We start from the raw sequence: 72,089 nt of genomic DNA, 5'->3' as shown, positions 1-72,089 counted from the left end.
TTGTACTCCCCCCGCTGTTTTCACATGGGATGTTGGACTATTTTTGGTACCTTGCATTGAATAAATATCACCTGTTATTTCACCACTCCTTTTGTTTTGTGTCTGCCTATATTATTGGCTTCTTTTTGTACAACAAATCATAACACATGATTCCTCAAATGGGTACCTCATTGTTGAGGATGCTAGAGGCTGGAGAAGGCCAACAGAGCACCAACAATTTATTTGGCTGCAGGAGACAGATGGTTTCAAGAAGTGAGGATGCAGCACAAGTGCATGCTCCCTGACCTGGCACATATATTTATTTTTATTTCATGCACAATCACTGTGAAGGAGAGAAAAATAAGCGAAGGAGACAAACTTCAAAAAAAGGATGAACTGCGAGGGATCTGTGGGAGGGGAACACGGAGTTGAAGTGTGAGAGTGAAAAGTAAAGCGGAAAGACGAGACAGGAGAGAGATGTAGAGGATGTGAAAGAAAGAATGGTAGGAGGGAGATAGAGTATGACACAAAAGGAGAGAGAAAAAGAGTCCAGCTGGTGGCAGAAAGGGAGAAACACAGAGATGCAAGGCTATGACACCTCCTGTCTCTGCGGTGGCCTCCGCGCAGACATACATGACAGCGCTGTCGCATTCATTTACATTCTCTCTTGTTTAGCTCTATCAGGAGAGATTTTATGAAGTGAGAAAGAGAATCAAACAGCGAGTGAGGGACGGAGGGACAGAGAGGCAAACAAAAGAAACAAAGAAATAATGGCAGGAAAGAGACAGAGGACAGAAGGGAGAGAAGTTAAAAGCAGTGAATCTAGATCAACTCACTTTCACATCACACATACATCAATTGGGCTGCGAAAAAAGTCCTTGACATGTCAACACACACACACACACACACACACACACACACACACACACACACACACAGAGCAAAAACCTTTCAAAGCTTATCTTCGACTGTCATATTCTCTTTCAATTGCACAGAAATTTTAATAAAACCACTATTATCACTCCTAAGGTCACATGACACTCCTCTTTATAAAGTCAATATTGGTCAGGAGGAGCACCGTTTTAAACAACTCTACTATGTATGTACACACAAAGACAGAAATGTGCACCCTGACATGAAAAACTAATGAATGGCAAAAATAACAACCTGGTCTCACAGCAAGTCGTGATTCAGCAGTACAAAATATACATTAATCTATTGATTCGTGATATTGTGACGAAAAGTGCCTCATTTTCGTCATGGCAGCACAAATTCATTCTAATTCATTCCGTGATGCTGCATGAAATTAAAAGTGAAGCGGGGGCGGGGGGGGGGGGGGGGGTGTTATGGTTAGGGTGGGGGGAAAGAGTAAGATTAGGTTATGGTTAAGGTTAGGGTCGGGGTAGGAGTAGGGTTAGGGACAGTGAGTTAAAAAACACCCCGTCACGAAAATTTGACTCATGTCGTTACGGGAACACGAAAAAAAAAAAGTGAGACTGGGCTGAAAATAACAGTGGCCAATAGGGGCCACAACACTTCCAAATTAAAACAACACCAGCGAAAGTAGGGAACATTCACAAGTACAAAAAAAACAAACATTTGCAACAGTTCAACATCAGGTAGTCACGGCAAAATAAATAAATAAAATCTTTCAAAATGCAAACACAAAGAATACAAACGTACAGTGCTTGTAACAATTTAATTTGATAACGTGCCTGCTACAAAAACCCACCCCAAAACAGAAACGCTTCACAAAGCTTCACAACACATACAGACATTTCTGCTCTGGGGATTTTTACATTTCAGGGTATTGCAAATAAAACATGAAAATATAGTTAGCATAAGAGTAATATCATGAATAAAGTCAGTTGATAAACTTAGCTCTGCTGACCAGGTAGCGATAAAGAGTTGAGCGATTCGTTGAACAGTCCATCAGTTAAAGTCGTTCGGGCACAAACTGCTGTTTGTGTTATGAAGCTTTTAAAGTGTTTCTGTGTTTGGGTGTGTTGTGTGAATTTACAGCAAATCTGTTGTCAAATTAATCTGTTTCACGTGCTGCAGGTTCGATCTGTGTTCTCTCGTTTGTTTGTTTTGTTTAGTTTGATACAGCTAATGGTTGTTGAATTGATGTAGGTGGTTTTTTTTTGTTTGTTTGTTTGTTTTTTGTATCTGTCAGTGTTTTCTACCTTTGCTAGTGTCGTGGCCTGTAACAGCAACTGTAGAGAATGCACACAATGCACAGCTGCAAGTATTTATTGCACCCATAATTAAAAAATACATAAGTAAAAATTAAGTGGGTTGATAAAGTTTATAATGTAAAATTTACAATGCAGTGTGTGAATAGTAAATCAAATCAAAATCAATTTTATTTATATAGCGCCAAATCACAACAAACAGCTGCCCCAAGGTGCTTTATATTGTAAGGCAAGGCCATACAATAATTACGGAAAAACCCCAATGGTCAAAACGACCCCCTGTGAGCAAGCACTTGGCTACAGTGGGAAGGAAAAACTCCCTTTTAACAGGAAGAAACCTCCAGCAGAACCAGGCTCAGGGAGGGGCAGTCTTCTGCTGGGACTGGTTGGGGCTGAGGGAGAGAACCAGGAAAAAGACATGCTGTGGAAGAGAGCAGAAATCAATCACTAATGATTTAATGCAGAGTGGTGCATACAGAGCAAAAAAAGAAAGAAACACTCAGTGCATCATGGGAACCCCCCAGCAGTCTAAGTCTATAGCAGCATAACTAAGGGATGGTTCAGGGTCACCTGATCCAGCCCTAACTATAAGCTTTAGCAAAAAGGAAAGTTTTAAGCCTAATCTTAAAAGTAGAGAGGGTGTCTGTCTCCCTGATCTGAATTGGGAGCTGGTTCCACAGGAGAAGAGCCTGAAAACTGAAGGCTCTGCCTCCCATTCTACTCTTACAAACCCTAGGAACTACAAGTAAGCCTTTCTAATTTTAGAGATATTGCGCAAATGCAAAAAAGCAGTCCTACATATTTGTTTAATATGCGCATTGAATGACATATCCTGATCAAAAATTACTCCAAGATTTCTCACAGTATTACTAGAGGTCAGGGTAATGCCATCCAGAGTAAGGATCTGGTTAGACACCATGTTTCTAAGATTTGTGGGGCCAAGTACAATAACTTCAGTTTTATCTGAGTTTAAAAGCAGGAAATTGGAGGTCATCCATGTCTTTATGGCTGTAAGACAATCCTGCAGTTTAGCTAATTGGTGTGTGTCCTCTGGCTTCATGGATAGATAAAGCTGGGTATCATCTGCGTAACAATGAAAATTTAAGCAATGCTGTCTAATAATACTGCCTAAGGGAAACATGTATAAAGTGAATAAAATTGGTCCTAGCACAGAACCTTGTGGAACTCCATAATTAACCTTAATCTGTGAAGAAGATTCCCCATTTACATGAACAAATTGTAATCTATTAGACAAATATGATTCAAACCACTGCAGCGCAGTGCCTTTAATACCTATGGCATGCTCTAATCTCTGTAATAAAATTTTATGGTCAACAGTATCAAAAGCAGCACTGAGGTCTAACAGAACAAGCACAGAGATGAGTCCACTGTCTGAAGCCATAAGAAGATAATTTGTAACCTTCACTAATGCTGTTTCTGTACTATGATGGATTCTAAAACCTGACTGAAATTCTTCAAATAGACCATTCCTCTGCAGATGATCAGTTAGCTGTTTTACAACTACCCTTTCAAGAATTTTTGAGAGAAAAGGAAGGTTGGAGATTGGCCTATAATTAGCTAAGATAGCTGGGTCAAGTGATGGCTTTTTAAGTAATGGTTTAATTACTGCCACCTTAAAAGCCTGTGGTACATAGCCAACTAATAAAGATAGATTGATCATATTTAAGATGAAAGCATTAATTAATGGTAGGGCTTCCTTGAGCAGCCTGGTAGGAATGGGGTCTAATAGACATGTTGATGGTTTGGAGGAAGTAACTAATGAAAATAACTCCGACAGAACAATCGGAGAGAAAGAGTCTAACCAAATACCGGCATCACTAAAAGCAGCCAAAGATAACGATATGTCTTTGGGATGGTTATCAGTAATTTTTTCTCTAATAGTTAGAATTTTATTAGCAAAGAAAGTCATGAAGTCATTACTAGTTAAAGTTAAAGGAATACTCGGCTCAATAGAGCTCTGACTCTTTGTCAGCCTGGCTACAGTGCTGAAAAGAAACCTGGGGTTGTTCTTATTTTCTTCAATTAGTGATGAGTAGTAAGATGTCCTAGCTTTACGGAGGGCTTTTTTTATAGAGCAACAGACTCTTTTTCCAGGCTAAGTGAAGATCTTCTAAATTAGTGAACGCCATTTCCTCTCCAACTTACGGGTTATCTGCTTTAAGCTACGAGTTTGTGAGTTATACCATGGAGTCAGGCACTTCTGATTTAAAGCTCTCTTTTTCAGAGGAGCTACAGCATCCAAAGTTGTCTTCAATGAGGATGTAAAACTATTGACGAGATACTCTATCTCACTTACAGAGTTTAGGTAGCTACTCTGCACTGTGTTGGTATATGGCATTAGAGAACATAAAGAAGGAATCATATCCTTAACCCTAGTTACAGCGCTTTCTGAAAGACTTCTACTGTAATGAAACTTATTCCCCACTGCTGGGTAGTCCATCAGAGTAAATGTAAATGTTATTAAGAAATGATCAGACAGAAGGGAGTTTTCAGGGAATACTGTTAAATCTTCTATTTCCATACCATAAGTCAGAACAAGATCTAAGATATGATTAAAGTGGTGGGTGGACTCATTTACATTTTGAGCAAAGCCAATTGAGTCTAATAATAGATTAAATGCAGTGTTGAGGCTGTCATTCTCAGCATCTGTGTGGATGTTAAAATCGCCCACTATAATTATCTTATCTGAGCTAAGCACTAAGTCAGACAAAAGGTCTGAAAATTCAGAGAAACTCACAGTAACGACCAGGTGGACGATAGATAATAACAAATAAAACTGTTTTTTGGGACTTCCAATTTGGATGGACAAGACTAAGAATCAAGCTTTCAAATGAATTAAAGCTCTGTCTGGGTTTTGGATTAATTAATAAGCTGGAATGGAAGATTGCTGCTAATCCTCTGCCTCGGCCCGTGCTACGAGCGTTCTGGCAGTTAGTGTGACTCGGGGGTGTTAAACTAACATATTCATCCTGCTGTAACCAGGTTTCTGTAAGGCAGAATAAATCAATATGTTGATCAATTATTATATCATTTACTAACAGGGACTTAGAAGAGAGAGACCTAATGTTTAATAGACCACATTTAACTGTTTTAGTCTGTGGTGCAGTTGAATTATTTTTTCTTTTTGAATTTTTATGCTTAAATAGATTTTTGCTGGTTATTGGTAGTCTGGGAGCAGGCACCGTCTCTACGGGGATGGGGTAATGAGGGGATGGCAGGGGGAGAGAAGCTGCAGAGAGGTGTGTAAGACTACAACTCTGCTTCCTGGTCCCAACCCTGGATAGTCACGGTTTGGAGGATTTAAGAAAATTGGCCAGATTTCTAGAAATGAGAGCTGCTCCATCCAAAGTGGGATGGATGCTGTCTCTCCTAACAAGACCAGGTTTTCCCCAGAAGCTTTGCCAATTATCTATGAAGCCCACCTCATTTTTTGGACACCACTCAGACAGCCAGCAATTCAAGGAGAACATGCGGCTAAACATGTCACTCCCGGTCCGATTGGGGAGGGGCCCAGAGAAAACTACAGAGTCCGACATTGTTTTTGCAAAGTTACACACCGATTCAATGTTAATTTTATCATAAATCATACATATTATTACTGTGTGTGTGCATGAACAGATTTTTTTATGCAAACTTTTTTTTCTCTTAAATTCTGTAGGATCAATTAAATTCTGTCTGAAGCAATATTTCAATCTCCCATTATTCACCTCCATCCTGTGATGATAATAGGTTTTGAGGACCAGCACATGTAGTCCAGGGAACCAGGGGCACTTTTATCCATCCCTAACCCCAAGTCAGCATGAATAAAAAAATGTCCACCTTTCACATGGTGTATTAAGGAGCAGCAGGGTTCACAACAAGCAGAAGGGGATCCTCAGGTCGAATGACAGACAGACCAGAAAATCACTAAGATCCCTTGTGCAAGATCTTTACTCAGTTACTCAAGATTGTTACTCAACCAAGATGCTGGGAATAGTGTGTAGTTGAGCGCTTTGCATGGCAGCACACAGACATTGGTGTGTGTGTGTCTGTGTGTGTGAGAGAGAGAGAGAGAGAATGGGTTTATGTGAGTCAACACTTTGAGCATGTGCACCAGATGGAAATGTGCTATAGAAATGCAGTGTGTTTACCAGTTATCTTTTAACAAACTGGGAATGAGGTTAATGTGTTCCTGAAAGACTCAACTTAAAGACTTAAAGTTATTTGGTTCAAACAAATTCAGAAAAACTATTACAATGCGGTGCACGCAGGTGAGAATGCCGTCACTGCTGATGAAATTGCTCATAACTACTCCATGTGTCAACATGTTTTTAGCTCATGAGCTACAAGCCAGTTTTGACCGGCTTGATACCATGTAAGGGAACTAAAAAACACTTACAATCCAGCCTTACTATACTGTGGCCTACATAAACGTATGGTGGCCATCCCAGGGTGGCACCTATAGCTGTGGGTCAGTGAAAGATTACCCTTAAAAATGCTCCAGTCACAATGAAAACTATACCACATCATTTGCTGAATCATAAGGATTCCAAAAAGCTATAGGTTGAATGTTTGGTCTCCAAAATAATGGCCAAGCAAGGTCAACATCTGTTGGATTCTATGTTATATGTTACCCCTTAACCCTCTGGGGCTGACACTGTCGTATACAATGGCTAAGACCAAGCTTTACTAAATTATAAAGAACTTTTTAATGATATGAGATAGAAACTTACTTTTTTGCTGAAAAGTTAACTCTGCCAACTTTTGAGCCAGCCATCGGCCATCTTTGTACTCCTCATAGAAACTGTGTGATGACGTGCGCAATGTGAGTGTCTAATCAGAATTGATTCACTGTCACATGGTTTTCCAAAATCAAATCGTAGGGCAGCTTTACCTCACATGAAAAGCCAAAGATCGTTTCCAGGAGTGATATGTTACTAGGTGGCCCATTTGAATAGCCCCCTGGGTGCTCCAGTGAGTACATCCAGTGTGCCCTGCGTCATTACGCACAGCGATCAGTGAAAGCAGGAGCAGGCGGAGGGCCTCTGATGACAATCTCACATGCTCAAAGAGTGTGTAACTATCAGGATTGCTCCACTAGTTTGCATGTGAATGTTACTGGATAACTCTGTTGCTTTCTCAGCGTAAAGCACTTGTTTACCATATCAATGGAGCGAGGGGGAGGGCTGCTCCTCAGACTGTAAGGAGCCAAAGTGGGCCGAAGTGTGAATGAAAGCTGCTTTAGGAGCAGCACAGAACACTCCAAAACACAGTAGAAGTAGAAGTTTGTGTTGTAACTTTTGTGTAATAGCAGACAGAAATTGCTTTGAGATGAAGACAAAAAAACACACAGACCATTTTGTATATATTGTTCCCCCGCGACCCGACTCCGGATAAAGCAGAAGAAAATGGATGGATGTTCAAAATGTGCATTTGTGTTTATTGTTTGAACCTTTTTGTTGTACAGTCTTTCACACAAGACCTCAAATTACTTTTACAAAGTGTCAAAACAGTTGTTTATAATAGTTTGCTGTGTGATTTGAATAAATGTGTGTGGAAAATTATTTTCCGCTTTACTTTTTTCTTTCTTATTTTTGATTGTAAACCTTTATTACACTAATAAAACACAACAAAATCATATATATTCTGAAAACACAGGTTGTCCTGAAAAAAAGAGACATAAAACTTAATTGTGAGATGCAGGGAGAGCTGTTAACAGCAATAATAAAACATTTATACCAGGCGAGTGAACTGTCTAAAAAATGCCCTCGGACCCCAGAGGGTTAATGTGGGAATTCACTTCAGCTCATTCATTCATTTTTTTTTGCTGCTTAACTTGATCCAGGTCACTGACAGTTGCTCTAACAGCTCAACCTACACTTCCCTATTCTCAGTCATTTCCTGTAACTTCCTGGGGAAATCCCAAAGCATTACCAAAAAAGCTGGGAACACCTCCAGCAGGTTGGTTCAAATTAATTTATTTATATACTGCCAAATCACAACATAGGTCGCTCCAAGGTGTGTATGTGTACACGTAACACATGGTGACAAATGGTTCCTTTTTTAAGAATTCTATTATTGCTGGACTTCACCAAACCTGAAGCAACTTTAAATTTTGACCACTGTACAAACTAAAATTGACCTTTGTCACCATTTTTTTTTACCCCATACCTCCTTAACATTCAGTCATAGACAGTTTAAACCATTTTTGGAATCCAGTGTGAAATACATTGATGATTTGCACATTTTAAAATTTGGACCCCTATGTAATCCTTCATTGACCCCTACCTGCCTGTGACTGCCACCCTAGGATGGTCTCCCTACATTTTTGTGTAACCAGTGGAATATACAGGCTGGATTGTTGGTGTTGTTTAGTCACCTTAAGTGGTACTGAAAACCTGCTTGTCCCATGGATTATTTTTGGTATAGGACCTCGATCCCTATCCATGTTATTATAGACTGCCTTCCTCTGTCTATATTCCTGCCTGTGGAAGCAAGCAGCCTAAAGACGAGTGACTACAACATTCATGTGATTTGCATGCGATAAATAAATGAGTTGAAGCAATCAAGAAGCTGTGCACGTGGCCGTGACACTCGGCTGGTTAAAATTGCATGACAGTCGGTCAGGAATAAAATGATAGGTCCGTCACAGTGGTTAAAAGTAAAGACAGAGACAGCCTGTGTGTGTGTGAGAGAGTGAGATAGAGGGGGAATAAAAATTGCAGAAGCTTGGAGGGCTCCGTCGCACCGCTCGACACAATAATGAATTTCAAATAAGTTATTCACTTCAGGAGTAAGTGGCTGGCACCCACTCCTTACAGCTGGTTTGTTGAGATAATTGATTTTCAAATAGTTTTGAGGATGAAGAGCGAGAATGGGAGAGGTGGCAGCGGAGTGAGGGGCGCTCGAGTGAGCAAACAGGCTACCATGCACGTGTTGTGCTGTTGTGCGTGTACGTTCCAGTGATGTATGTATTAATATGTGCAGGTACGAGGCCATGTTGGAATGCAGGCCGGGGCCCTGTAGCTGTAATCACACTAATTAAACTGATATAGTTCTGCAGGCTCATGCAAGAAAGACAAATTTTTCACTCTTACTTAATCTCGACTGCTTATGCTCTCTTGCTGTGTCTCACGCATTGGCTAGCTAAACTTTGCGCTGCCTTTCACTGAGCCATTAACACAGCAGCCATCCTCCGTTGGCTGCAGCGGTGCAGATAACTGAGCAGCGACACGGGCTCAATAAGATGCATTAGCTGCAGGATTTGAATCGACAATGTAATTTACCACATCTGTGTCTTTCCTCCGCTAACTCCCTCCTTCTCAATCTGCCTCCACCACTCTTCTCCCGTCTTCTTTAATTCATAGCGAGAGGCAGAAAATGAGGAGAGAAAACTCCAGCAGCCGTTGGCTTTTTCCGTCATGAATATGTTTAACACATTGGAGAGGCAGACAACAAACACCATCCGGCAATCAGGTGTAGTCCTCCATGTTCCCAAGTCACACCCTTATTATACTATATCATCTCTTTAAGACATTGTCATTCATCACGTAGGGGATCGATGACACTCGTCATGTTGTGATCCTAATAACTGCTTAGGATAGATGAGCAACTGCCAACGGCAAAACAACAAAATGTCACTGTGCGGATTACAAGTGGGTAATTTTGTTGGAGACTGTGTCACACAAACTCTTAACAACATTAAAGCACATTGGATTATTGCCAAAATATAGTTGTCATAATTAATTTTGAAGACTTCTTGGATTTCATAACCCTTAAATAATCTCCCGAAACATTTGTTTTAATTAAAATTGTCTCACACAGCAAACCTGACCAGACCATATGCAGAGAAGTAGAGCATTGATATGTTTTTGAAACATGCCACCATACTGTTGGTGAGCATTGAAAGGTGCAGTGGCTGTTAGCTTTGCTGCCACATTGCTTCCAAAATGGACCATCAATCCAATTATGCTTTGATAGGAACCGATACCGATGTTTGAGTTTGGATTGGGACATCCCTATGGGTAATCAAAGGACCAAGAAGATTTTCGCAACCCAGTCTCAGATTGTTGTGATTCAGCAGCACGAAATATACATTAATCTATTGGTTTGTCATATTGTCACGAAAAGTGCAAAATTTTCATCACAGCAGCACTAATTCATTCTAATTCATTCCATGATGGCTGCACATAATTAAAAGTGCAGTTGGGGGATGGTTAGGGTTAGGGGAAGGATTAGGGTTAGGTTAGGGTTGGGGGTAGGAGTATGGTTGGTAATAGAGTAAAAAAAAAAAAAACCTGTCACAAAAATTTGAATTATTTCGTGAAGGGAGCACATAAAAAAAAAAAACCATGAGACTGCGCTGGATTTTCAATATACTGACAACCCCTCTCACCCCCTACATGACACTGTGGGAGCCTTATGTAGCTCCTTCGGTAATAGACTGCTGCACCCTTGGTGCAAAACAGAACGCCTCTGCAGGTCATTTATTCCAACTGCAGTCAGACTGTGTAATACCTAAAAGGTTTTACCACCATAACCACTTGCTTATTTTTCCCTATGAACTATGTCTGCTGTCACCTTTTGTGCTTTATTACATGCACATCTGGGCAATTTATCCTGTGCGATAATTTTACCATATCTATAATACTTATATTTATATTATATTTTTTCACATAATCTGTTCACATCAGTATTTATACACCCACCAGCAAACATTGCAATATCCTTTAGTCACCTTTCTTTAATGTAAATACAGTGGTCCCTCGTTTATTGCGGGAGTTACGTTCTAAAAATAGCCCGCGATAGGTGAATTCCGCGAAGTAGCAGCATTATTTTTTACAATTATTATAGATGTTTTAAGGCTGTAAAACCCCTCACTACACACATATTCTCACTTTTCTCTCCTGTGTAAACACTCTCAAAGTTCAAACCTTAGTACAGAAATAAGTCCAGTATTATAGAATGAAACCAAAGATCAAAACCTGTTTTCAGGCCCAAACATTTGTTTGAGAAATAAAATTAGAACATTTTCCTATAAATAATTATGATGGCTTTTAGAACTAACAAATTTAATTTTAACGATCAACCTACGAGGTTGGACACATAAGAAATTATTATTAGTAACTGACCAGTATGTCACAGTTCCTCTGATCGTGCCTCTTTGTCGTGGCGCCGCTGCGCAGCGTCTTTTTCCACCTCGGTGCAGGTGTCTTTTTCCGAGTGATACGGGTAGTTGTTGGCGCTCTTTATTTCTTCTGAGCGAGAAGATTCTTATAAACAGACTCACGCAGAACACAATGCGCGTGCTTTTTCTTCGCTGCTGCAGCGCTCATCAAAACAGTGAGTGTAGTTTCTGGACCTGTTGCCACATTTTGGCTGCAACTAAGCACAGCAGACAGTTAAAAAAAGAAGCATGCAAAATTGCACAAAAAAAATCCGCGAACTGGCGAGTCCACGAAAGGTGAACCGCGATATAGCGAGGGACCACTGTATTTCTTTTTTCTTTATGACTGTACGACTCTTGCTGCTGGAACAAGTGATTTTCCCCACAGTGGGATCAATAAAGTTTATTTTATGTATCCAACTCAACAGCATATCATCCCTGTTGCAGGAGAAGAAGCTGGCAATTTAAATTTCCCGCCGTGATCATGTGACAGGCTCAAACTGCAGTCTCACTTTTTCGTGTCCTCATTATGAAAATGGTGCGCTTTTTGTGATGCATTTTTTTTTATTTTACTATCTGTAATCCTCTCCCTTCTCCTTACTCTAACCATAAGATACAGAGATACAGATGATTTATTGTCATTGTAAGATGTGCAACAAAAAGTAAGGTGCAAGACTTTCAGTGCAAATGTAAACCTGAGTAAACCGCGCAGACTTGAAAGGTCTGGAGAAGAATAGAAAAATAAACATAAAATTTAACCAAATGAAAGAGGTATGTCCAGAGCTTGAATTGAAAAAAGATTGCGTATAAAAAAGAGAAACGCATGCATGTACAAAACTCTGGAATATTTCAGTGGCAGTGGATACTGCACATAAACAAATATTGCACTCATTTCAAGTGTGGCTATTTGGTTCCAGTGGCATTCGTAGCTTGGGTGAAAACTGTTTTTCAGTCTATTTGTACTTGCTTTAATGACACTGTACTGTCTGCCTGATGGCAGTTTCTCAAACAGAGAGTGGGCAGGATGGGATGAGTCCTTTAAAATGGTGTTGGCTCGGCTGAGACAGTAAGGGTCATGAAGGTCCTCCAGTGTGGGTAGAGAGGGCACACAGTGATCTTTTCTGCTATTTTGATAGCCCTCTGGAGCTCTTTCCTGTTTGCCCCCACGCAGCTGGCAAACCACGTACAGAGACAGTATGTGAGGTAGAGCTGCAAGAAGATGCAAGTAATCTCTGGTTGATTTTATTTTTCCTGAGGATTCTCAGAAAGTAGAGTCTTTGCTGTGCCATCTTTACCAAGTGTGTGGTGTTCCAGGTCAGTTTCTCATTTATGCAGACTGCAGGGAAGTCCCTGACCCTTTCCACGCAGGTTCCCCCAATGATAATGGGCTGAATGTCTGTCTGTTTTGTTTTCCTGAAGTCTATGATTAGCTCCTTGGTTTTGGATGTGTTCAAGGAGCAGGTTATTTTCTCTACACCACACCATCACCCGGTAGGCAGACTCATCTCCTCCAGTGATACAGCCTACCACTGTGGTGTCATCTGCAAACTTAATGAAGGTGTTGCTAGTGTGCAGTCAGAGGTGTAGAGGGTGAAGAGCAGTGGGCTCAGCATGCAGCCTTGGGGAGAACCATAACATAAGTTTCTCCCTTCCCATAACCATATCTCCCCCAGACCCCCCTCTCCCGTCACCCCGCATTTCGTGCCCCCCGCCACGAAATGAATTCATGCCCCTGTCATGAAAAGCACCCCATTTTCATGACAATATCACAAACCCATAGATTAATTGACTTTTTGTAATGCCATCATGAACTACCATGAGACTGGGTTGTATTGCCACATCAGAAAATGCAGATGACTTTCAGTACATAGCAATTCAGGGTAATTGTTTTATTTTATGGTATATTATTATCCTCCTGGCTGTGATAAATTACTATGCTAGGCTAACTGTTTCCATACTTACTGGGCTTTTTCTGCTATGTTTTCTTGTACCAGGGTATGCCCCTGTTCACTTTTCCTCGTGTCATTTCCTTGCTAATGTCTTAGCAACATACAAAAATGGATGCTAACAAACCTAAGCCAGTTTGTTTTTTTGGGGTAGCATACATTCTCCTCTGAAGAACCCAGGCTCATCAACTGAATGGACAATGCAATTAAATCTGTATATACAATAAACCTGACACACCACTGGGAACTTTCTGCTATGAAAGGGCGAGCCAGTATGGAGGACATAAATTACAATGCTTTTGCACGTTTTGATTGTAATAATCTATTTATAGCTTGCTTGCACGCAGCATAAAAACACTGTTTCGTCTTCTGTTAATCTATTGTGATACAATCGTTACACTTTTAAAGCAAAAACCTCACATTTAAGTGAAATCAGTGAATAATACTGCTGAGTTCTGTTGTTTAATGTCCACCTGCTTTTGTTTGTATCTGGTATGGCGGATCTCCGTGGTGATAACTGGTGTGTTATTTCATTATTTCAGGCTACTGTTCCCCATTATATTGGAGCATCGGTGTTCACAATGTCAGCACACACCTGTGCAGAATTAAAAACTGGTCTTTAGGCTTTTGTAAAGTGATAGAATAATAGATAGAATAATTTAATAATATTCAAATGGTCTCTCAGGCTTTTGTCAGTGTCATGACTTTGGTCCAAACCTTTCACAATTATAAACGAAACAAGGACATTGTTACTTCACACTTTTCAAAGGAAGATGTGAAACAATGTGACAAGGACATATTCATACCGAGCAATTTGGAATGAAGACTGATGTTATTTCTGTGAAATTGTTTAAATGTTAAAGCAAAAACGACTCCATATGTCTGTCCTCATATATCCTGATTTTGTTGCAACAATTTTTTGCACGTTTCAAAATTAATGTGAAATATCTGTAAGTTGCAATTGGTGCATCAGTGTAACCCCGGAGAGGACACATCTGTGAGAGCTGTGAGGATGTGCATCCCTCACTTATAAAACACATACGAGGTCTGTTAGAAAAGTATCCGACCTTTTTATTGTTTTCAAAAACTATATGGATTTGAATCATGTGCGCTTGCATCAGCCAAGCTTGAACCTTCGTGCGCATGCGTGAGTTTTTTCACGCTTGTCAGTTCCGTCATTCGCCTGTGGGTAGACTTTGTGTGAGCACTGGTCCACCCCCCTCGTCGGATTTTTATTGTCAGGGAAATGGCTGAGCGACTGCCACTTTGCTCCATGAAACTTTTTTCAGAAACTGTGTGATACAGCCAGGTGGAAACCATTCGGAAAATTCAGATGGCTTTCGGTGAAGATTCTATCGGCGTCACACAGATTAAGGAGGATTACAACCAGATTAAAGACGGCCCACAGCGGCTGAGGGCACGCCGCGCTTCGAGCGGCCATCAACAGGCTGAAACGACCAGATCATTTCCAAAGTGAACGCTGTGTTGATCCGGGACGTCATGTGACTACCAGAGAAATCACAGAAAATGTGGACATCAGCACTTTTGTGGCACATTCCACTGTTACAGGAGATTTTGTAATGAAAGACGTGCGGAGGAATTTGCGCATCGGGATGGAGCCGCTCATGGCGCACAACAAAAAACACCTCCGTGTTGGAAACCATTCGGAAGATTCAGACGGCTTTCGGTGGCTTTTCAGTCGAGTGAGTATCCGAGAAATTGTGTAACAGCTGGGCATGCCACAACATGTCCTGTGAGACTTCCAACACGGAGGTGTAATTTTCGATTTGTTTTTGTGGATTTTTGCTCCTGAAATTTGGAATGTCATATGGTTATATTGATAAAGAGATATGAGACGAAGTGATTGTAGGACTCAGAATGTCCCCTTCATCTACCAGATGACACTTGGTTAGGTGAACCAACATAGTGGCCCGATGTTCAGTTTGCTGATACAATGAAGTTCATCAGTACAACAAGTAACACATAGGACACTGAACCAAAATATAAACACACAAACCAAAACTGCTAAATTCAAATGACTTAGCTTGGAACATGCATGCCAAAAAAATCATTTTGTAATGTACCTGAATGATATATTTAATTTGCTGAAACCTGGTGGCCTTTGACCATAATGCATTTTAATGTAAAAAAATAAAAATTTTCTTTCTGCATTTATATTTTTTCAGTGTACATCACAACATGTATACTTCTCTGGATTATCACCCCAACATTGACCTTATAAAATGGGAGAAAGGTTTGCCATAAAATTACAACATGAGCAAAATTCCAGAATTTTCAAAAATACAGGCTTCATAAGTGATCAATCCAGGAAGCACTACCAGTTCATTTCCCCAAACTTTCTCTCTTCCATTTAACCTTGGCCTACTTTTTCCAAAACTTTCTATGGTATTTTGGGGCATTTTTTTTTTTTTTTTAAAGCAACTATCAGATCTATCAAATCATCACTGATGTGGCACTAGACTTAATGATCTGAACAAATTGTCAGTTTTGAAGGAGTCCAGCGTGTACCATCAGCATTGATGCATTTTATTGCCTCCAGCCACTTATGTCTTTCTGGGCTTTTCTGTCTTTTGGGTAGCTTGAAAAATGATCTCCTCGTCTGTGGAGTAACTATGTTTATGGCAGCCAACTACAACACAGCTTCTCAGCATATTTGTAGGAAAATTAACTTGACTATATCCATACACACCAGAGAATACCTGTGTGTTTTCCTCAGCCCTTCAGGTCAATCCGGATGATTCAGGTCAAGTTCCCGTATGTCCACATCCTCACATTAGCATGGTATAAATTTCAATGTGCTGAAATTCAACCGTGTTTGAACTCCTCAGTTTTCTTCTTTATTTTATCATGTTTCATGCCAGTTATGCAGCAGAGGCGAAGACTTGTTGCATTAGCCAGAAGACATGCAGCAGTGTGGGAGTAGGGTTGCCAACTCTCTGAAAAATAAATAAGGGACACCTCACCGCCAGGGCCGACCGGCCGACTGACCATTGCCTTCACCCTTCCCAGCGTCTGTGTGAAACGATTTTTAACCATTTGACTGTTGACTTGACCCTGAATTTAGGTAGCTGCATACATGCATTTGTTCTGATATGAACATGTGGAAAGCAAATTATTATTTAGCGATTCATTTTTAGTGCAAAATAAATTTTCACACACAATTTCAATATGAGCATTCTGTCTTCTTTAAAAATAAATCTCTGTAGTGCTATTGCTTAACTTAAAATTGTATAAATTAACAAAAAAAAAAACCCAATAGAAAATTTGCATCATCCAAAACAATGTAACAGTGCACATTTACACATTTAGTGTAATAAAAAGTGCAAAAAATAGTCTGAAAAGTAAACAATACTGTTGTCGCGCACCTTTTCCACCCAGCCATTTTCCTTTTCTCATTCTCCCCTGTATTTTTGCATTCTTTTTTGTTTGTTTTTTTTAAGGAGGAGTAGTAACAACGTTACAGACATTGCTGTCCATAGGCATATCTGCAGTGCCAGTGTCAGTGTCTGCATCGATATCAGCCATGCTGCTTTGTTATTGTCGTCTAGCGACCGTCGTCGGCTCATGACGTTGGTATCTTCTTGCGAGCAGATGTCCCTCGACCAATGAGATAAGAGTGATTCTGTATTGTCAACTCGTGTCTGTCAGCTCATTGGTGAAAAGCAGGAGAGAGGCTGGGATCAAATTTACCGTAAGTTTCCATATAAAGCGCCAGTAAATTCCATTGACATTTTACAGACTTTTTGATTCTCACAGAAATACGGGACAAACTGCGTCCCGTTTCAGGTCAATACGGAACGCACACTTTTATTTCCAAATAAGGGACGATTCCGTTTTTCAAGGGACGGTTGGCAACCCTATGTGGGAGTAAAAACAGGCATTTAACAAAGCCCTTAAATGGATTTTCATGTTCAGAACCCATGAGTCTCACACTGACATTTGAAAGTTTATGAGAATTTGAAGATGTGAAAATAGCAGCAAGACGGCTTCAATCAACAGATTCAGAACAATAAAATCAGACCATTGATTGGTGCATACTCCAGTTAGGTTGACTGAGAGCTCCACAAATCTATGTCATTGGATCGTTTAGTCTTAAACTGAGTTGATACACCCTCGAAAATGCATTACCTACAGAAGGTACTGGATCGGGACAACAAAATGAAAAGGGCAGAAAGTTGAAATAAGAAAAATGTACCATCAGGAAGCTCTAGACCTTTCAGAAGAGCTTCTGTCAGATTTCTACAGAGATAAAGGAGAAATTGTGCTCTTAGCCAGAGAAGATTTAATGCAATTCTGCCCCCTGGTGGAAATAATTTTTAAATGATTTTACTATACGCAAGCTAAGCATATTGAAGTGTGAACACTGACATTAGTTAGGTGTGACTTGTCTAATGTTACGTTCACTTGATGTTTGTTTGACGTTTCTTTCTCCAGTATTTTAAGTGGACATTCTAAAGTTAATGCCAACCTGTCTCCAGTATGACTTGAACAATACCAGAGAAATACGATGCCTTGTGCAGGTTTCCAGGACCGTTGCAGAGATTAGTGTAATGGGTTCATGTTCCGTGCTCTCAATCAGTAGGTACTTTTGCGATTAAAAATATTTCCCATTGTTTTCACATGCTTACCTTTAACACGATTAGTCACCAGACATCTTAAAATATTGCACTGGCAGTGAACTCTGGGGAAAAAAAAAAAGCTCATCAAGGGATTGCAGAATCATCCACGACCAGGTTGTGAACATAATGTCTACTTTTTTTTTCTCCACAAACTGAACTCTGAGATGACAGGTCGTCTTGACAGTTTTGGCCTTGGGCGCAGATACTTATTTCGGCTATAAGTGAGCTATAAGCTAAAAGGGTAATCACTCGAGCCTCCGTTTCGCACCTGACTGGCGGTCTGTGTGTGTTTGAAACCCAAACCGTGTCATTGTGCAATCCGAGGCGAGAACTGCAGGCTCTGTGCAGACATGTTTTTGTGTACGCGTGCATGTGTGTTCTTTCTGATTTAGATTGACAGGATGCTTAGGAGGCTGTGTGCTCACTATAATTACACACACTTGAGAAATGTCGGCTTGCAGTGTTTGAGAGGAGGGTGTAATCAACGCTCTGTCTCACACACCGGACATTCTTTCAAAGATTAGCAACACACCTCTTCGCACTGGAATCCAATCTCGGGACGAAGAAAATAAATCACACACAAAGAAAGCATCACTGTCAACAACATCATTATCAGCTGTTGTCTTATCAAATCTATCATCTTCATCACGATCAGCGTCACTGTCATCTTGGTATGTCCTTGGCAGCAAGCTGGCTTTTATTGCTTTACTCAAGGCCTTCCAAATGCAGCCCAGTAACCAAATGCACACACACAGATTGAGAAATTTTAGCTACAACCTCAAATCAGAAAAAGTTGAGACAATATGGAAAATGTAAATAAAAATTTTTTTTAAAAAAAATGCAGTGATCCTTATAGTTACTTTTTCTATTTTGTTACAGACAGGATAAACCCAAGATGTTTCATATTTCATGTGGTCCGCTTCATTTCTTCAGTGATTTTCAGGACTCAAACATCAGAAGTGGATCTGTTTTTGATGTCAACTTCACCATGATGTTCATGTCTCTGGGTCCTCTGCCTTTGAGATCAAGAGGTCTTCTGGGAAGAGATTCTATTGTTACACAGATGTTTGGTGATGCCGATATATTTGCAGGAGAAGGTCCAAGTCTTCTGCTGCTTCCTGTTTTACTGTAAGGTTGTGAGACCTAGACAATAAACAGTGACCTAAGATGATGACTGGATATTGATGCCAGGTCTCTTTGGAGAATACTTGTGTACAGCTGGAATGACTTTGTGTCAAATTAATGTTAACTTAGGAAGATTCAAATGAGACTTACTGCTTGCATTGAGTGAACAAGTCAGCTATGACATTTTGGCTGTTTGTTGTACTTCTCTGTGCATGAATCAGTGCACAGGTGCATCAGTGTCAAGAATCCCAGCAACTGTATCAGGTGAGGAGGACACTTGAGGATGAGCTGGCTGTAAAACATAGATGGCTATTTTTGAGAGGTGGGGAATGGATGGACTTGGCTGTTGCCAATCAGGACCCAGGATGGTTCTGTTTTATGAAGAATGTAGCAGTGCTTAGCACCAGCACATGCTGGCAGGCCTGCTGATTTCTTCAGATTATTTCTCCTTGAAGATGTTGGACTGACTGGGATTATTTTGCTTCATGTACATCTTCATATGGTGTGCTACCACTGTGTGACCCTTCATTGAAATCCACCAAATGGTTTAGGCGGGTTTGTGCTTACAAGACAGGCAGGCAGACAGGCAGGGTGATTCCTGTATACCCTCCCTTTTATCTTTTTTGTGGTGGTAAAGTAAAAATATTAACCCTGTATCTTTGAATAAACTTTGAATGAAGAAAATCAGAGAAAGAAAGAAAGATGGATGATGTGGAGAGAGTAAATCAGGATATGCAAGGGATTAGTAAAAATGAAGTGAGGACAGCTATGAAGAGGATGAAGAGTGAAAAGGCAAATGGTCCAGATGACATTCCAGTGGAGGCATGGAAATGTCTATGAGAGATGACAGTGGAGTTTCTAACCAGATTGTTTAATAAAATCTTGGAAAGTGAGAAAATGCCTGAGGAGTGGACAAGAAGTGTGCTGCTTCCAATTTAGAACAAGGGTGATGTGCAGAGCTGCAGTAACTACAGAGGCATAAAGTTGATCAGCCATAGCATGACATTATGGGAAAGAGTAGTAGAATCTAGCTTTAAAAGCAGCTGAAGATCTCTGAGCAGCAATATGGTTTCATGCCAAGAAAGTGCTGATGGAATGCAAAGTTTGCTCTGAGTGTGCTGATGGAAAAGTATAGAGAAGGCTAGAGAGTTGCATTGTGTGTTAAGGATATAGAGAAAGCTTATGACAGAGTGCCAAGAGAAGAATTGTGATATGACATTTGGAGTGACAGAGAAGTATGTGAGGGTGGTGTGGGATATGTACAAGGACAGTGTGAGATGTGCAGTAGGAATGAAAGATTCATTCAAGGTGGGGATGGGATTTCATCAAGGATCAGCTCTGAGTCCTTTCTTGTTTGCAAAGCTGATGGACAAGTTAATGGACAATATCAGACAGACGTCTCCATGGATTATGATGTTTGCAGATGACATTGTGATTTGTAGCAAGAGCAGGTTGAGTGAACCTAGAGACATGGAGATATGCTCTGGAGAGAAGGGGAATTAAAGTCAGCAGGAGCAATTCTGAGTGCATGTGTGTGAATGAGAGGGAGCCCAGTGGAATAGTGTGGTTGCAATGAATAGACATGGTTAATGTAGATGAGTTCATATACTTGGGGTCAACTATCCAAAGTAATGGAGACTGTGGTAGAGAGATGAAGAAGAGAGTGCAGGCAGGGTGGAGAAAGGTGGCAGGAGTGATTTGTGACCAAAGAATATCAGCAAGAGTGAAGGAGAAAGTTTACAAGGGAGTAGTGAGACCAGCTATGTTGTACGGTATAGAGACAGTGGTACTAACAAAAAGACAGGAGGCAGAGCTGGAGGTGGCCGAGCTGAAGATGTTGTGATTCTCTTTGGGAGTGAGAGAATGGACAAGATTAGGAATGAACATATCAGAGGGACAGCTCAGGTGGGACGATTTGGAGACAGAGTTAGAGAGGCAAGACTGAGATGGTTTGGAGATGTGCAAAGGAGGGACCCAATGTATATAGGGAGAAAGATGCTGAGGATGGAGTCACCAGGCTGGAAGAGGTTTATGGATGTGCTGAAGGAGCACATACCTGGCAACCCATTCGAAAAAGAAAGTAAAGCTGCTCCCGGCTGCGTTCCGTAACAAACGCTGCTTTTACGTCAAATTGTTACCCCGATGGAGCACAATCAAACAAGTATCAAGCTGTACTCACTAGGAGTACCCTGTTTAAAGATGTTTGAAGCTGTTAAGACTACGAACACCCGGAAGTGACTGCGTAACGACACAGATTTGTCGAATCAGGATGAAATTTTTGAACAGCTTGAAAATTTCACCCCGATTTCAAAACTGGTGCCGATGATGCCGAGACTACTGTGTATACCAAGTTTATTGAAGATGGATAAACGACTGATCAAGGAGTTACTGTGGTGCTTCAATACGTGCCCCAGTTTGCTATTCAAGGTGAAATGGGAAGCGCTCTGTGGAAGGGGTTGTCGCAAACTTTGCCTCAGCGCCCTCTGGTGGTCATCTTTGGCCGATGAAAACATTGGCAAACTCACTACAAACACATGTAATATGGTCACTTTTTAAAGGGCTCTGACTCGCCAACAAAGTCACTTTCATGTACAACAGTTCATTTCAGGTCAGCTTGGTGTATTAATCTCATTGTTTCAGACAATGAGCGCAATCAGCTGGCTGTTAGAGACAAAACCAAACCAGCTGATTTCAATAGACGATCAATACAGCCCGAGCGTGTTTTCATCTGGTCGCAAGTCGCGGAAGTACGAATTCTCACCTTCAGATTTGTCACTTCACCAGAAAAGACTTATACTCGCACCATCCCATCAGGGGAGCAGCTGTAAGATGAAAAAGAATCCAAATGTAATCACCAATATTTTCACTTGTAACTGTAGTTTAATTACATATGTTTCCTCAGTAACTGATTACAGTTACATATATTTTTGAATTTAATTACATAATGCTGTTACATTTAATTATTTACTCCCCAACACTGGTGATAAGTGTCTAAAATATAGTTTGAACAAGAGTCTGTTCAAACCCTTTTTGCTCTTCCTGGACACCTTAATTACCTCAGGCACCATTTAGCAGAGGTGATTAAGAAGCTGTCGTCCAGCTCAGCCCCGAGGCTGCCACTCTCGCCTTTTAGCATGACAAGCATGCAGTCCAGGTTCCACGGTCATTATGCTACACCCTGTTGTCTCAACTTCCCCAACCATTCCCTCGGGTCCGGGCCTCCTACAGGGCAGCGTTGGGCGAACACTGTTTTCATTAAGACATGATTTTCTGCACACTGTGATTTGCGTGCACTCTGTTAAATAGTTTTTAAAAGAGCCAGGGCCCCTTGCATTAAATACTGCCGCAGTAGGACTATTAAGTGGAGAGAAACAGCCAGACAAACTGTCGCTGCTGTGGCATTTCAATTCCATCACAATGGGATGGAAGATGTGCACAAGCACACACACACACACACACACACACACACACACACACACACACACACACACACCCCGAACTGACCCCTGATGCAGACAGACGGCGTGTAGCTAAACATCTAAACATCACATCAGGTCTTTCTTTCTTTTATTTTTTCTTTGTCACACTCATTGCTTCTGCTCAGCTTTTCCTATTATTCAGCTGCTGAGAAGAAGTGCAGCCCCCACCCCTCTCTACTGTCTCCTCTTTACCAGGAGCCATTATTTCTCTTTGCTGAACTTCAAGACAGGCAAATTAATTACGGCCTTCTTGATCTAGAAACAATTATGATTGCAGCGCGGCCTCCTCGGCGGAGCCTCAAAGTGTCATGGCTGCCACTCCCAGCATCTTTGAAGAGCGTTGTTCGGGGATGGCACGATTAGCGTGACACTGCATCTTATCGCCGTGGCCTTCTAACCCTCCTAAGAACTGTCTAAGGCTGTAGCCTCTTATAATTAATAATTACCAAATCTAACTGCTGATGTGTCATGTTCTTATTAAGGAGGCAGGCAGATTTCTTTCTCGTATGCTTTGGAGTGCATGCCTTTGGTGTACAGCACATCAAAATGTTCCATGGAAAGAGGTTTGTTGGCACAGACAGAGATGCACCATGTAGTGTGCTACAAAATACACCAGGTTTATTTACACCGCAAGAAATAAGAAGACAATCTCAGCTCGCCAGCTTCCTGGACCCTTTAGGATGTTGTTCTTGGCTCTAACTGGTCTCACTGTCTGTGTAAATGCACAAAATGTCAATGCAATGGTTGCTGTCTCCCCTGAGCCCTACTTCTACAAATGTACTCTGTCTCCCACAGATGGAATTGAACCATCTGTACTCATTTCCTTCAATATTTGCATTCAGTTCTCTTTTGCCAGGCATCCTACACATTTAATGTCCCCTTATCTCTTACAGAGAGAAATTGGGGTGGCCATTTGCCATTACATTAATATTACACCATTGCACGTGACTGGTGAGGATATGTGCATGCAGAGTGTACGTGCATTGTGATGCCACCTATGACAGGCACATCTCACTGTTGCCCTCTTAGTTCAGTTCTAGGCATCCCTGAAACTTAAACCAGGTTTTTGCTGGTCTAAGGTGCAAACAATTTTACAAAATTAGGATTCTGGTGTTTCCTATCTTGGATGAATCAGTGACCAAATTCAATGCCTTTGGTACCAGTTCACTTTGGAGGATCCATCTGTAACACTGGAATTACTTTGTGTCAAAGGTGTGGTAACATTGGGAGACTCAGATGAGGAGTATCACTTGTATTGCGAGGGAGGGTCAGGAACAAGCTTTTGGACATGTGACACACTTCTCTTGGCATGATCCCAGTACACAGGAGCCTTAGTGTTGAGGACCCCAGCGGCTGTAGAAGGCCAAGGCTGCCTGTTTATGGTAGATAGATGGTTACTTTTGGAAAGGGGGAATGGACCAGTTATCTTCCTGAGGGATGCCAACCAGGACCCAGACTGGTTCCATGGTGTGGTGGATGCGGTGACACATGGCATCAGCATATAATCCCAGACCTACCTTCTTGTTAGACAAAGTAACCACAAAACAAACAAACGAACAAACACAAAAAAAAACCCCAAATATATTCTGATACATATCATGTGTGTAATATAAAAAGAAATATAAATACGCAGAATATTTGTCCACAAAATTTGTTGTCACAAGTCGGCATGATGGCAGTAAAGGTGGGTATATTATCCATAGGCATTATAAAAAGTAGATGCTGCAGTGGTCGCTGGGGCACAAGAAATGTGGGCACCATGTTGCACCGGCCATCGTGATTCCATCACAAGGCACAGTGAAGGTTTGATTTTATATTCTTGTTTATTTTTATTTTTTATCTTTCTATATTAAAGTTGCTTTGTTCTGTGTTATTTTCTCTGTTCTGTAAAGTGTCTTAGCACTGTGTAAAGCACTATATAAATAAAATGCATTATTATTATTAGTAGTATTATAATAAGGTGGTGCTGAGAACTGCAGAGAGCTCTGTATACAGTCCTCTTTTAGTCCGCTTTGAGCTGGAAAACTTTCACGAGCAAGTTTGTAAATGTGTAAATATGGTTTGGGGTGAGGATGTCATGTTCTTGTGTTAATTTGACAATTTACATTACATTTTACTCCTGTGGGTTCAGGGCCATGGGGGTTGGGTGCAGAGAGGATTGGGTGGCAGTCGAGGGTGGGTCCACGCTCACAGCCCCTGGCTGTCGGGATGTGGAATGTCACCTCGTATCTCTCAATGAGATATCGACTAGATATAGTCAGGCTCACCTCCATGCACAGCTTGGGCTCTGGTACCCAACTCCTGGAGAGGGTCTGGACACTCCACCTTTCTGGTGTTGCCCACGGGGAGAGGCGGAGAGCTGGGGTAGCATTGCTTATTGCTCCCCAGCTCAGTCGCCATGTGTTGGAGTTCACTCCAGTGAATGAGAGGGTCGGGTCCCTACGCCTTCAAATCGGGGACAGGTCTCTCTATGTTGTCTCGGCCTACGTACCAAGCGGCAGTGCAGAGTACCCGACCTTCTTGGAGTCCCTGGGAGGGGTACTAGATAGTGCTCCGACTGGGGACTCCATTGTTCTCCTGTGGGATTTCAACACCCACGTGGGTGGCGACAGTGAGACCTGGAGGGGGGTGATCGGGAAGCACGGCCTCCCCGATCTAAACCCAAGTGGTGTTCAGTTGTTGGACTTCTGTGCTAGTCACAGTTTGTCCATCACGAATACCATGTTTGAGCACAAGGGTGTCTATAAGTGCACATGGCACTAGGACACCCTGAGCCGGAGGTCAATGATCGACTTTGTAGTCATATCATCTGACCTTCGGCCATGTGTCTCGGACACTCGGGTGAAGAGAGGGGCTGAGCTGTCGACCGATCACCACCTGGTGGTGAGTTGGATCCGCTAGGAGGGGAGGAAGCCGGTCAGACCTGGCAGGCCCAAACGTATCGTGAGGGTCTGCTGGGAACGACCGGCGGAACCCTCTGTCAGCAACGTCTTCAACTTCCACCTCCGGGAGAGCTTCTCCCAGATGCCGGGGAAGGTTGGAGACATGGAGTCCATGTGGACCATGTCTCCACCTCCACTGTCGATGCCGCCACTCGCAGCTGTGGTCGCAGGGTGTCTGGTGCCTGTCGCGGCGGTAATCACCAAACCTGGTGGTGGACAGCGAAAGTAAGAGATGCTGTCAAGCTGAAGAAGGTGTCCTACTTGTCTTTGTTGGCAGGTGGAACTCCAGAGGCAGCTGACAGGTACCGGCAGGCCAAGCGTGCTGCAGCCTGTGCAGTCACAGAGGCAAAAACTCGGGTCTGGGAGGAGTTCGGGATGCCATGGAGAAGGACTATCGGTTGGCCTCGAAGAAACTCTGGCAAAATATCCGGCGCCTCCAGAGGCGGAAGCAGCTCTCCACCAACACTGTCTACAGTGCGGGTGGGGAGCTGTTGACCCTGAATGGGGATGTTGTCAGGCAGTGGAAGGAATACTTCGAGGATCTCCTCAATCCCATCATCACATCTTCCGAAGAAGAAGCAGAGACTGGGGACTCAGAGGTAGACTCATCCATCACCCAGGCCGAAGTCACCGAGGTGGTCAGAAAGCTCCTCGGTGACAAGGCTCCTGGGGTGAATGAAATCCGTCTGGAGTACTTTAAATCTCTGGATGTTGTGGGACTGTCTTGGTTGACACATCTCTGCAACATCGCATGGCGGTCGGGGACAGTGCCTCTGGATTGGCAGACCGGGGTGGTGGTCCCTCTTTTTAAGAAGGGGGACCGGAGGGTGTGTTCCAACTACAGGGGGATCACACTCCTCAGCCTCCCCGGTAAAGTCTATTCCAGAGTACTGGAGAGGAGAATTCGACCAATAGTTGAACCTCGGATTCAAGGGGGGCAGTGTGGTTTTCATCCTGGTCATGGCACACTGGACTAGCTCTACACCCTCCATCGGGTGCTCGAGGGTTCATGGGAGTTCGCCCAACCAGTCCACATGTGTTTTGTGGATCTGGAGAAGGTGTTCAACCGTGTCCCTCGAGGCACCCTGTGGGGGGTGATCCTGGAGTATGGGGTCCGTGGTCCTTTGTTAAGGGCTATCAGGTCCCTGTACGACCACAGCAGGAGCTTGGTTTGCATTGCTGGTAGTAAGTCAAACCTGTTTCCAGTGCACGTCGGCCTCTGCCAGGGCTGCCCTTTGCCACCGGTTCTGTTCATTACCTTTATGGACAGAATTTCTAGAGTCGAGCCGCTCCTCCTCCACGTCGAAAGGAGCCAGCTGAGGTGGCTCGGGCATCATTTCGGATGCCCCCTAGACGCCTCGCTGGAGAGGTGTTCTGGGCAAGACCCAGGGACGACCCCGGGGAAGACCCAGAACACGCTGGAGGGACTATGTCTCGCAGCTGGCTTGGGAACGCCTCGGGGTTCCCCTGGAGGAGCTGGGGGAGGTGTGTGTGGATCGGGAGGTCTGGGCGGCTTTGCTTGAGCTGCTGCCCCCGCGACCCGACCTTGGATGAAGCAGACGAAAATGGATGGATGGATGTATTCATTAGTCAGTATTTTGTTTATATATATAAATATTTATATATAGCCTAATCAGATATTGTCCCTTCAAATTACTAAAATAGTTGACTTTACTGCCACTATCTGCTTCTCTATCATATATTAGTGTGTGTGTGTATAATGTGTGTGTTTACAGTGTTTGCAAAATACCTGTCTACAGTCTAGGATCTATCAGAATATTCTATTACTGTTAATCCCACTATGAATATTAAAATACAATGAACCAATTGTCCTGGATCATAGCTACATGTATGACGTTTGCAGATAAAAAAAAAAAACAAAATGCGTGAAAATCAGTTTAGTATTCAGAGAGTTATGATGGATTAAATGTGCTGCTCCTGCTGAATAGCACTGAGTGGAGCAGGTTGGATGACCAGTCTAAGATGGCGGCCCCACGGCTCGTCACCGCCAATAGGCAGTCACAGTCGATGCGGCGCCTACTCTTTATGATGTCTATGATTTTATCAGCCTACCCTGTCATAACTGTGACACACATCATGCCGTGTTCTCGTCGAGTCGCTGTCGGTAGCATATCACAGTGTGCAAGGGACATGCTCACATGCACACATGTCCCACATCCTTACATAGAAAAGCACTTCATGGACAGGCTGTTTGGGGAAAGGTGTGGACAACATCATTTTTTCCCCCTTTCTTCCAGCGCCTGGTCTCGGCACATAGTTGTGTGTGTGTGTGTGTGTGTGTGTGTGTGCACCCAGGGACCCAGAGAGGCTCGACTGGTGGGGGCTGAATCCTTGACAGCACCGGTGTTGCATAGAGCCCTATTTCTAACAGCCACAGGGATGCCAGCAAAGACACAAGCCTGAGAGAACAAGGCATGCAGAAAAGATAAAGCTGTCCCCATGTTTCTGCCTCATGCTGTTGCTGCGATACAAAAGAACGGCAGTGTGAATGCTGTGAAAAATGAAATTATTCTTCTCAAATGATGTGTGGCCTCGTAGGTCACTCCCTCTTCTCAAGTCTTTGTATGTCAGCCCATGTTCTGCTGAATGGAAATCCTGCTTATCAATAAAGAGGCCAAACGCTATGAAAGGCCAGAATGTGGGCAAGAAGAAAGGGTTGACTTTTAAAAGGTCCAGTGTCTGGAAAGGCAGTGCACGGGGCTGACAGAATAAATGGCAAACTCATAAATCCTCGCTTCACTCTGCTGAAAACAACAATAAACACGTGCAAACACGATTTTATCTTGTGCGAATGCATAAGTGCTTGCATGCGCATCTCTGATTTTTCTGTGCATATGAATACACGGTTGTGTTCCGTGCACACATACACTCAGGTCCATGAGTATTTTGTATTTTGAGATCTCCACAAGGACCCTACAGTTAGACACAAATGAAAGTGACAAACAGATGTCGGTTGATTGTTTTTCCTGAGCAGGGCTAGCTCGTGGATACTTTGTGTTACTGTGCACAATTAACGATAGATTACAAAGAACGGGGAAACCCGACACTGTCACCGTGAGCTTTTCCTTCATGTTTGATGGAACCAAAGTTTGATTTGTTTCAGTACAACGTGTGTCATGGTGACACTCCTGTGTTGAGAGTTAGCTTGCTAATTTCTCTCTAAGATGTCTAAGTCACCTCAGAGGTATTATCTGGCTCCAAAAGCAGGGTTTTTAGATTTAAAAGTGTTTTTCCCCTAATCCCCCTAATTTTTTACAACATATAAGAGGAAAAAAAATCAGAACATATTAGATTTATACCAAAATACAGCTGTCTGTAGACTGGTGTCCTATCTAGGGTGTACCCTGCCTCATGCCCTATGTCTTATGGATAGGCTCCAGCTGTCTCTCCCACCTTGTGACTCTTGTATGGGGACATATTCCACCCTCTTGGATTGTTTTTTCAAGCCATCAACAAACGTACGGCACACTGCCTTCACTCAGACTGGTAGTTGCCATGTTGCATCACTCAGCATTTGCATAAAATAGATTTCTGGTCTGTTTTGGCCCAACCTAGTTGGTGGCATAGCAACCACTTGCCTCTTGTCACTGCAAAACACCCAGTCTGACTGAATATGAATGGCAGCTGATCGCTTTGTCTCTGTCTATTGTAGCCAATGTGACCAAAGGGTGAAACAGTTCAGATGTATTTGGAGGGTTCATTTCAAGGGGATTAACAAAAATAGCAGATTAACAATTTAGGAATTACAGCCATTTCTATCCATAGATCCTTTGTTTTCAGAAGCCATAAGTATTTGGATGAATTACATATAGGGTGATTCTTTAACTACGGGCACTATTGGCTTTGTAAATGTAATTTCCACCACACCATTGCCTTACAATATAAAGCGACTTGGGGCAACTGTTTGTTGTGATTTGGCACTATATACATGTGCTCTGATGTCACTGTTTATCTCCATAGAAACTACCCAAACAATCTTTCATACAAACTGTTTAAAGGGACATTACAGTGTTGTGGTGGAAATTACGGCAATAGTGTGGGACAACTACATTTTGTTTAAAAAAAATCACAACAGTTGTATGACATTGAATACCCCAATTATGTTTTGATTATTTTACTGATATTTTATTCAGAGATATTTTAAAACATTACAAAAAATGTTTCTTTACCATTCATTTTTATCATTGAAGATCAAAAGTCTGGGTGTGGGACAAGCACAAAACGGCAATATTTGCATATAATGATGCTGAAAAAAGGTGAAAAAGTCATCAGACTACTAGAACAAATTTCTTAACACACTTTTATTGTAAAGATAACTATAAAAGTGTGAAATTTCCCCTTTTTTCTGTTTTTCATACAATATGATCAAAGGACATAAGTGCCCGTAGTCTAAGAATCACCCTATAATGATTATCTTTAATACAAATCATCACTTTGACAAACCGTTTTCTTTAGGCAACACAGAGGATACATGGATACATGAACATTTGCAAATCTTAATGTCTTGGATTTACTTTACATCAGATCAGGTCGAGGACCACACTGTGGTGCTGCGTGTCACCACATCTACCACACCATGGAACCACTTTGGATTCTGGATGACATTGATCCAGACAAATAACTAATCCATCCTCACCTCTTGAAAGTAAACATCTATCTGACACACAGCTAGGTGAAATGTGGGCGTCCTCTTGGCCTTATCAGCTACGAGGGTCATAAACCCTGGGACACCTGTGTGCTGGATCATACACGAAGACATGCACCACATGGCCAAAATGTCATAGCTGACACTCCCTCACCATGCAAGTGATAGTCCTCATCTGAGTCTCCTGAAGTAACTGCGTGTTTGATACAACGTCATTTCAGCAGTACCTAAGAATCCTCTGAAGTGACAAATACCAGGTCACTGGTTACAGTCTAAGTCTCTCAACCATACAGTAAGACAGAAAGCACCACTGAAGACTTGGACCTTCATTCTCCTGCAAAGATATCTGCATTGCTAAACACCTCTGTCCAAGTGACCTCATGACATAAGGTCTTCTGAAGCATCTCTCAACTTCAGAGGTCAAGGGCTCGGCGATATGAACGCCACTGCCAAGATCAATGAGTGTCTCTGCAAGTTTGACACTGAGCCACTGAAAGCCCAGGTCTTTGTTTTGATTCAGGAGAATTGCAAACCCTTATACATACTCTGATTCATCACTCAGCTTCTCAAGTGCTGTAACCAGGGCATTCAGCAAAGATCACAGTATCGTCCACAGAATCTAGATCAGTAAACCTCTCTGCGACAAAAAAGGCACCCAAATCCTTGGTTTCAACAAACCTACCCAACACCCAGTCTGTGCTAGCATTGAACAGTGTAGGAACGCATCCCCGAGGAACGCCATCCCTCAGTGTGCCACCCTTGAGCATCTCTCACTGTGCATCTCAAGATCTGTCTAAATGATTTCTTTATTTTTATCATGTCACTTCCCGTTATGTGTTCGTTCTACAACTTGTTCTTAACAATTTGCCTTGAGGAAAATAACATTACACCATGCTACTGAACTGACTTTTTTACTTTATGTGTTCACATACCTGTGGGGAAGCAGTGAGTGTGTGCGTGAATTATGCACAGTTGCCTCTGGCCTCCACATCTGTCCCACAATCAGCCTTCTTGTGCCCGGCTCAGCGCTCTGACCTGGACTATTGTCCATGCACAAAGCACCTTCAAGAGCAGCACCTCACCGCATTAGCATTTTAATCACAACACGCACGCGTAAACATTGCAATGCTATGTGAGTGCAAAGCCCATCAACAAAAACAGGATATGCCAGTAAAAAGTGATTTTATTTGAGAAAAAACAAATAATCTCCATAACAATGGGAGCTGGGAAAAACAGAGAAAATCATTTTTGGTAGTTTTTAGAATTTAAATAACAAGGCTTTTCTCTAATTTTAAACTTTGTGTCCTATGTGAACTTTCATTTTGTTTCAGTTTGTTTGCACTGTTTAAAAAATGCTGAGAAAACTCAAGATGTTTTGAAGCTTTCTTATACTGTATCTAGAGCAGCTGTTGTGAGAGCATTGCACAACTCATCATAGGGATTCATGGCCTTCTTTGCTAAAGAGCACCTCAGTGGCACTAATGAGGGTGTGGTAATTGCTGTCACATCAGGTTGTGTTGCTGCATTGTCTTGAAAACACCTTAATGCTGCACCAGTCTCCACCTTCATGGTTCAGATTTGGGTGGCAAGTTTTTCCAGTGATCAGGTGGTAATCTTGTCACCAGTCTGCAGTCTGGCAGCCACCTGCAGACACTGGCATACAGCAAACCAAGGACTCAGTCAGAGATTCTGGGTCATTGGTCAAAGGCACATAGCAGTAACTGAGATATTCCTCAGACCCATCGGTTGGTGTACAACCTGACTCCACACCAGTTTAGTCAGTCCAGAGGTCAAACCGGCAACCCTTCAGTCAGATCCTCTAACACTGAAGCCTCAAAATAATTAGGCAGCTCGCGTCATTGTAGTTCAGAGTTTTACACTGTTTTCTGATCAAAGCAGGAAGTCAGAATTTCTTGGCTGAAAATTTCAACTTTAGAGCAAAAAGATTTTCAGAATCCTCAATGTCAAATGCTAACATCAACATTTGATCAGGAAGCAACAGAGGTGGGACATAGTCACTGTCAAGTCATTCTCAAGGCACCAATCTGCAAGTCCCAAGTCAAGTCTCAAGTTAGCTTCCAAACAAACAATTGGTGGTCACTATGATTTACTACATAATACTGACAAATAAATGAGCATGAGGTTCATGACTGAGGCTGACATAACAAGCAAGCATTCAAGCTGTGCTTGAGTTTTTTTTTTTTTTTTCTTTTTAAGATTAGTCCTGGCAGAGATTTTCTTTTCTCCCTGAGGGACTCAGGTGATTGACAGTAAGGGGTGTAGTATAATGCATACACTGATATGAAGACACTCAAAGGAGATGTGAAAAAACAACAATAAAATAAAGACAGTGACAACAAATTACTGTAAGGTAATTTGTTGTCACAATAAGGTGATGGTTCCTCTTCGAGAACTCTGTTTCAGTATGTCCGCTACTTCATCCACTGAACAGATGACCTCCATGTTAGTTTGGAGGTGATGGCTCCCAGAGAGGAACCATCACCTTATTGTGGTGGAGAGGTTTGTGTACCTCTATGAACCTGAGAGTTGTGTTGTCTGGAGCCTTTGTGCTCTTGGTAGGGTTTCCCGTGGCAAATTGGTCTCAAGTGAGAGGCCAGACTAAGAATGGTTCACAAGACACCATGACAGAACGAGGCAGAGGAAATGTGACACGGCCTGGAGGAAGTCCGGGGCCCCTGTCTGGAGCCAGGCCTGAATGGAGGGCACATCAGCAAGCACCTGGTGGCTGGGCTTTCCGTGGAGCCCAGTCGGGCACAACCTGAAAAGGCAACATGGACCTTCCATCTCCACCCTGTGGGCTCACCACCTGCAGGGGGAACTGGTGGTGTCAGGTGCACTGTCCCATGTGTGGCAGTGAAAGTCGCAGGCCTTGGTAGACTAGACCCAGGCGGCAGGGGCTAGCTCTGGGGGTGTGGAACGTCACCTTGCTGTGGGAGAAGGAGCTGGAGCTTATGCGGGAGGCAGAGATACCAGTTAGATCTGGTGGGCCTCACCTCCACGCACAGCCTCGGCTCCAGAACCACTCTTCTTGATAGCTGTTGGACCTTATTCTTCTCTCAACTCAATTCAACTCAACTCAACTTTATTTACAGAGCACTTTCGAACAGCCAAAAACTGAAACAAAGTGCTGTACATTAGAGGATGACACTTTTCGGGAATTCCCGTGGGTCACGTGATTCCTGCGGGATTCCCGCGGGATGGGAGTCAAAATTTATCAATCCCGTGATTGGGATGGGACGGGAATAAAAATGAACGGGAGTGGGCAGGAGCGGGAATGCCAAAAATAGATGATGATTTTCATCTATTTAATGCCGCGTTCACACCGGGCACGATCAGACGCTACAAATTCGCGGAGGTCGTGTGGCGACGGACTCGCCTCCTTCGCCCGGTGTGTCGCTCTGCTTTTGCTGTGAAAATTCACCCCGGTGCGTCATCAAATAGGAGGAGCTTCCATTCCCCTCGCCAGCTGCAGTTGTCAGTCAAGTTAACATGATGGACCTTGATCACACGGAGCGAGTTGTGAAAAGCTCCCAATACAGAGAGTATCATTATTTGCTGCAGGAGCTGCGTCTGGAGGACGGCTGCTTTCAGTGGTCCTTCCGCCTCTGCAGGACCCAGTCTGAGGACCAACTGTCCCGTTCACGCGCGCACATGTAAACAAAAAAAAAAGAAACTCCGCTGCTTGCTGCAGCTCGCTCTTCCACGAAAATCGCTGTCATAATTGTGTTTAGAAACCAGTCACCATTTGTTCTATTATACATCTGTGTAGTTAATAAGTAAAATAATCTCCATTCGCTTGTGCGCGCACGTAACATAAAAAGAAAAAGAAACTCTGCTCCTGCTGCTGCAGGGCTGCTGCTCGCTCCAAAAACTCTGTCATAATTGTGAAATAAAGGACAAAAGAGACATAAGTCCTGCTCACAGGCTGCTACCAGATACAGGACATGTTCACATCTTCAAACTCCAGACATCTCCACGTCACTACATATTCAGTCCCTGATTGATCATCACGGCGCGAGACATATGGGAGTTGGATGGGAGTGGGACTGATTTTGAGTGGGAGCGGGATGGGATTGGGAGTCATCTTTACAGGAGTGGGAAGGGATGGCATTTATTTTTTTACTCCAGTCCAGGACTGGGACAGGATGGGATTTTTTTTCTGGGAGCAGGATGGGACGGAAGTGAAAATCCACTCCCGTGTCATGCTCTACTGTACATGAAGGTCATAAAAACCACAAAGCAACCCAACAGCAATAAAAACAGCAATAAACAAACAAACAACTAAAACAGAGCGAAGTCTCATATTGTGTTAAAAGCCAGTAAATAAAAGTGGGTTTTAAGATTGGTTTTAAAAACAGACAGTGAAAAGGCCTGCCTAATGTGCAATGGTTTGGAGCTTCACCAGAAAATACTCGATCCCCTCTGAGCATTCGCTTGGACCTCGGTACCTCAAGGCACAGCTGATCATCTGACCGGAGGCACCGTGCAGAGGCATAGGGGTGAAGTAGCTCAGAAAGATAGAGCAGGGTGAGGCCATTTAAAGATTTAAAAACAATTAAAAGGGTCGTAAAATGAACTCTAAAGTGCACAGCAGCCAGTGGAGGGAGGCCAGTATCAGTGTAATGTGCTCCCTCTTTCGTACTCCAGTTAGCAGATGAGCGACAGCATTCTGATCTAACTGGAGAGAGTGCAAGGGAGGACTGGCTAACTCCAAAATAAAGTGCATTACAGTAATCCAGCCGAGAGGTAATGAAGGCATGGATTAAGTGCTGATGTGCGAGAAAAGGCTTCACCTTAGCAAGCCGTCTAAGGTGAAAAGAAACTAGACCTAACTACTGCTCTCTGGAGTTGCCTGGGGTGTGAGGCGCCGGGCGGGTGTGAGGCGCCGGGCGGGTGTGGGGATACTCACAAGTCTCTGGATGAGCACCGCTACTTTGGAGTTTACAATGGTAGATGAGAGGGTCACCTTCGAGTGGCGGGGGAAAAATTCTGACTGTTGTTTGTGCGTATGCACCAAACAGCAGTTTAGAGTATTCAGCCTTCCTCGAGTCCCTGAATGGAGTCCTGTATGGGGCTCCGGTGGGCGACTCCATTGTTCTACTGGGGGACTTCAACTCACACATGGGCAATGACAGAGACACCTGGAGAGGTGTAATTGAGAGGAGCGGCCTCCCCGATCTAAACCCAAACGGTCGTTTGTTATTGGACTTCTGTGCTAGTCACAGACTGTCCATAACGAACACCATGTTCAAACATAAGGATGCTCAAAAGTGTACATGGTGCCAGAGCACCCTAAGCCAAAGATCGATGATCGATTTTGTGATCGTATCATCTGATCTGAGGCCGCATGCTCTGGACACTCTGGTGAAGAGAGGGGCAGAGCTGTCAACTGATCACCATCTGGTAGTGAGTTGGATCAGAGGGTGGGGGAGGACTTTGGACAGACCTGTTAAGCCCAAACGGATAGTGCGGGTGAACTGGGAACGTCTAGAGGAGCCCATTGTTTGACAGATCTTCAACTCACACCTCCGGCGGAGCTTTTCTAGCGTCCCTGTGGAGGTTGGGGGATTGAAACAGAATGGACAATGTTCAAAGCTTCCATTGCTGAAGCTGCAGTGGGGAGCTGTGGCCTGAAGGTCTTCAGTGCCTCAAGGTGTGGCAACCCTCGAACACCATGGTGGACACTGGTGGTCAGAGAAGCCATCTGACTGAAGGAGGCCATCTGGGATATGTTATCTCAGAGGACTCCAGAGACAATTGCAAGGTACCGACAGGCCCAAAGGGCAGCATACAGTGCATTACAGTAGTCCAAACAGGTCGAGATAAAAGCATGAATCAAACACTCAAAATCATTAAAAGATATGACAGATTTAATTTTAGATAAGCCTCAGATGATAAAAACTGTTTTTAACTACTGAGTTTATCTGTTTATCAAGTTTAAAATCACTGTCCATTTTAACACCAATGTTTGTGACAATGGGTTTTACATATGGGTGCAGGGAGCCCAGTTCTATAGAAGAGACACCACAGGCTCAACTGGGTCCAAACACCATAACCTTGGTTTTTTTCTTCATTTAAATTTAAAAAATTAAAAGCCATCCATGCCTTGATGTCCTTTAGACACTCTAGTAAGGGCATCAGGATGCTCTTGTCATTTTTCTTAAAGGGCAGATAAATTTGGGAGTCGTCCGCATAAAAATTAAACCAAGAGGGAGCATGTATAAAGAGAAAAGGATGGGCCAAAGAATAGAACCTTGGGGAACTCTGCAAGACAGGGGGACAGTAGACGAGGTGAACTCACCAATCATCACTGAAAGGCATCTCTCAGACAGATATGATTCGCTGATTATGGACTGTAGATAACAGAATCCCTAATTTCCTTGCAAATGAACGTTGAGAAATATTGTTCTTAAACTGTTGAACTATTTTTTCATACAGTTGTTCACAAAGTGGTGATTCTCACCCCATCTTTGCTTGTGAATGGCTGAGCCTTTTGGGGATGCTCCTTTTATACCCAATCATGAAACTCGCCTGTTTCCAATTAACCTGTTTACCTGTGCAGTGTTCCAAACAGGTGTTCTTTGAGCATTCATCAACTTTTCCAGTCTTTTGTTGCCCCTGTACCAGCTTTTTTGAAATGTGTTGCAGGCATCCATTTCAAAATGAGCAAATATTTGTACAAAAACAAAAAAGTCTATCAGTTTGAAGATTAAATATCTTGTCTTTGTGATGTATTCAATTAAATATAGGTTGAAGAGGGTTTTGTTTTTATTTACATTTCACATAACGTCCCAACTTCATTGGAATTGGGTTTGTAGACCTTGGCAAGGTGCTGACACATCTGACTAACTTGTACCTATGTACAATTGTTTGAACTGATGATTTAGGAATCTGCAGTTGTTTAGAAATAGCACCAAGAAACCTTCACAACTTATTTCCAATTCTCCTTCTTAGATCTTCACTGTGTTTCTTGGACTTTCACACTGTTCATATATATGTGTGTGTGTGTGTACGAGGTCTGTTACAAAAGTATCCGACCTTTTTATTTTTTTCAAAAACCTGATGGATTTGAATCACGTGTGCTTGCATGAGCCAACCTTGAACCTTTGTACGCATGCGTGAATTTTTTTCACGCCTGTCGATTGTGTCATTTGCTTGTATGCAGTCTTTGTATGAGGATGGGTGTAATCTCTCGTCATTTTTTCTTTGCAAGGAAATGGCGGAACGACTGAAGCAGCTCGACTGCATCAAATTTTGCCAGAAACTGGGTAACAGCCAGGTGGAAACCATTCGGATTATTCAGACGGCTTTCGGTGACGATCCTATGGGCATCACACAGATTAAGGAGCAGTACAACTGGTTTAAAGACGGCCGCACAACGGTGGAGAGCGAGCCATGCTCCGGTCGGCCATCAACATGCTGAAATGACCAGATCATTTCCAAAGTGAACGCCGTGGTGATGCGGGACCGTCGTGTGACTATCCGAGAAATTGCGGAAGAGGGGGACATCAGCACTTTTTCGGCACATTCCACTGTGACAGAAATTTTGCCATGAAAAGAGGTGTAGCGAAATTCATGCCGATGGCTTGGGCACGAAGCTGATGGCGGAGCAAAAGCGCCACCGTGTTGAAGTCTCACAGGACAAGTTGTGACATGCCCACCTCTTCCACCATTCGGAAGATTCAGGTGGCTTTCGGTGGCTTTTCAGTCGTGTGACTATCCGAGAAATTGTGGAAGAACTGGGCATGTCACAACATGTCCGCCATTTCCTTGCAAAGAAAAAACGAGAGACTACACCCATCCTCACACAAAGGCTGCTTACAAGCAAATGACGCAATCGACAGGCATGAAAAAATTCACGTATGTGCACGAAGGTTCAAGGTTGGCTCATGCAAGCACACGTGATTCAAATCCATTAGGCTTGTGAAAAAATAAAAAGGTCGGATACTTTTCTAACAGACCTCGTGTGTATGTATATATATATATACACACCACACACACACACACTAGCGTGTTGCCCGTGGGGATCCACTGGTTCTAGATTGGGTAGAGCTTATAACATTTTTCAAGGGTGGTAATAAATTATGCAAAGTTTCTGTAGTGATTTTAACTGAAAGTGCAGGAAATTAAAATGAGGAAGTTTTGTGAATAATTGTATTTATATGTATTGGGGCAATTTGCATCCGAGATGAAATCAGCACCTCCAAATCCGAGGCCATGGTTATCGACCAGAAAAGGTTGCCTTACCCTCTTCAGGCTGGTGGAGTGTCCTTGCCTCAAGTGGAGGAGTTTAAGTATATCGGGATCTTGTTCATGAGCGAGGGACCGATGGAGCGCGAGATCGGTGCAGCGTCTGCAGTGATGTGGTACTGTATCAGACCGTCGTGGTGAAGACAGAGCTGAGCAGGGGGGCAAAGCTCTCGATTTACCGATCGATCTACGTTCCGGCCCTCACCTATGGTCACGAGATTTGCCTCATGACCGAAAGAACGAGATCGCGAGTACAAGCGGCCGAGATGAGTTTCCTCCGCAGGGTGGCTGGGCGCTCCCTTAGAGATAGGGTGAGGAGCTCGGTCACTCAGGAGGAGCTCAGAGTCGAGCTGCTGCTCCTCCACATCGAAAGGAGTCAGCTGAGGTGGCTCGGGCATCTTTTCCGGATGCCCCCTGGACGCCTCGCTAGAGAGGTGTTCCGGGCACATCCCATTGGGAGGAGGCCCCGGGGAAGACCCAGGACACGCTGGAGGGACTACGTCTTTCGGCTGGCTTGGGAACGCTTCGGGGGTTCCCCCGGAGGAGCTGGGGAGATGTGTGTGGATCGGGAGGTCTGGGCGGCTTTGCTTGAGCTGCTGCCCCCGCAACCCGACTCCGGATAACGCGGAAGAAAATGGATGGATGGATGTATTTATTATTTGGCACATTTAGCTGATGTTATGTTTTACAGCTGTCAAGGCTGAGATATTTCCTTTGTTCAGAGCTTATCTGGTTCCCAGGGACTGATTAATGGTGATATCAATATTGTTACCTGATATCACCAATTTCTCCAAAAATATTAGTCTTATCAGCATCCGTTTTTGCGGCATTCATTCTTGACTCAAAATACATGAGCATACCAAACGACAAATGTCAGCTCTCCCCAGTTTCTCCATGATCATGCTTATGTGCACTTGCCCAACCTGCAGGTTACAGGTTGACCCATGCACCATGCGTGCGAAGCATTGCTAGCCTGTGAGTATGCCTTTGGCACCTAGATCATACCCAAACAAACATGTTAATGGCCTAAAGGCTGTTGCTGACACTCCTTCACAATGCAAGTGATACTCCTGATCTTTGTCTGTCTGTCAGATCCAGGACATGTTTTTTTTTTAAATTAATATTTCAATAACATCTCTTGTTGATTTCCGTATTATTGTAGTTTGGAGGGAAACAGAGGATTGCTGGGTCTAGAACAAAGGTCTGTGCTCTCTGAGTACCCTTAAACGTTTCATTAAACGTTCAAGAAACACTTGGCTGTGGCTTATATGGTTTCAAAGGATTTGTTTGCACTCTGAATTGTTTGTCTTGCTTTGTCACGCTGTAAATGTTCTTGACAAGTGGTTTAACTCCAGTTTCTGCAGGTGCTCGGAAAGAAATCCCTTTACTTATGTGAAAATCAGCCACAGATAAAGAGAGGTGTCACGTTCCAGGTGAATCCGCAGTTCGGCCTCGGCTGAATTAAAGAAAATATATAAAGCCTGGCTAAAAATATGCAGGCTGTCTGAAAGTAGGCGCTGAGGTGGAGGAGGACGTGATATCCATCCGTCTTAAAAGCCGTCTAACTTTTTCCGTGCCGTCTCACTCTCCGATTTGTATAACAGGTAATTAGTGGTGTGTCACGGCCCCGGGGAGCTGATAAAGGAGGAAAAGCTTCAATAAGGAGGATGAGAGAAAAGGAGATATTTCTGATTACCTGACAAGTTAGGGCTGGAAAGGCTACACTTAGCCCATTAAAAATTTTTTTTTTCTTCAGCATGACATTTGAGAGCAGCTGTGATGCTGTGCGCCACCTTGCCATTTTCTCGTACACCAGGCATTCATTTAGGGACAGGGATGGAGAGAGAGAGACAGAATGGAAAAGAGAGAGAGAGGGGCCACCAGGCCATCACAGCACCACAAATGGATTTCATTCACCAAGGTGAACTGTAGTACACTGATAAATGCACTTCCTTGAATGTCAGCAAATGTCACCAGAGGAGCCATTTGCTGCCGCTTTAATAGCTTCAGCAGACTTTCAGTGGGAGTGACAGAAAGTAAGGAGGTATGAAGAAGTGAGAGAAGGAAGCCGATGAGTCACACAGAGTGAGAGACAGACTGCATGTACAGCAAGGTGCTCAATGATAGAGGGATTAAGAAGGAGCTGATGAGAAGAAGGTTAAGCTGTTGTCATTTCCACATGCTTAAGCAATTAGCTATTTGAAACGTCTCCAGCGAGATTCTGCAGTCAGACATGAGTGATTATTTAAACACCAGACCCTGCTTTTGCATTTCAGTGGTTTTCTATGTCTGCATTTTTTATATAGTATTTTTTTATAGGGTTCATACACGCCTGCTGTATTTGGTCTTCCACCACCAGTGGCAGTGGCAGTTGTTTTTCCATGCTTGGAATTTAATGATGGTTGTGGAAAAACTAAGTCCTCTGTATCAATAACTTTATTAATGAGCGATTGCATCTCTGTTTCTTACTACTTTTTTACTCTTTATTTGATCTTGTCTTTTATTTGTTTTATTACATGTTGCAATTTTATTGTTGTTTTTAATTTATTTATTTATGATTGGGGTAACTTGGTGCCCATGTTTTGTTTTTTATATATACAGCAGTTTGGTTGATTGCTGTAATTTTTAAATGTGCTTTAGAAATAAAGGTTGAGTTGAATTGAGAGAACACAGTACAAAAAATAGTCACTCTTGCTCTCTTTCTTCCTCTAACCTAGACGTGCTCTGGCTTACATATTTTGCAACAAATGATTTACTGTGGACTGGTACTTGGCAGTATCAAAGTCACTAGGTGAGTACCCTGAAAATTACTGAGCTTGGTACCGACTCCTAATTAGAATAACTGGTGTGATTCAGTTTTTGCATCACTGCTTGTGTGTGTGTGAACAAAACAACTATTAAAAAAAAAATACTTGCCTGGATTTTCTTCAAACTTGGTTAGAATATTACTTGGGTCCAGTGGTGTCAAAAGTACACACATTTGTTACTTAAGTAGAAGTATAGATACTGCAGTTTAAAAACACTCTGGTAAAAGTTGAAGTATCAACTTGACCTCTTTACTCAAGTAAAAGTGAAAAAGTATGTGCTCCAAAACCTACTTAAAGTATAAAAGTATAAAGTAACCTTTTAAAAAAAAAAAAGGTAGATGCCACTATATGAATTGAAAGCTTAATTTAAAAACTGATTCGTTCTACATGTGGCCCAAGACCCAAAACCCAAAATTACCCCCAACACCACCTGCACAAAAATGTTTCAATTCTAGAAGCTCTGAAATGCAATCTGGGACTATTCCAGACAATAAACTGCAGTGAGTGCAGCATCCATTTAGTGAAGGGGGAAAAAAAAACAACAAAAAAACACAACTTTCCTTATTCAAATTCATTCCAGTAGTATTCTGCTCTTACTAGGATGTAGCAGTTTTCTAGTTTGGCAGATAGTTCTGGAGGAAATCACTGAAGAAATTAACACAATGAAAATATGGTTTGACCGAAACAAACTCATTAAATAAGACAGGGATGAAGTGGAGGTATAAGAATCACTAGGTGTTCACAGGAAACACTCATTTATTTATGTATGTATTTATTTACGTATGTTCATTGTTAGTTGCTTTTATATTTTCTGTTGTGTTTCCATTCAGGTTCTTTTTGCCTCTTTCTCTAGAATTGTATATAATAATCATTAGATTATTAATATATAAACAAAAATAAATTTAAGAAATATTACAATTTGAAAACAAATGCACTCGAACGTGATGAGAGCTGCAACTGCATAATGCTAAGTTTTAACATTGAAAATGCCATAGACATGCTAACGCGTTAGCATCGCTCCCGTTTTTAAGTTATAAAATACATCAACTGTTTCAGAAGACCATAACAGGTCAGTTTAACATAGAAAAGGTAAATAATACTCACATAAGTATGCTCTTTAGGGTTTTAGCGGGGGAAAATTAAGCGAAAGAAAGAAAGAATAAACGAAGCAATGGTCGTAGCATTGCTTCAATCTGCGAACTACTGCTTCGATTGGTTCACGGTTCACAGCAAAGCCGTGCTGCAGAAAAGTTGATTACAGGCGCACATGACGTGAAATATATATATATGAACATTAAACTGAAGCCAAAAGTAACGAGGCTGTTTGTTTTAAAAATGTAAGGAATAGAAAGTACAGATACTTGTGTGAAAATGTAATGACTAGAAGTCAGAAGTAGGCAGAAAAATAAGTAATGGAGTAAAGTATAGATACCTAAAAAGTGTACTTAAGTACAGTAACGAAGTATTTGTACTTCGTTACTTGACACCTCTGCTTGGGTCCATCCAGATAATTCACTTTTGGACCTGTTTAGTCAAAGCTCTGAATCAAGCAAACAAATCCAAAAAGAAAAAAATATATAATCAAAACATTTTTCCCAGAATATATCTCCTGCCTTGGTAGCTCAAGGCTTGATCAAAAACTCATATTGATCAACAAATACTTGTGTTTATTTGGTATGAGGGACATTATTATGAAGTCGAAAAGACATCACAATATGAAGTCACACTGTCACTCATTCATCTTCAACCACTTACACCAATTAAGGGTGACGGGGGGCTGGAGCCCATCCCAGCAGTACCAAGGCGTGAGGCAGGGTACAACTCCTCTACCACCAAGGTTCGACGTTCTACTGGAGATCTCTTTCCCCAGAGAGGCGTCACTGTTCCAAGGCCAAGGCCGCCTCTTCCTTGTTGGACGTGACCGACCACATCACGGTGTAGAACAGCAGATTTGGCCTGTGTCACTGTTGTTGCTGGGGTCCAGGCCTTTCCTGTCACTACGGAATTTATATATACAGTGCATCTGGAAAGTATTCACAATGCATCATTTTCCAAATTTGCTATGTTACAGCCTTATTCCAAAATGGATGAAAATATTTTTTTCCTCAAAATTCTACACACAATACCCTATAAAGACACCAAAAAAGATTTTTTTGCTTGTTGTTGTTTTTTTTTTAGATTTTTGCAAATTTATTTAAAAAAATAACAACAAGAAGTAAGATATCCCATGTACATACGGGAAGTATTCACAGCCTTTGCTATGAAGCTCAAAAATGAACTCAGGTGCATCCTGTTTCCACTGATCATCCTTGAGATGTTTCTACAGCTTAATTGGAGTCCACCTGGGGTAAATTCAGTTGACCGGATATGATTTGAAAGAAACACACCTGTCTACATATAAGGTCCCACAGCTGACAGTGCATGTCAGAGCACAAACCAAGCATGAAGTCAAAGGAATTGTCTGTAGACCTACGAGACAGGGTTATCTTGAGGCGCAAATCCGGAGAAGGGTACAGAAACATTTTTGCTGCTTTGAAGGTCCCAATGAGCAAGGTGGCCTCTATCATCCATAAATGGAAGAAGTCTGGATCCACCAGGACTCTTCCTAGAGCTGGCTGCCCGTCTAAACACAGCAATCGCAGGCCTTAGTCAGGGAGGTGACCAAGAACCCGATGGTCACTCTGTCAGAGCTCCAGCATTCTTCTGTGAGGAGAGGAGAAACTTCCAGAAGGATAACCATCTCTGCAGCAATCCACCAATCAGCCCTGTATGGTAGAGTGGCCAGACAGAACCCACTCCTTAGTGAAAGGTACATGGCAGCCCACCTGGAGTTTGCCAAAAGGCACATGATGGACTCTGACCATGAGAAACAAAATTCTCTGGTCTGATGAGACAAAGATTGAACTCTTCGGTGTGAATACCACATGTCATGTTTGGAGGAAACCAGGCACCATCCCTACAGTGAAGCATGATGGTGGCAGCATCATGGTGTGGGGATGTTTTTCACTGGCAGGAACTGGGAGACTAGTCAGGATTGTGGGAAAGATGAATGCAGCAATATACAGAGACATCCTGGATGAAAACCTGCTCCAGAGCGCTCTTGACCTCAGACTGGAGTGATGGTTCATCTTTCAACCTGACAATGACCCTAAGCACACAGCCAAGATATCAAAGGAGTGGCTTCAGGACAACTCTGTGAATGTCCTTGAGTCCCCAAGCCAGAGCCCAGACCTGAACCTGATTGAAATCTCTGGCGAGATTTGAAAATGGCTGTGCACCGACGCTCCCCATCCAACCTGATGGAGCTTGAGAGGTGCTGCAAAGAGAAATGGGAAAATGGTCCATTCCTGTAATGGTCGTCTTTGTACTTTCAATGCTGAACACAAACAGTTTTTATGTGCAATTTTATTGTTTTTTAGTCATCATTAGATAACAATGTCAGATGATGTCATAGTGCAAATCTTGAGTATGTTTAAAAAATTAAAATAATTTTTCACAAGGAAGACGTTTGCTGATGTTTGTTTGAACCTCGAGGTGCTGCCTCTGCTGCTAATGTTTTTTAGTTGAGAGAAATGAGTATGTAGGAGGCTCCATCGAACTTTCTTTTGGGTTTTACAATTCTGCTGAGGAGGTTATGTTTGTTTCTTTGGTTGGTTGTTGGTTGATTGATTGGTTGGTTGGCAGCGATCAGAATTATGCAAAAAAAAAAAAAAAAAAAAGTTTATCTGATTGTTATGGAACTTGGTGAAGGGGTGGGACGACAACCAAGAAAGAACCAACAATTAAAAAGGTGTTAAAGGTGGATTCAGGGGTGGATGCAAGACATTTTTAACAGCTGTTAGTGCAGTTATATCTGGAACAACAACATGTTTCTGTTAAAAGTGATGCTTCAGTCAGGAGGTGGGTCAGATGGGCTTGAAATGGTTGGAGGGTCGATTGTGTCTCAGTAAAGTTATACACTCGATTGAGTACCCCTCTAATTTAAACATTTATTTTACATTTGTTCATGTGCATAACTTTGTCCTGCCTCTTATCTGCTTGAGTTCATACACGCCTGCTGTTTAGTCTGTTGGTGAGTGTGCGTGTGAGAAGTTTATTTTGACTCCGAGGACACTGTTGGCTGCAGCCAATCCTAATCCCCCATTCATTTCCACAAGCAGTTGCTAAGGTTACAAATTACCTTTGGTGCTGGGAAGTGGTTTCTTTGATGACACTGGTTGCCCTAATCCTTTTACTGAATACATATTTTGTTTAGGATTAGCACAACGACGGATACAGTTCTTAGAACATTCCAACTCCAGCACACTGTTTTGTTCGTGCTCATCAGGACCACTTGCATATCAACACCTGACTCTTATTAAAAATAAGTAAGTATATTATTTAATATGTTTGTGTATGTGTGGTGGTGGGGTGTAGCTTCCAAAGGGTGGCAAGGCACAAAGAGTTTAATAACCATGGTAATATTTTGCATTTGGTCAAATTCAACACAAACCTTAAGTATGGATTTTTAGTCTTGAAAGGTAACATCATGCTGCTTCTTCTCAGTGTTTCATTTTGTTTCACAGAGCAGCAGAAAGCTTAAAATACCCCATGGTAAGACAGCAGAATTACTGTGAAGGCTTCATTTCTCTGCTTTAGAAGAAAAACAGTAAAACGAGCAATCCAAGTTTTCTGATGTCCACCAGTCCAGGTCTGGATCACTTCAAAAATTCAGTGGAATTTTCCATGGCCTAATAGCTATCTGTGGTGCAAATATGGTGAGAATCTGTGAAGTAGGTTTTTTTTTATGTAATCCTTCAAAGCCTATATAAAGTGAAATTTTGATCCAGGATTTGGATCCCCTCCAAAACTGAATGGAGTCTTCCATGGCCTAATATCTCTCTATGGTGAAAGTTGGTAAGAATCCGTGAAGTAGGGTTTATTTTTTTACATAATCCTTCAAAGTCTACATAAAGTGAAATTTTGATCCAGAATCTGGGTCCGGATCACCTCTAAAACGGAATGGAGTCTTCCATGGCCAAATACCTATTTGTGGTGAAAATTTTGTCAAAATCTTTAGAGTAGTTTTGACATAATTCTGCTAACAGACAGACAAATAAATAAACACCAATGATTTTATTACATCCTTGGCGGATGTAATAATATCTATGTATTTACTGTATGTCTTACCCGGATATGAGTCCTCTGGATATGTCCACCTTTTAGAAAATGGTGTAAATTGTTCATGAGTTAATGGGGTCGTTCTAATACAGATCAACAACAGGATTTCTGTTTTCAAAATCAGACCATCAAGGTGAACTTTACAGCTACTTCTACTCATTCTCTTCATCGTTCCTTCATTTGATACCAATTTCAAAATTAACTCACAAACACAAGTTTCTTTCTCCCAATTAGATACATGGGAAAATGATATCAGTTGGACACATGCTGAACATGTGAACCTGATGTTCACTGTAGCAAACATATAAAATACGAGGTCTGTTAGAAAAGTATCGGACCTTTTTATTTTTTGCAATAACCTTGTGGATTTGAATCACGTGTGATGGCATCAGCCAAGCTTGAACCTTCGTGCGCATGCGTGAGTTTTTTCACGCCTGTCGGTTGCATCATTTGCCTGTGAGCACGCTTTGAGTGAGCACTGGTCCTCCCCCCTCGTCGGATTTTCATTGTGAGGAAAATGTCTGAACGGCTGGAGCAGCGCTGCATCAAATTTTTCCAGAAACTGTGAGAGACAGCCAGGTGGACACCATTTGGAAAATTCAGATGGCTTTTAGGGACAATTTTATGGGCATCACACAGATTAAGGAGTGTTACAGCTGGTTTAAAGGAGACCTGCATTGAAATAAATGTGGTCAGTTTTCAGAAAAGAAATAGCTGATATGTATTTATAAGACCCTTGTGAATGCAGTAAAGTAAATCTGTAAGCCCAAATTTGTAATTCAGCGGAGAAATATTTGTTTAAAAATGACAAATTTGCAGCTAACATTTAGCCCTCTGTGAAAACAGTTTTTACATCCGGATCATTTCCATGACGTCAGTGACAAGACGACGCGTTCCCGCCTTCAGTCCAATCTCGCATTGAAATTGATTTTATCTCTTAGTAATGTTACTGTTATACACATGCTGGTTTCAACATCCAAAAGTAAGCTGCAATGAATGTGAGATACAGCTCTGCTTGCTCAGATCCGGGGATCAGATCATCGGCGACATCGACAGCGGGCGACATTATTCCCCGACGCCTCGCTCTCACTGCCCCCAATACGCTTACCGAGTGCATGCGTTCATTAAATTCCGCCGCGGCACTCACACCCCCGTGTCTGCTGTGCAGCCAGCACCACCTCTCTGTCTACTGAATGGAGTTGCAGCCAACTTGGCACAAGTCTAGAGACTACGCTCGCCGTTTTAATGCAGTGTGCGTGGTGACACCTGTTGCTCGCAAGGACAGACTTCTTGCTGCAAAATCCGCAGCGCCGCACGTCTCGGTAATCGGAGCCACAGAGCTCCGTGGCTGCTGAGAGAGGTTTATATATTTTTAATGACTTGAATTCTTTGCGGATCTCGCCCCGTAGCCCGCGACGGTACACCGGAGGTGAAAGACAGTAGATTTTCAATGCGACACCACTCAATCAAACGGGCGTATGAAAAAGTCCACAAAAATAATTTTCAAGCACAAATAAAAGAAATGCGTACTCACCAAGCATACTGCAAGACAATATGAAGTTTTAAAAAGTAGATCCTTCCGTATAAAGACAAGAAAAAGGTGCAGATGCAAACTGACGTAAATCCACAAATTACAGTTGGCGCGTGCAATGCATGCTGGGAGAGGGTCTTGTCCCTGACGTCTTGGCAGCGTCCATGATGAGAGGGACAATTTGCGGAGGGCTAAATGTTAGCTGTAAATTTGTCATTTTCAAATGAAGATTTCTCCGTTGAATGACAGATCTGGGCTTGCAGATTTACTTTACTACATTCATAAGGATCTTATGTGTAAATGTCATTTTTTGGTCCAAAGATCTGACTGCATTTATTTCAATGCAGGTCTACTTTAAAGATGCCGCACAATGGCGGATGGCGAATGACAGGCTGAAACGACCAGATCATTTCCAAACTGAATGCTGTGTTGATCCAGGACATCGTCTGACTACCAGAGAAATGGCAGAAAAGGTGGACATAGCACTTTCCCTGCACATTCCACTGTTAAAGGAGATTTTGTCATGAAAACAGGAGAGGAGGAATTCGCCACGGAGCCGCTAATGGCGCGGAACGAAAGCACCTCCGTGTTGGTCTTACAGGACATGTTGTGACATGCCCAGCTCTTCAACAATTTCTCGGATACTCACTCGACTGAAAAGCCACCCAAAGCCGTCTGAATCTTCCGAATGGTGGAAGAGCTGGGCATGTCCCGTGAAACTTCCAACACGGAGGTGCTTTTTGTTCTGCGCCATTAGCGGCTCCGTCCTGACGCGCAATTCCGCCGCACGTCTTTCATTACAAAATCTCCTGTAACAGTGTAATGTGCTGAAAAAGTGCTATGTCCACCTCTCTTGCCATTTCTCTGGTAGTCAGATGACGTCCCGGATCAACACAGCCTTCACTTTGGAAATGATCTGGTCGTTTCAGCCTGTCAATGGCTGCTCGAAGCGCGGCGCGCCCTCAGCCTCTGTGGGCCGTCTTTAATCCGGTTGTAATGCTCCTTAATCTGTGTGATGCCCATAAGATCTTCACCGAAAGCCATCTGAAGTTTCCGAATGGTTTCCACCTGGCTGTCTCTCACATTTTCTGAAAAAATGTTGATGTAGCAAAGCGGCAGTCGCTCGGCCATTTTCCTGACAATGAAAATCCGCCGAGGGGGCTGGACCACTCCTCCCACAAAGCGTGCTCACAGGCGAATGACGCAACCGACAGGCGTGAGAAAACTCATGCATGCGCACGAAGGTTCAAGCTTGGCTGATGCAATCACACGTGATTCAAATCCATAAGGTTATTGCAAAAAATAAAAAGGTCCTATACTTTTCTAACAGACCTTGTATACAGAAAAAGCATACAGCAATGTCGTGTTTTACATTTAAACGGTATGTTACTGTATATTGCCGTGAACTCTGGGAATTCATATGACCATGCTGCAAAAAAAAAGTAATTAATTGTAAACCTGATTTAAACTGTGCATGACCCTTCACCAAACCAAGCCTGCTCAGTTTCTGTTGCTAGATCAGACAAACTGACTTGGGTCGGAATGGAAGTCATCCTGTGATCGCTCCTTTGGAGTCTTAAAAACTTGGTTGTGTTTAGAATCTGACAAAGGACTTGCAGGTATCTCATGGAGGGACATGTGCAAAATTCAAATATAGCATTATTGTTTGACAAACAACTTATATAACTGATATTAACAGCTGGCTATGCTAGATACCATTAGACTTGTATGCACATTAATAGGACACAGAGGTTTTGTTTATTTGTTTGTTTGTTTTCAGTGTGGAAATAAGTGTCACCCTTCTGCTGAAGAACAAATGCATGTAAACAGATTTTAGGAATCCCATTTTTTAACAGCTGATAAATAAGACAACACAAGAAAACCATTAAAGAGGTTATTAATGCTTTAAAAAGTTTATGAAAATTTGTTGGTGTCAATAATCTTCATAAACAAATAATTATTTATTAAAGCCAGTTAATAAACACAATGTAGTTTTTTTTTTTTTTTTTTTACTAATTCCTGAGCTTTTTGTTGATTTTAGGTATATATGGTAAATAAATACCATATGTACATGCATGCATGTGTGTGTGTGTGTGTGTGTGCTGCATTTCTATACTAGTTTTTAATACAAAATATACTGTTCAAAGTGTTTTAATAATAAAGAATTATGTCAAATTACAACCTTAACTCTTTTAAAATGTAAATCTTTGCACTCAAGACAAAAATGTATTTAATTACTGCATTATATAACACTGTGTAGCAAGCAGAACCTAACTGGCTAATTAATATTATCATATTGGGTAAAAAGAACAGTAGAAAATGTTGTTAGAATTGCCTAATTCCACAGGCTGTTTCAACAATGAGCTAAATGTGCATTTATGTCACTAAATGTAAATAAACTTCTTAACACAGCTGATGATGCAGTTAGTCTTACCTTAGCCTCTAGTCTGTGGTTGACCGGGTTCTCTCCTGAGTGAATGAAAGATGACTGACAATGACAAGCTTGTTTTTTGAGACATGCCCTACTCAATTTTTATTGACTCCATGGAGAGCTTCTGCTAGCTAATGTGATGTTTTCCTTATAAATAAGTAATGCATTGATTACATTTTTGTCAAGAGTGAAAAAAATGACCTCCGACAACACTAGGTTGTAATTTGCTGGAATTCTCCTTTTACAACTGCACATACCATACTTAAAATAATAAATATTAAACACAAAACACAGCACAAACAATAAAAACAATTATAACACAGAAGAAAACCTAAAATGTATGTACATAATTTGAAATCTATCACATTAGCAAATTCTGCAAGTCAAATTACATAAAAAACAGTGATAAATTATAAGTCAGAGAACAGATGTGTCTTTTACTCTGGGTTTAAAAAATTCAATTGAATGAATGAATGAATTTATTCGGCACACAATTCAGTTGGATCTGATTGTCTGATCCCAATGAGCAAAGCATTCCACAGAAGATAAAAGATGTATGGAAAGATAAAGCTTTGTGGCCCACAGACTATTTCTTTACCATAGAAACACACAGTAATCCTGCATTCTGAGAACATAGAGCACAAGGTGGTACATAAGGTTTTACAAAATCTACGAAGTAGGACAGTGTTCATCTATTTAAAATTGTATAATTTCATAAAACTTTCAAATCTGATCTTACATGAGTCCATATAGTCAAAGCCTGACTCCCATTACCAAGAAGAAAAAATAAATAAAATAAAATAAATCATATACCCAATCAGGACCCGAAATAGGGTGAAATCTGTGGTAAAAGTAGCATTATAGCAATCAGGACAGCTTTAAACATTTTTTTAAAAAAGTGACATCAGCTTAGATGTTGATTGGTTGATTTTCTGGCTGATCAATCATGACCCAAAACCTGATTAATCAGATAAAATATGCAGTAATCTGGATATACTGCTCTCTGAGCAAATGCCTCCTTCTGATCCTCCTCCGCAACATGAAACCCAAGAAAAGCATGTTGTGCTCTTCAACAGATGGCAGTTTTGAGAGATTAACAAAGAAATTTTAGTTATTTCGAAACGTGTGGGAAAATGCAGTAAGCGGAAGTAGCATCATGCGCACATGCTGGCATGTCAAAAAAAAAATCACAAGGGGGATCGTATTTAATCTGCAATAATTGGATACAGTCGTACTCAGATTTTTAAAAATGGTATGTAACAGTAAGTACTTTGGTTACATTTGAACTTTGACTATGATCTTTAAACATGGAGACAGATTTCCTAAATTTTAAAATCAACTGAAATCGGAGCCAAAAACGGCAATGGGAAACAGCCCTAAGGGATTCCCCTCTATCCTATAGTATTGTTCAAAAATCTTATACCCCCGTCACACATAGCCAGAATCAAGCAGAATGGTGTTGGAATTATGAATCAGTGCACATCTGAAAAGTGTCAGATTTCAGTTCCACAACATTCTGGCAGCCATCTGCGGAAGTCTACACAATTGGTCAAATCGGCTGGCGGCCCAGAGTGTGAGGCACATGTTCATGACTCTCCGGGTGTGGTCGAGATGGGACATCTGTCCAACAGAGGTCCATGAGAAGTCTGAGGACCATCAAACCACAATTGACATATTCTGATGGCAACAAAACAGCATCTGAAATGGTTTTGAGCGCATACGAGGGAACCTTGAGATGGATCTGACACGCGCAAAGCCTGCCGGTATCTGCATGTGCTACGTATAATAATGCCCACCTCCTCCCCGCTCACGCATAGGAACTGTTGATATGAGTGTGGGATGCAGCCATCCATGTGCAGGGGATGTGAACACTGTGCAAACAAAACGAAAGCACCGTGTCCACTGTGTCTTTAGGCATGATTTCTTAAAAAATTTTTAAAGCGGTGATGCTGCAGAAATACAGAAGGCCTTCTAAATATAAAATAATTTGCAATCAGGCACAGAGACTTAAATACTAAACTAGACAAAAATGTGAGGTGACAATCATTTACATTAAAAAATGTTTTTTGGTGAAATATCACTTGGTTTTATGAGCACATTATACTGAACAATTGTTGCGATTCTTCATTGGTTAGTGCCCCATGACACAAAATGATCAGCACAGTGTGTTTTTAAAATATGATACTAACATTTCACATTTAATCTCAATTAAGTGTGAAAATCAAGTGAAAATCACATTTACATTGGATGGTCCCCAACCTGAATCCAACCAAACCACCATCAAAAACCTAATTTCAGATGATATTTCTACGAGGTTTCCAAAATATCAATCATGAACTCCACCAAGGAGGTAATGTTTTCACCAGTGTATGTTTGTCTCTTAGCAGGATAACTCAAAAAGTAATAAACGGATTTCAGTGAAATTTGGTGAGCACATAGATAATGTTCTGAGAAATAGCAGATTCATTTTTAAAGGTAATCCAGAATATATTCTGCAACTGCAATAAAGAAGAATGACTGGCTCATAGCAACATTTAACCCAAATAGTTGTGAGAGCATGTTGATAATGTGTAGCTATATAAAAATGTGGTGAGTAGATGGATAATGTCCTCAAAAATGAAGGATTTAATTTTGCATTTGATCTGGAACATGTTTTCCGGAATGTTTTGTGGATTTGGTGGACGCCTTCTAGTTTTTTGTGTTTTTTTCTTCACTGTGATCCTGCATGAGAACAGTAACAGACAAACAGAGGCATTAAACATGACCAACTTGGCAATGCAACCTGCCAAACTGTCAGTTTTAATAATTAGTTAACAGACGGGTCGGCTCCTGGGTGACTGACTGGCTGACTGACTGATGACGTATTGACGCGCTGCCTGTCTGCTTACTGAGGCTTAGCTCTGCTATGTGGTGAGATCATCATCGCTGGGGAGCACAACAAAGGCCTGATGGGAAAAGGCTGTCAGCGTGCGTGTGCGATGGCTTCATTTCTGTCCTGTCTGTGGGTGAGTCAGTGCGAGCTGAGCCTGATCATCAAACCCTCTCATCTGTCTTCACACATGTGACACTGGCGTGGGCTGAAGTGGTGCTTGGATGCTGTGACCCAGGGGTCAGGGTCCAGAGGAGCCACCGCATGGACGGCTTCATGCTTTTTTTTGTGTACATTTGCTGAATAACAGTCACCATTTGCAAGTTAAATATGTCAGCAGATGTAAGGAAGGACACACTGGGGAAGGGGTTTAGCATAATATCCAGGTGTCTACCTGTCCGTCTCTTTGAAGGGAAGTACAGTGTTTGCACTGGAACCTGGAGCCAAGCTGCTGTCCTCCAGCTTGTGTGTTTTATCTCCTTCCTCTCTTGGTCTCAGCGGAGCCATGGTGAGGAGGAGATAGGCACATGACCAGATTCTCTGTCCTGTCTCCAGTATAGATGTCTCTATGTGAACACAAAAGAGAGCGAGAGAGAGAGAACTGAGGTAAGAGGCAAACAACGAGACAACAGGCCCTCCGTGCCAACATGAGCACAAACACGGTTTCTCTCCCTGGTTATGTCTTCATCTGCATCTCTCCCACCAGAATCTTTCTCCTTTTCCATTCTTTCACCATGTCTCACTCCTCTTTTTTCCCCTCTTTCTTTCCTCTGTAAGTAAAAGGACTTCCTGGTGACTGTTCCATATAAAACCTCATTTATAGCCTGTGACAGTCTGCAGGCATCATAAATTGTAATCACAGAAGAGAATATTCTAAGTTGTTGTTTTTCAAAAAATTGTCTCAGTTTGCATTATGTTATGCACCAACAGACAGGTGTGTGTCTTTCCAAATGATGTCTAATCAACTGAATTTACCCCTGGTGGACTCCAGTTAAGCTGTAGAAACAGCTTAAGGATGATCAGTGGAAACAGGATGCACAGGGCTTCATTTTAAGCTTCATGGCAAAGGCTGTGAATACTTATGTACATGTGATTAATTAATATACTTATTTTTTAATAAATTTACTAAAATCTCATAAAAACTTTTTTCACGTTGTCATTATGGGGTATTGTGTGTAGAATTCTGATGGAAAAAAGAAAACACCCGGAGAACATACAAACTTCCAGCCCAGTCTCACATTATTTTTTTCGTGCGCCCATCACGAAATGAGTCAAATTTTCATGACTGGGTTTTTTTTTTTTAACTCACTATTACTAACCCTACTCCTACCCCCAACCCTAACCTTAACCATAACCTAATCTTACTCCTCTCCCCCACCCTAACCATAACCACCGCGAACCCCCCTCCCCCCCCTTCACTTTTAATTTTGTGCAGTTACCAGGGAATGAATGAGTAGAGATGGCCTCCTCAAAAAGAGCAATCTTGACCCAAATGTGTTGTCCAATTATAGACCGATCTCTAAATTACCATTTGTGTCTAAAGTCTTAGAGAAAGTGGTCTATGATCAATTGCAGGCTTTTCTGGATTTTAATGAAATAGGGGAGAAGTTTCAATCTGGTTTTAAATTAAGACACAGCACTGAAACAGCCCTTTTAAAAGTTTTTAATGACCTTCTTTTAACTGTTGATGCAGGAAATTCTGCTGTTCTTTTGTTTTTAGATTTATCTGCAGCCTTTGACACAGTGGACGACAGTGTCCTTTTGAATCGCCTCGAGACACATATAGGTATTAAGCGTTCAGTGTTAAATTGGTTTCGGTCCTATCTTTCCAACAGAAGTTTTTCTGTTAATGTAGGACAGTACTCTTCCTCTGTGTCTCCTCTTAAAGATGGCATACCCCAGGGCTCAATTTTAGCACCACTTCTTTTTGCTTTGTACATGATCCCTCTTGGGTCTGTTTTTAAAAAGCACAAAGTTTGTTTTCATTGTTTTGCAGACGACATTCAGATTTACCTTCCTGTAACTTCCTGTGATACCCAGGCTGCTGTAAAAATACTACAGGACTGTCTGAATGATGTACAAGTTTGGATGAGAACTAACTTTCTGAATCTTAATAAAAATAAAACTGAGATTTTAGTGTTTGGGCAAAGTAACCCTCTACAAGGACAAGACAGTGTTATTGGTCCTCTGTCCACTTTTTGCAAGCCTTTTGTAAAAAAAAATCTATGGGTGATAATGGACCCAATGTTCAGATTTGATAAGCACATCAGCTCTGTCATCAGGGCCAGCTTTTTTCAGCTGAGGACTCTTTCTAAAATTAAATCTTATTTTACTCAAGTTGATTTTGAAAGACCTATCCATGCATTTATAACGTCACATCTGGATTATTGTAATGCTCTCTACGTTGGGCTGGACCAGCGCTCCCTACAGCGCCTGCAGAGTGTACAGAATGCTGCAGCCCGCCTTTTGATTAAAACAAAGACGCATGAGCACATCACCCCTGTGCTCTGCACCTTACATGTGCTCTGCACCTTACACTGGCTCCCTGTCGGTTTTCGTGTTAAGTATAAAATTTTGCTGATTGTTTTTAAGTGTCTCCACTGTATAGGCCCAATGTATCTGAGTGAGCTCTTGCAGCCATACACTGGGCTCTGAGGTAACCAGCTTCTCCTGGCTGTTCCTAGAGCCAGGCTTAAATCCAGAGGTGATAGAGCCTTTTCTGTGGCAGCGCCATGACTCTGGAACACTCTTCCTCTGTCTGTCAGGTCCTCAGAGTTGTTGGGACAGTTTAAGTCCAGACTGAAAACCTATCTCTTCTCCCTGGCTTTCAACACTGGCTAAGTGGTGTATGCTTTGCTCTGCTATGTTGTTCTGTAATTTTAGATTTTTATTCTTTTCCTTTGTCAATATTTTACAGTTTTGTATTGCTATTATTGTGAAGCACTTTGGTCAGCTGCAGCTGTGTTTAGATGAGCTATAAATAAACTTGAATTGAACTGAATAACTCATATATATATATATATATATATATATATATATATATATATATATATATATATATATATATATATATATATATATATATATATATATATATATATATATTTATTGTGTGTGTGTCTGTGTATACACACTTCTTAGACTCATGTCCATCAAACTTGTCTTTATACATTTTGTGGGCCACAAAGAAGGTTCAGATTTCAGTTGACAATAGCATTTTTTAAGTATGGAATGGTTGGTGTACAGTACACAGTATATATAATAGTATAAAAAATTGCAGATGCAAGGCTAAGAAGATTATGCAAATTGAATTCTCCTTATAGTGTATATTGTTGTGCAATAATGCAGTCATTCACATTATAAGAAAGAAAGATGCAGCATAGTGGTTAAATGTCCTATAAAATGATAGATATGTGATAAATTGAAGGCTCTACACACAGATTATCCACAAATGTATTTTAAATTATTTGTCAATATGACAGTAAAATTACATCACTGTCATTAGTGTGGATTCATCAAATATTTGGTGCAAAAGTGCATTTTTTTAAAGTGTTTTTTTAATCAACCTCACCTAAAAAGCAAAACACGACGTGTCAGATAAAATAAAAATGCAAAGATGTTTCAACACATGTATGTTTGTGTTTCTGAGCTGTGAGCGGATAAAAATAGATCGTTCTGGCGCACGGCGGCGCAGCCGCGCACTGACGTGGCCGCAGCAGCGCTTTTCCTGCCTCGGTCGCGGTTTTTGCACACGCACACAAACGCACAGCGCGTGCGTGGTGACGGGATGGGTGCGCGGGGAGCCCGGTGCCACCGGACGCGTCCTCCTATGGGAAGGAAACGGATCCAAAAGCAAACAGGAGCCGTGAACGTCTGCGTGACCCCGCCGTGAACCCGCGCGCACTTCCCATTACCTCCGCACGACTTCAAGCACAAATACCACACGGGTGCACACGCGGCATTGTGTGCGGCTGTTTGGAGCGGGTCAAAGAGTGAAAAGCTTTGTGTTTAAAAGACAATTATAAAAGACAATATTGTGCCGCAGCAAGTTTTGTCCGCAATAATTAAGCGGTTATTTCCATAAAATGCTTTTAAAAAAACTATATCAAATAACGCAAAATATTCCGTAAGAACACTGAAAAACCCTTAAATTTTAACATTTTAACAAATTTAAATTATAGATTATATTTTAGTGTTATGGAGACAAACATCATTATATAATAGTATTTTTTTTATTTATATAAACGCCCTGTATGATGGAATCAGAAAGTACGGTAATTTTATTGACACCACATCAGTGCACAGAATCATTATAATTCTTCAGATATATTATTAGAATTTCATTTTTTAATTTCTTTATTATTATTATTATTATTATTTATTTTGTTTTATTTTTTGCAGGGCTTGTAGTGGTTTGTTTGTTTTTTATTTTTATAGCTTTCGTCAATAAAAGTCCCAAAAGAACCAAAATGAGCACCAGAGTATGTTTATACTAGCTTTGCTTATTTATTAATTAATGAATTAATTATATAATGAGATATTGCACATTTATTAGCGTTTATAGCCCTTCATACAGTTTCATTCTTATTTTATGTCATTTGTGTCTGCACTTACCACTGTTTCATTGATGTGTTTTTTTTTCACGTGCATTTCTTAATTTTGTATCTTTTCTGTCTGTCTGGATGTCAGAGATTTCTCCTGATTGTTGACAGACAACCGGTTAACTGACGAGATGTGAACCAGCCACTGGAGACCTGATCGAGGCCACGCCCACAGCAACAGCTGCTACCCATCAATGTTTAATAACAGCTGCTTAATACACTCAGACATAAACATCTCCATGTCGCTCTGACATCTGCTGGATTTGAGGTGAATAATTTAACCCGGAATAATGACTTGAAATATGTCTCCGTAGGTCACTGCAGGTCAGAGGTACAGTGGTGATGATGTTGAACTCTGTTGTGCGTTTTATGGAGGTGGGTTGTTACAGGTTCCGTCCTTTATGCAGTGTGCATGTGACCACACTGGGTTAGTAATAGTGAGTGAAAAAAAAAAAACCTCACGAAAATTTGAATCATTTCGTGACGGTAGCATGAAAAAAAAACGTGAGACTGGACTGATTTTAACATTCATCAACACTACATATGTATATCCCAGTAGCCGTACAGCTTTAAACACTAGTTTCTTTCAAAGATGTTTGTCTGTCAGAAGAATTCTGAAAGTCAGTGAGTTATAATAAATCTTGAAATATTATTATTATTAGTGGTAGTAGGTGTAGCTTCTATACTTATATAATTATATTGTAATTGTGCCTTAATTACAGTGTAACAAACGTGTGATTTATTTAAGGTAATTTAAAATTGATTATCATGTCCTTGTGGGTGTTGTTGTTGTTATGATTAATAGTAGTAGTAGTAGCTTCTAATAATATAAAATTATATTGTAATTATACTTACTGTAATTATACCGCAATTATAGTGTAACAAAAATGTAATTTTAAATTGATTATCGTATCCTTGTTGATGTTGTTGTTGTTGTTATTAGTAGTAGTTTCTAATAATATATAATTATATTGTAATTATGCGTACTGTAATTATACTTTAATTATAGTGTAACAAAAATGTGTTTGGGGGAATTTTAAATTATCATATCCTTGTTGGTATTATTATTATTATTATTATTATTAGTAGTAGTAGTAGTAGTAGTAGTAGCTCCTAATAAGGTAACTGGAGACCTTGAAACCAAATTTACTGTAATTTTACTTTAATTATAGTGTAACAAAAATGTGTTTTGGGGGAATTTTAAATTGATTATCATATCCTTGTTGGTATTATTATTATTATTATTATTATTAGTAGTAGTAGTACTAGCTCCTAATAAGGTAACTGGAGACCTCGAAACCAAACTTACTGTAATTTTACTTTAATTATAGTGTAACGAAAATGTGGAATATATTGATGTAATTTTAATTGATTATCCTATTATTATTGTTGTTGTCGCTGCTATTATAATGAAAAACTTTTGCGCAGCTTTCGCTGAGTCGACCTGTTGATTCTATACTTTTCCTCGTAACTCTGTCAAATAAACACAACTGAGATGTTAAAATCTGCAAATCCCACAGAGCCGACATGTAACTGGCCACAATATGAAAGTTTGGACCAGTTACCTTCCCTCCTTTAAAGTTTTCTCTTTTCCTTTTTAACATTGTCTGTAATTATCTAAGAGTGAATGTCAAATATCCTCAATCAAATGTTAATATGGACTTACTGAACAATCATTGATGATTTAAAAAAATAAATAAATACGTATCATCCAGTGTAACGTTTCAAAAGGGCAATGCAGAAAAGATCCATGGGTTTGAACAAAACATATATTTTTTTAAAAAACCTCTTATTACCACGACAGCAATAAAGTGAAAGAAATATCTTCACTTTGTCCATGCACTCAATGTTTGCAACTTTTCTCGTTTTCTGTCCTCAACGCAATAACTGTTCTCTTGAACAATGATCGCAGGCGTGCCCGCAGCCGCTGCGCACTGGACGCACATGAAACACCGCATGCCCGCCTCAAACTTAATTTGAGGGTAAGCGGGCAATCGAGTGGAGTAATATCAAATGCTGCATTCGAACAAGGATGGCGAGACAGACAGACAGACAGAATGAGTGACGTCACTTTACTTCGTACCAAACACCGAAACAAACCAAACGTGATACAATAAGAGGATCGTAGTTGATGCGGTGACTGTAACCTTCACACAAGCCAGGCCACAGGCTTTGCCAGTCACCCAAGCACGAAATAATGCCGTGCGTAAAGGCGCGCAAACGTGCGTAATTGTAAGAGCCAAACACACAGAGACGATGAGAGAAGAGGTGCTGCTTCAGATGAGTAAAGATCCAAAAGGTAAAAACACTTTTTGCTTGGAAGGTGCAGCATAAATTCATGACGACCTAAAAAAAAAAATGTGTGTGGGAGGGGGAGTCATAATGTGTACGTTATCATTCGTGTGTATGTCCGTGTGCTGTCTGACATCACGCGCACATATCCATTCTGATCACAAGCTATCACTGTCTTATAAATGTGAGGCTTTTTCTCCGTTCCGTCGTTGAAATGGAAAAAAGGTCATCTGTGGGGCGAGTGGCCAGCCCAGGAGCACGTGGGCTCGGGTTAAAAGGGACCGTGAGCGGACATGCTGCCTGCCATCCACATCTCCCACATTAGTCAGCTTTGAGAGCGATATGTCAGCCGGAGTAATTACAGCTTGTCAGCTCCTGTGGCACCGGGCTAAAGGGACATATCCACAGCTCCTATCTGCATCTGAGAGCGCTTAATCAGCCCTGACAGCCAGGTCGAAAACAGTCATATTTTTGGAGACATTCTGTCAACATTCCTGCTGATCTGACTGGTCATCGCGTTTGCTCCTGCAGACCTGCACGAGTGTCGTTCCTCCGACTTGCATGAAGTGATCGTTCTGTTCTTGAAGAACAAGAAACAGAACATTTCTTTGCCAGTGTCAGAGAGAAAAGTGTTTTGGGGTGGAAGGTGAGCATCATATGTAAAGCTCGTGGTGACGCATCCATTATTTTAATGTTCTGTGCAAATAAACCACTGAACACTGCACGCCCCCCGATGACACAGAGGCAAAGTGCGCGTTTATTTTTGTACAAAATTTTAGAAAAGAAGCAACTTCTTATTACCTCGTAAGTGCCAAAACGAAAAAAGCCTGACACTGGAATACTGTTGTCACCTGCTGGTGGGAATCGTAAATGACACAAATGTGTGGGCAAAGGGGTTTTTGCGCATTATTGGGTGCGTAAAATATGTGGAGTAGGACAGAGAAATGTTCTCGAAAAAAAAAAAAAAGCTATACCAAAAAGATGGTAACTTATAAATGATAAAAAAACGTTTTTAAAAAAAGCACGCAAGCCAAAAACGTGATGACAAACGTCGCTTTTTTACGAGAGGAAAGTCAAATTGATTTTTAAGTGGTGTCTAGGTGGCGTAGAAGAAGAAAAAAGAAGAGGGGAGTACACTTCAGGATCCGCCAAAGTCCTCCAGTTTTGTACCTGAATTGAGGAGCAGTGATGTGTTGATGCGGCTCAACAATCCAGATTGGGAGCCGCGTGGGGGAGGACAGAGGGCTCACTAACTCTGCTGTTTTTATTTTTTTAGGGGGGGGGGGGGGGTGATAAACTGAACTTGCTGCTGGAATAACTTGGCATGTCAAATTTCAGTCATGAACAGTGGAAGAAGACTTGCATTCACATTAGAAACCCATTAGACATCAGTTTTAATAAAGTTATTTTCAGTATATTTCCCAACACTTTCAATTTCTGCATATTAACAAGTTAGTAAAAGCAAGCACAGTGCGTGATTGGCCGCACCACCCACCTTCACTGCACCACACAGTGCATGCATGAAGTGCAGATCTGCAGATTTAAAAAAATATATATAAAACGAAAAACAAACAACCCTCCTTGAGTGATGAAGAAAAGCGGGAGGCCGGCCTGCAGCTCCGCTCTTCCAGGGTCTCACACACAGGATCCGGGCGCGCGGCTCCATTGAGTCCGAGAAGGCTTTATTGCGTGGAGGTTCATTAGAAGTAACGAGTTGACACAAGGCAAATCTTAATGTGGAGGCGCCTTTCTCTACCGGCCTGGGGAGGAGCCCTCATTAACTGTCGCTAACAACCCGTGTAAATACACTGATTGGACAGCTCCGATACAAGCTCCCAGCCCTGCCAGGAAGTCCCCCTAATGAGACCACACAATAAAAAACAATAAGAGACAGGACAAAGAGAGAGAGTGAGATGGAGAGAGAGAGAGATGTTAAAAACTTTTTCTAGGAGTTTTCTATGCAAGTTGGCGCCATATTTGCGCAGTTTGTGCAATTTCAAGTAATCTTTTTTTTTGCGCAAACGAGAACAGAGTTGCACCTGTGGGTGACAAACCCATCATCTTTTCAACACTGGGAAAGCAATGCATGTTTGCCATTTGGGGTGATTTATAATCAAGCAAATCGTGCGAAAACTGCGTAAGTTCAAACTGCAAGAAATGTTTGGTGAAGAATGTAGTTTTTCACTGTTTCCATGCATTTTTTTTTCCAGTCTTACGAACCAAATAGATTAATGTATATTTCGTTCTGCTGAATCACGACATGCCGTGAGACTGGGTTGGTTTTGTAAAAGAATGTAACTGGCACTGTGAGATTTGTAAACTTTTAACATGCACACAAAAAAGCGTCAGCATCTAAACGCAAATACGAGACATCATTTTTCTGAATTCAATTTTTTTTTTTGCAAAACAAAAGAAGATGTGGAACAAGAAATTAGATTGCATCACTCCTGTATCGTTTGCTAATGTTCGCAGTAAGAAATGCACGTTGTAAAAAGTCAAATTTTTATCACATTATTTTTTACAGTGTAGATGCAAACCCGGATGGAGGGGATTTTGCGCCTCATCCCGACAGCATCACACATCTGCTCTGCGAAGACTCAGATCTCCCATCGGTGCTTGATGAATAAAAATACTAAAAATTACCAATTTTTAAAAGCTGCTCTTCTTCATGACTTTACGCCGCTGATTTTTTTTTTAAACAAAGTCTTAGCATATGAAGTTTCTGCACATATTTAACAATTAAAAAAAGACCTGCGAGATTTCAGCCAAAAGTTGCAGGACCTGCTGTAGGACTTGTTTTCATTCTGATTTTGGAGGAGTGGGTGAGAATCTCGTCCGTGGACGGGACCCCTCTCACAGCTCTGCAAAGGGACCAAGAAGAAGAAAAAGAAAAAAAAAAAAAGGAAAAAAGCCGAAGAAACATGAAAAATACAAGTTTTTGTTTTCTTAATTCTCCTTTAAAAATACAAAGAATTTATAAATATTGCAGAAATGCACGCATGCATGTAAAAGCACTCAGCGGTTTTAAGTGAAATAAGTGAAAAATAAATTAAATGCGTGAATACGCACCGGCCGTTGCTCCAGAATCTGGTCTTGTGCGCTCCTGAGTTGAGTCCAGGATGGAGCAGCGTCTCCTGTTTGTGCTGGAGGGCTGTGCTCGCTTTTCTGTCCACCCTCTGCCAAACCGGGTCAACGAGGGAGCAAAAAAACAAAACAAGACTTTCTTTCTTGCCTTCTTTCTCTTATATCTTTTACAGTCAACACCTTTTCTTTCTTCCATATGTGGTGCCTTTCTCTCTCTCTCTCTCTCTCCCTCTCTCTCCCTCTCTCTGTCTCTCTCTCCCTCACTATATGACGTAACACCAGTTTTGTTTATGTGCTGTATTTACTGGAACCGACTTATAAAGACGTTGGCAGTTATATGGCAGCATTTTGGATGAAAGGATTTTAAAATGTATTTATTAATATAAAATCTTAAAGTTTGACAAGTTCTCCCCATAGAGAGATGAAGCTGCGGAGCAGAAAAGGGGCGGATTTGGTATATTTGCAGTGATTGCGCGCTCAAAAATGTTTTTGTTGTCATGTCTGGAGGTTTTTAGGCTATGAGTAAACGGAGAAGACGCTAAATGCTCTCTGCGCATTCAGAGCTCTCGTCCCCCGCTGCTCGGAACATTCAGCAAGTCCTCGGATAAACACACAATTACAGCAGGTGAATAAACTTGTTTGGGGGGTGTTAATTACATGCTTAGCGTAAACAAAAGCCATGTAAAAGAATGTGAATTACCAGTGGCTCTTTCTCTTCAATCCCCATTCAGGTTTTACATTTCACCTCTAGTCTCTTCTAGGAGTGATTTCCGAATTGCCTGCGAGGGCTTCCAAACTCCTCCAAAACATAATGCTGGATAACACCTGCAGCCTCCGCTTGAATGCTGATCACCTCTGTGCACCAGGAGCCCTGTCACAGGAGGGCTTTGCATATTCGGCCCGCACTCAGTTTAATGCTGGGGTCGCGCGTGCATGTGCACGTGTGAGGTGGAAAAGTGGGGGGCGGGGTAGGCTGTTGGAGGTTAGTTTTAACACCAGTGTGGAAATACCAACGTTTACTTCCAGTCCACGGAGCGGGACCAATTCAAGTGCCACTTGGAATTAGTCCTCTGGAGGTTCGTGGAGCGGCGCCGACAATGCCCAAAGGTCACACATGCGCGCACAACAAACGCCTGACACTCCAAGCAGCATCATTACAACTGCCGGACAACATGTTGCAGGGAATTAAAGGCCACATTTGACGGAAAACACCTGTGCGTAAAAGCGCGCGACGTGCGTAATTTGCAAGATCATACCCGCAGTATGTACCAGATTAGACTGGAACAGGTACCACATGCACGCCCAGACGGTCTACTTACTCAGTGTCCCTGTGAGCTTGCAGCCGGTGGTCTATCCCGCCCCGCGCCAGAGAACTGCGCAAATCTGAGAGAGAGAGAGAGAGAGAGAGAGAAGCAAAAGTTTCGAATTCCTGAATGATTTTGTAGAAAGGCGGCTTAGGATCATTATGTCAGCTTTATAGAGGGAGGATTAAGCGGAGTCTAGATGCTACACCTTGTACAGGCCCTTTCACAATGCGAGCACTGTTCGTGTTCGAGTGAACTCACATTATTTTAACACCCTTTAAACCCCCTGTCTAAATATGAAGCAGTGTTCGTCATAAACATGAAATCACACCACCGTGGCTACAGCCAAGTCCCGTGACTGCATGTGGGCACCCATCGTATCCGTACCGCTACATCACACTGCGTTTATGTAGCATTTGTGGTATTAATTAGAGGTTTGCCTGCGCGTGTGATCAAAACTTCAGTATTAAATTGGCGACATCAAACGCCGGTCCAGGTGCCAAATTAGCTTTCGAAGTGAAACGCAGTGATCTTTGTTTAAACAACACATTGATATTGAAATGGAATAATAAATGAGTTTGTTGAAGAAGAAGAGCTGGTAGAGGGGTCAGAGCTGCATCCAGCGTCCCGGAGGCGAGGCCGGAGACGACAAGAGGGGGCGCGGCGGCACGGAACGAAACGTCGCGCAGCACCAAACCGCAGCTTTTCAACTCACCGGCGGATCCAGCGCAAACGCAAAAAAAAAAAAAAACAAACAAAAAAAAAAAAGAAAAGAAAAAAGACAGGTACTTAGCAAACAAAGAAAAGTAAAGTTAGCGCAATGTGAGAAGGAAAGAGGACACCGCTTCCGTTTCTGCGCACAAAAATGACAGAAAATATTTTTTAAGTAAGAAAAACAAATATATTCATAGACAAATTGACTCGATTTTTCAAAATGTGCAGTCCCGCGTTGCTTGTCCATTTGTCATCCTTTTAAAGCTCCCTCCTTCCTTCCTCCCTCCCTCCCTCCCCTAAGCATCCCCAGTCTACATATCTTCTTTAGCTTTAACGAGCCTCGTTAAGATCGCAATAATATTCCACCCTCTAATTGCTCATTCCATTCAGCAGATAGGCGAGCATTGGCTTGCGCCCGATGCGCGCGGTGCGGTGGGAGGGTTGCTGTGGAGATCGGAGACTCTGATAACCCCCAGTGCGTGCAGCAGAAGTGGTGAATGCCTCGTGTTACGTACTGGCTAATGATTGGCACGCTTGACAGTGATTGGCAGGGCTGCCATGACAACGCTACAACGACACCAAGAAGACCAATAGAAAAGGGAAACAAAATGTTTCAATGCTACACTCAACGGCGGATTTAGGGGGGAGATATTATGAGGCTGGTGTCATTAGGCGATAGCCATTGAATCATTCAATCTTTTTTACGTGCCGTATTTTTTCGGTTTTTCCTTTTTCTCGATAATTTTCTTTCTCTCTCAGGTCATTTCCATGGTTTTCAGATCCCCTTTAGAGCTTTATCCCTCCCATTTCTTCCTGCCAAACTTCGCTGATCGCCCTCTGCTCCTGGCGAACAGCGCTCCCGCCACCAGGTCTCCAGAAGACTTGTCCATGTTTCAGCTACCGACCCTCAACTTCTCCCCGGAGCAGGTGGCGAGCGTCTGCGAGACGCTGGAGGAGACCGGGGACATCGAACGGCTGGGCCGCTTCCTTTGGTCCCTGCCCGTGGCTCCGGGAGCGTGCGAGGCGATCAACAAGCACGAATCCATCCTGCGCGCCCGCGCCGTGGTCGCGTTCCACACAGGGAATTTTAGAGACCTCTACCACATCCTGGAGAACCACAAGTTCACCAAGGACTCGCACGGCAAGCTGCAAGCCATGTGGCTGGAAGCGCACTACCAGGAGGCCGAGAAGCTCCGCGGTCGTCCCCTCGGACCGGTCGATAAGTACCGGGTGCGGAAGAAGTTTCCGCTGCCTCGAACCATCTGGGACGGCGAACAGAAGACGCATTGTTTCAAAGAGCGGACACGGAGCCTGCTGAGGGAATGGTACCTTCAGGACCCGTATCCGAACCCCAGCAAGAAAAGGGAACTGGCTCAAGCCACTGGACTCACTCCTACACAGGTCGGAAACTGGTTTAAAAACCGGAGGCAACGAGACAGAGCCGCAGCGGCCAAAAACAGGTTGGAATATTTTTATTTTTATTTATAGTTATTACTATCATTTTTTATTTTTGGCTGCAGCAGTACAACTACGCGTTGAAATTGCCAAAATGAAAACAGAAAAGAGTTTTGGGTAAATATTTTGCTTCCAAAAATTCGACGAGCCTGGCGCGCTGGACGCTGCGACGACATGTTATCACGTTTATGCATCTTTGAATATCCAAAAATGCTTTAATTCAACACTATTTGCAATTAATATGATTTACAACAGATATGGAAGAATTTAATCAATCGGGGATTTATTTATTTATGATCGCAAAAAACTATTAAAATAAAAAATAATGTCCAAATAAGAATATTTAACAAAATAATATTACAAATAAAAAGCTAAAGCACAAGGCGATTGTTACGCAGTGTATTTTTTATTATAAAAATACTGTTTTTCTTATGAATAAAATAATACAAAAACAAAAGTATGAACCTATTTATTCATGATATAACTACTTTATAAATCATATTGAATCAACATCATTTACTCTAAATTAATACAAAACGGAATAATCCTAAATATTTACCCCAGTCATATAATTAAACACATTTTTCTACCTTTGTAAACAAATAAACATTTTTATGGTGAGTTAATTTGTTTTGTTCCTACTGGGGATAATTTAATAGAATTTTAACATTTACACTGAAAAAAGGAAACGTGATGTAAATATTTACATCTTGCACATGATCCGAATGTGTCCACATAAAAAGTAAACGTGACTTAAATGTTTACATCTTGCACATGATCAGAATGTGTGCATGTAACAATGTTCTTATGTACCTCAATTAGATGCATAATAAAATTATGTCAGTTGGACACATATTTAAATCATGCAAGTCCATCAGATATTTTTCAGGGAGGTTTTCTTAAAATGTGTAATCTCACATCATATTGTAGTTGTATTTTTAATGTTATTATTTTACTTTCCAATTGAAATTGAACATGCGCGTTATGAGGTTGTATTCATAATATGAAGTGTGGTATCATTCCACTGAAATGCTGTGAGTGATTAAAGGAGCACTGAGCCATATGAACACTATATTCTAATCTTTTGTGCTAAATGGAGAGATATATTTCCACGCTGACATTATCTCGCCGTGATTGAGTTATTATCATGAGTGGATTGCAGATAAACATTTCGGGTGATTGGAAGAGCTTGGATCTGACATCAGCTGTCAATGACTTTTGTTGTGCTGTGGTGTTTTTCTTCTTCTTCTTTCTTCAACTCCATTATTATAATTTAACTGCTGTTAAATCATTAAAACGTACAGCAAAGGAAACAAATGCGCGAAGTGGTTGCAGATGCAACACATTTTATGCTGTTTAGTGGAATCGCCGATTTTCTTATTTATATATTAAGCAGAAACATATTTTCATTTTAAACAGTTTTCTCTTTTGGAGGCTGTTTGATAAAAGCATGCATGCATGGCGGGGGCCGGCAGGGGGAAAGAAAGCCCAGTTTGAACCACTATTTTGCAGCAGGAGGAGGAGGGGAAAGGGGACATTCTCAGGTCTAATTGCCATTTCTCTCATTTTCCACCTCCCCCGCCTCGTTTCTTTTTCTCGTCCAGGCTCCAGCACCAAGCAATAGGACCGGCCGGGATGAGGTCCCTGTCAGAGGCCGGCCTGACCCCACACAGCTCGGCAGAGTCGCCTTCCACCGCGGCCAGTCCCACCACCAGCGTTTCCAGTATGACAGAACGAGTCGACACCGGCACGTCCATCCTGTCCGTCACATCCAGCGACTCGGAGTGTGACGTATGATACGGAAAAACAAAAACAAAGAGAAAAAACACAAAAAGAGAAATATTTACAGGGAAAATGGACCTGAGAGGAAGAGAGAGAGAGAGAGAGAGAGAGAGAGAGAGAGAGAGAGAGAGAGCGAGAGAGAGAGAGAGAGAAAAGACTTATGAAATATCGCGGATGAAAAAAAGGACCGATTGATATAAATATTAAAATAAAAGAGATAAAAGCACGTCTTTTTTTAAATTGAAAAAGCGCTTTTAAAGGACCCACGGCCCCCTCTCTTCCTCTTCATCCCCCCACACCGCCACCATCACCACTAGACTACTTGCATGATATTTTTATTTTTATTTTGTAATCAGGGAAAAACAAACAAACAAACAAACACCTGAATGCAACATTTTTCATGTGGAACATCGAGCAGAGGGAATAAAAACAAGATCGTCTTGATGTCTTCGTCGCCTTTTTTTTAATCCGCCCCTGCAAGTCCAAGTGATGATGAAGATGTTGATGATGATGTTGATGATGGCGGTGCAGCATCCGCCGTGCAGACAAGATGCAATCCTGTTTTTACTTTGTGTTCATCAGACAATCATTTTAACTCGTAAGCACCTTTTTAATCCTCTTCTGTCGCTGCCTGTGTGGGCTACATGTCAACAACAACAACAACAACCATTTATAACTATCAGATTTTTTATTTTTATTTTCAAATTTTTATATTGAATTATGTATATCTCAAATAATGCGATCATTCTCCTGGTCTGTACGTGTAGAAATATGCTTGTACATAATCTTTGCTCTCCCCCCGTCCCATCCTCTTTTCTATCCCATCCTCACTTTTCTTGACTTGGTGTTCCTACATAAAATATTTGTCCAAACGTACAACTCAAGTGCTCTAGGCGTTTTTGTTGTGCTTTTTTTAATCTTTGTATTGGAGGGGTAAAAGGTCACAGTTATGCAAGGGACAAAAGGTTCAACAGTAACATTTATTCTCAGCGATGCAGGGCCGAGCTATAAGCGCTCATTTACGTGACTCCACTCAATGTTATTCATTAATGTTCATGTATATAATTTCTTAATCAAATACAGTATTCAGTTTGCTAAACTTTTTTTGCATGATGTTTGTCTCTTCAGCCGATTACGCACACTGATAAGTGGCTAAACACACTGTTCATTTTGGCTCATTATTGGATTGGCCCGTTAATGCGCACTGGTTTACGCTCGTGCACACCTTAAATCTGTTTGGTTTGATCTCCAAAGTAGTGCAAATGATGTAAATCTGTAGGTTTATGATTTATAAAGGAGTAGATTTATAAGCTTGGTTTCTCGCTCCGTGTGACTGTTACTGTATGTGTCCACATATTGTGGCAAATGTCAACGTCACGGAGCACTTAAAAATGTGAGTGTTATTTCCCCTTTTGTTTATCGTGGTCAGTGAATACAGAAATTAAGTAAACGCGGCATTAAATAGGCTAATCACGATGGGACTCCTCCCCTGCCCCAATCTCCTATTGTGGCCCGCTGAAAAGAGCTTTTCTTCCACGAAAGAGAACCATTTCCCCCCTCAAAAAAAAAAAAAAAAAAAAAAAAAAGCCTTTCTCTTTTGCAGTCTTTTTTCCATCCAAATCCCCAACCAATTATGGCGCAGCAGACTGGACTAGATTTGTTGTAGGACAGCGTTTCAGGAATTTTGCGCGTCCAAAAACAGTGGATCTTGGAGCGAATGCCGCAGTAGTGTATCTAAAATCGTAAAGAAAATGTTTGACTCATACAGGTCGCAAATCTTTTATGTTAACCGGACAGATCTCTTCCTAAGATTAGACTTTAATAAAACTGGAAGTTTATAGTGCAGATAGCCAACCTGTCTTAAAAAAATGTGCGCACGAAAAGACGGAGCCATATACAGAAACAATATTTATTCAATAAAATAATTAACTACTTTTGACTATAAAGAGAAACACTTTACAAAAATACTTTTTTTTTTAACAAAAATCTTAACAATTTTGTAGTATATCATTCGTCATACACTGAAAAAAGTAAAATTTGGACCAACTTTGGACCAATTACTTTTAATTTGTTACCCCTAAATGTATTTGTTCTTCTCAAAGTAAAATTATAATTTATAAATTAACAATATACTTTGAAATAAACAAAAAAATTCCAGTGGTAATTTTTAAAGTTCATTCAAAGTTTAATTTTTTCCACAGTACAAACTCAAATTAGTTTGTGTGTGTGTGTGTGTGTGTGTGTGTGTGGAATACAATACTTTTTCATCTTTCCTGGCTTTGCAAACTTTACAAATGTACAAAAAACATTTAACAGCTTTTAAATTTTTAACTAGTCTGATTCATTGTATTGTTAGTTTATTCATATGCAGTTTAGAATATATATGCATTGTTGCCATGCTCAAAACCTCCCTTGTTTGCATTTGGATTGGCTCTTTAAATTACACGGAAAAAGTCTGTTAGATTTACATGATTTATCATCAGTTGCACATGATCAAAATGTGTCCAAATAATACAATAGTTGGACATTTTCTCAATGTTCGGTTTAGAAAAGTTTCTAAATTGTAACCCCCCTGACAGAATACTTTGTAAGGCTAAATGTTATGTCTGCACTGGATGAAATATGTGCGCACATTATTTCCATGCGTAAATCTCCCTCAGATGAATTCCAATCAAACACCAAAACAAGCATGTCAGAGGTTTGAGCCATAAGACTCAATAGATCTTGAAGTGGCGCAGCTCCCTGCCTGGCTCAAATAAATCATCTGCACATCAACCGGCTGCGGATGAAGCAAATCTCCGTCATTATTTTAAACCTCTTCCTGGACTTAAATCGGTCTGTTAGATGCAGATAGGCCCTATCAAAAGCTTCGAGGGGCCACCGCACCGCCAGAACCTTTTCACACAACCCCCACCTCTCCGTTTACGCACGCCACAAGTTTTATTGGCTGCGACTAGTCCCAGCTATGATTGAGATTAAATGAATCGTAAACTAAAGAACATTTTTAACGGCAAAGGAAGGCACGGGGATTATGTATCTGGGAGATGGAGCCAGAGATAGGGACTCATGAATACAAAATAAGTGATGAACTGGCTTCTTTTCGTGCAAAATAAAGCCCAAAAGTTTGTAAACAATCACACCGTGTTACTGAGTAAAAAATGTTGATGTTTGAAATCTGTTTGAAAAGTCAAGTAAAACTTTGACGCGCCTTTTACGCGCGGATGCGATTACGCAGACAGCTATGATTTCTGCAGACATTAAATAACGAGGAGAGAGTCACAGTCAAAGTCAATATTTACCATTAGGACCTGTTTATGCGCGTAAAAGAGACTCGTGTAAACAGATGTATCATGAGTCTTGCTGTAAGCATGTGTAGGCCTGAGTGGCAGCAGCAAAAAGTGCTGGAAGTGAGTCTATCTGTTGCTGGCCGGGGTCATTAACAGCGTGAGAGGGGGGCTCCTGTTCGTGATCTGTCAACTCAAATATGGATCACAAGACAAAGGAACTTAGTGAGGAGTAATCTCTGTGTGTGATACTTACACGAGAGTAAATGAGAATGTGAGACAAGTGCGGCAACGCGTGTTTTTTTTCTCTTTTTGTTCCAAGCACGCAGTTGTTTTGGATTTTATGTGCGGAAGTGCGACCTTCAA

The 72,089-nt window shown here is 41.6% G+C and overlaps 1 protein-coding gene and 1 long non-coding RNA gene across 2 annotated transcripts; one reads left to right on the top strand and one right to left on the bottom strand.

Moving 5' to 3' along the window:
- Positions 1-53,046: 53,046 nt before the first annotated feature.
- LOC117523066 lies at positions 53,047-63,440 on the bottom strand. The gene is made up of 3 exons (XR_004564405.1): positions 63,170-63,440; positions 62,882-62,961; positions 53,047-53,773 (listed from the first exon to the last, which is right to left on the bottom strand). It is a non-coding gene; the product is annotated as an uncharacterized LOC117523066 (long non-coding RNA).
- A 2,133-nt stretch (positions 63,441-65,573) lies between these two features.
- six3a (SIX homeobox 3a) lies at positions 65,574-69,315 on the top strand. The gene is made up of 2 exons (XM_034184478.1): positions 65,574-66,662; positions 68,262-69,315. Exons 1-2 carry the CDS (start codon positions 65,971-65,973, stop codon positions 68,452-68,454), a joined length of 885 nt encoding a protein of 294 aa, XP_034040369.1. The 5' UTR covers positions 65,574-65,970; the 3' UTR covers positions 68,455-69,315.
- Positions 69,316-72,089: the final 2,774 nt, after the last annotated feature.

This window comes from Thalassophryne amazonica, chromosome 13, assembly GCF_902500255.1.
Source record: "Thalassophryne amazonica chromosome 13, fThaAma1.1, whole genome shotgun sequence".
In the NCBI taxonomy this organism is placed as follows: Eukaryota; Metazoa; Chordata; class Actinopteri; order Batrachoidiformes; family Batrachoididae; genus Thalassophryne; species Thalassophryne amazonica.
The sequence above is the reverse complement of the archived record's forward strand: the minus strand, read 5'-3'. Positions and strand labels throughout refer to the sequence as shown.

What these genes read in the sequence shown, in the direction of transcription:
- six3a (XM_034184478.1), top strand. Translation starts at nt 65,971, where the DNA reads ATGGTTTTCAGATCCCCTTTAGAGCTTTATCCCTCCCATTTCTTCCTG. An exon ending in GCCGCAGCGGCCAAAAACAG is followed by an intron (nt 66,663 to 68,261) that starts GTTGGAATATTT and finishes TTTCTCGTCCAG; the next exon opens with GCTCCAGCACCAAGCAATAG.